At 57.5% G+C, this 69,336-nt stretch overlaps 1 protein-coding gene across 2 annotated transcripts; it reads left to right on the top strand.

The window, feature by feature from the left end:
* The first annotated feature begins 26,493 nt into the window (after positions 1–26,493).
* Positions 26,494–53,992, top strand: TLE3 (TLE family member 3, transcriptional corepressor). 2 transcript variants are annotated; one of them, XM_058811607.1, is made up of 20 exons: positions 26,494–26,608; positions 26,698–26,798; positions 26,892–26,955; positions 27,830–27,874; positions 36,328–36,390; positions 36,911–36,985; positions 42,807–43,011; positions 44,874–44,890; positions 46,928–47,047; positions 47,449–47,499; positions 47,614–47,769; positions 47,856–47,988; positions 48,446–48,627; positions 49,213–49,289; positions 49,443–49,692; positions 50,243–50,490; positions 51,380–51,527; positions 52,102–52,252; positions 53,095–53,171; positions 53,737–53,992. In XM_058811607.1, the coding sequence occupies exons 1-20, from the start codon at positions 26,585–26,587 to the stop codon at positions 53,842–53,844; spliced, it is 2,295 nt and encodes a 764-aa protein (XP_058667590.1). In that variant the 5' UTR covers positions 26,494–26,584; the 3' UTR covers positions 53,845–53,992. The 2 variants fall into 2 exon arrangements, with proteins under 2 accessions (XP_058667590.1, XP_058667589.1); XM_058811606.1 differs by having other exon boundaries at positions 48,446–48,642.
* Positions 53,993–69,336: the final 15,344 nt, after the last annotated feature.

The raw sequence follows: 69,336 nt of genomic DNA, 5'->3' as shown, positions 1-69,336 counted from the left end.
CTGGAGCTCTCCTGGCTTCCCTGAGGAATTCCTTGGGTTCAGGGCTGATCCTGCTCCAAATTCAGCTCCTTGCGGCCGGCCCTGATCTCATTGTGGGATCCTAATTAGCCACTACAATGCCATAATTACACACCACTTAACTCCTGGGCTTTAATATCTGCGGGAGGGAGGCAGCACGAGAGGCAGGAGCAGATCCTGGTGATCAGTGAGGGGGATTGGAGAGGGAGGAAGGCCTTCCCAAGGGAGTCATCCTCACATGTGGGTGTTGGAGAGGGAGGAAGGCCTTCCCAAGGGAGTCATCCTCACATATGGGGATTGGAGAGGGAGGAAGGCCTTCCCAGGGGTGTCATCCTCACTGTGAGGGGGTTGGAGAGGGAGGAAGGCCTTCCCAAGGGTGTCATCCTCACATGTGGGGATTGGAGAGGGAGGAAGGCCTTCCCAGGGGTGTCATCCTCACATGTGGGGGTTGGAGAGGGAGGAAGGCCTTCCCAAGGGTGTCATCCTCACATGTGGGGTATTGGAGGGGGAGGAAGGCCTTCCCAAGGGAGTCATCCTCACATGTGGGGGTTGGAGAAGGAAAAGGCCTTCCCAAGGGAGTCATCCTCACATGTGGGGGTTGGAGAGGGAGGAAGGCCTTCCCAAGGGAGTCATCCTCACATGTGGGGGTTGGAGGGGGAGGAAGGCCTTCCCGAGGGTGTCATCCTCACATGTGGGGGTTGGAGGGGGAGGAAGGCCTTCCCAAGGGAGTCATCCTCACATGTGGGGATTGGAGAGGGAGGAAGGCCTTCCCAAGGGAGTCATCCTCACGTGTGGGGATTGGAGAGGGAGGAAGGCCTTCCCAAGGGTGTCATCCTCACATGTGGGGGTTGGAGAGGGAGGAAGGCCTTCCCAAGGGAGTCATCCTCACACGTGGCTCCTCCTGCCCTCTCCCAGAGCCGTTCCCATTGTTCCCCGGCCCAGGGCGATGGGCAGGGGAACAAAGGAGGGTGCAGGAAGGAAATGCTTCCCAGCCTTCTGAAGGCTCCTCTCAGGGGCAGGGAGGCTTTTGATTTTTATCACTTTTGTCCTTTGAAGTAACCTGCCCTTCACCTCCTGGCTTTTCCCTTGCTGGGACGGGCGACAGGGCTGGCAGTGCTGGCAATCCTGGGCTCCAGGGGCTGCTGGAGAAGCCTGGGGTCTCTTTTGGCATTCCCAGCCCTGTGGCCCATCCGTGTCCTCGCCCACAGCAGGAACACCCAAACATTCTGAGGAGCTGCGGGGCTGGGACCATCCCAGGAGAGCCCCGTGCCCTTCCCAGCCCCTGGAATAACCCAAATTTAGGGGTTCTCCTCTGAGTCCACCCCCGTGTCACTCCACGCCCGGAGAGCTGCCCCGCCGCTCGTTATTGTGGATGAATTAAATTGTTGGTAATTGATAAATTATGCACGAGCGCCTGCCAATTCCGAGTGCAGAGCTGATATCAAGCCACCCAGGGGGACTGGCTCTGGTTTTATCTGAGCCCTGCATTGTGCTGGGCCTGCCTGACTGTGTGTTGTATTGATTTAACAAGGCCCCTGGGAATCGGGCTGATTTGCTAATTTTATCCCTGGGCGAGATGGATCAGATTTCCACACAATGGGGGCATTGTGCGCCGGGGGCAGCGGTGACCCCGGCCTGAGAGGGGGCTGTGGTCACCAAGGGGACCTGAAGGCTCATCCCAGCCCCTTCCCCGCCCTGGTGTCCCCTGAGCTGCTGTCACCGCTCTGGACTGGTGGCACTTGCTGGAGGTGCTGCCAGGGCTTTTCCTGCCCAATTCCCCCAGCCCATTCCCAGCAGGAAATGGGAGGTTTGGCTCAGAATCAGAGAATCCTGGAATGGTTCCTGCCATGGCAGGGACACCTCCCACTGTCCCAGGCTGCTCCAACCTGGCCTTGGATGCCTCCAGGGATCCAGGGCCAGCCTCAGGGCCTCACCTCCTTCACAGGGAGGGATTTCTTCCCCAAATCCCACCTAAATCCACCTTCCTGTGGCCTGGTTTGGTAGCAGGGAGCGCTGCTGGAGCTGCACTGGCAGGAGCAGCAATGCCAGGATGGAAAGGAAGCTCAGGAGATTTACAAAGCTGTGTTCTCTCAATGCCTGTTCAGTCCCACACGGAAACAGCCCAGAGAGGGGATAATGGCACAACCTGAGCTGTGGATCTGGTTCATTCTTGCAGTGTCTGTCACAGAAATTCTCATTTTGGAGAACCCAGGGGTGTTCCCGGTTCCCTGGAGCCCCCTGGGTCTCATCTCCCCCTGGGAGGAATTTCCAAAAGCAGCAGCAGCTGGAGCTGGGCACAGCTGTGCCCTGCCAGGACCTCCCTGCCCCACCCTGTCCCCCTCACCTATCAGATAACCGGCACAATTAGGAGCTCATGACCATAAATAATGCAGATTATGCAAGGAAAAGCAGCGGTTGGGATCACACATCCCCACGAGCTGCATCCAGGAGGCTGGGAGAGACCTTTGGCTTCTGGAAGAGGCTCAAAGCCCTGGTTTGGAGGCTGCAGCACCAGCTGGGGCTTTGCTTTATCCCTGCTTTCCTGCCGTGCTTGTGGCTGGATCTCTCCAGGGAGGGATTTTTGTGGAGATTTACCGGAGCTGGTGGAAAACCTCTCAGGATTTCTGGGTGTGGGGTTCCCATCTGTGCTGGGCCCAGCATTCCTCTGGGTCTGGGACCGTTCCCAAACATTCCCCTGGGTGTGGGACCATCTCCATGGGTGTGGGACCATTCCCACCCATTCCTCTGGATGTGGGACCATTCCCCTGAGTGTGGGACCATTCCCAGGCTGCTCCAAGCTCTGTCCATTGCTCTGGAGCATTCCCAGGGATGTGACACCAGTGGAGGAGTGTCTGGAATTGCCAGTCGGGAGCACCAGGAGGGAAGAGCCTGGCATGGGGAGCACCTGACCCACGGGCCAGCAGGGCTCTGCTCCCTCCCACTGCCACCTCTGGGAGTGGTGACACTGCAGGACAGCCCTCCAGGGAGGGGAGAGCCCGGCAGATTTTCCTGGATGAGATGATAAACGCGGAGGAGCCAGCCAGCCCATTGCCATGCAGGAATTCTGCATAACTTGTCTGTGCATATGTTCCAGCGGCCCCCAGGCAGCCAAAAGAAAATTAAAATTAATATACATATATTTTCTTCTAGCTCCTGTTTGAAATGAATGCGCCTGCTTTGCTTACAGCCCTTCCCCCTCCTGCCCTGCAGACCTTCAGGGCTCACGGTGGATTTCCAGAATATGGGAATATGCTAAAGCCATAAATGCATGTTTGGGAGCTGATTTGGCTGCTTGGAAAGGGGTTGGCAGTGGGAGGAAAACGGGTTTGGTGCCTGGGTGGGGAAGTCTCTGCTGGAGCTCCGGTTGGAGCCTCACGAGGGTTTAACTCAGATGGAATTCTGGCTCCCCTTCCCCATGGGAATGTCTGCTGAGGGTCTGCTCCCAGGGATCTGGACAGGGCACGGAGCTCCCTGTGCCCTGGGACCCCAGAATTGTGCTGGGATCCCCTCTCCCCCAGTTCTGGGTCCCTTTCTGCCCCCATTCCTGGAGCCCTTCTCCCCCCAGTTTTGGGTCCTTTCTCCCCCAGTTCTGGACCCTTTCTTCCTCCAGTTTTGGGTCTCTTCTCCCCCCATTCCTGAGGCCCTTCTCCCCCCAGTTTTGGATCCCTTCTCCCCCCAGTTTTGGGTCCCTGCTCCCCCTAATTCTGGATCCTTTCTCCTCCAATTTTGGGTCCCTTCTCCCCCAGTTCTGGATCTCTTCCCCAGTTTTGGGTCCCTTCTCCCCCCATTCCTGAGGCCCCTTCTCCCTCCAGTTCTGAATCCCTTCTCCCCCAGTTCTGGGTCCCTTCTTCCCCCATTCCTGGGGCCCTTCTCCCCCCAATTTTGGGTCCCTCCTCCCCCAGTTCTGGATCTCTTTCTCCCCCCCCAGTTCTGGATCCTTTCTCCCCCAGTTTTGGGTCCCTTCTCCCCCCATTCCTGGGGCCCTTTTCCACCCAATTTTGGGTCTCTCCTCCCCCAGTTCTGGATCTCTTTCTCCCCCCCCCCCCCCCCCCCCCCCCCCAGTTCTGGATCCTTTCTCCTCCAGTTTTGGGTCCCTTTTCCCCCCAGTTTTGGATCCCTTCTGCCCCCAGTCCTGGATCCCTTCTTCCCCCAGTTTTGAGTCCCTTCTCTTTTGGGTCCCCTCTCCCCCAGTTTTGGGTCCCTTCTCCCCATCCCTCCCAGACCAGGGAATCTCTTCTCTCTCCCCAATCCATCCCTGCCATTCCTGCCACGGAGCTCATTGGGAAAACAAAAGTGCTTTTCCCACTCGCTGGCTGCCCTTTTATTTTTGGAAGCCACACATGCAATCAGAGGCACATGGCCTCAGCAATTAGGGAGAAAAGCACTTTTCTTCTGCAGGCCCAATTACCCATCCTCTAATTGACGTAATTATTATCTTGCGCTTTTCTAATAATATTTATTGAACACCACAAATCCTCGCTGGCAGCGGAGCTCGGCAATTTTCCCTCCTGACAGGGGCCGGGCTGGAAGGGGAGATCAATAGGGTGAGGAACAGGGGAGGAATTCCTCAGGCCCTGGCGCGGGATTTCCATGGAATTGGCTGCTCCTGCATCCCGGGAGTGTCCAAGGGGGTTGGATGGGGTTGAAGGAGCCTGGAATGGGGAGAGGCGCCCGTGCCACCTCAGGGCTGGATCTGGATGGGCTTTGGGCTCCTTTCCAACCCAGCCATTCCCTGATTCCATGGATGCTCCCGGTGATTCCCAGCAGGGCCAGCCAGGGTGGCCACCACCATCACCATCCCTCACGGTCCCCTGGCGCTCCCCTGGGGCTTTTGTTTTCACTCAGTGGTAAATAAAAGTATAAAAGCGGCTGTGATCCCGGCGGGAGGATGGATGGGGTGGAGGAGGCTCGGGGGAAAGGCAGCGCTGATTTATTCTCTCCTTGCCGGAGCCGCCGCTGGGGCTGTTTGGGTGAATGTGTCTGCTCCGAGCCCTCCGGAGCCGCCTGGAGCTCGGCACGGCCCCACGGCTCGGGCTGGATCCTGCTGGGAGCCCAGAGCGGGGGCACTGTGCCAGGGGTGGGTTTGGGGGGCTCTGCTGATCCACCCTATGGTTTTCCCCATGGGATGGAGGCTTTGCCCGGTGCCAGGAGGAGCTGGGAGTGCTCAGCCTGTGGTTTGGGCCGTGGGACAATGCCAGGGCTGGGGACCCTGCCCTTGGGCTGCCATGGATCCGGGCTGTCCCAGGCCTCCAGGTCATGGATCCAGGGTATCCGAGACCTCCGGGCTGTCCCAGACCACCAGCACACCCCGATATCCTCCCTGGCAGCTCCAGGGCACCCTCAGGCTGCTGAGCCCCCTCAGGGTGCCTGGCAGAGGTGCCCCGGATCTCGGGGACACCTCCCAAAAACCCTCCGGAGCTCCCTATCCCGGTTCCCTTCCCGCATCCAGGGGCACAGCAAGGTTGGCAGCCTGAGCTCGGGGCGAGGCCCAGCCCGTCCCGGGAGCTGCAGGGGTGGCACCGAGGGCACAGCACGCCCCGGGGTGTCCAAGCCTGCCCGCAGCCATCCTCTGGGAGCAGGTCCCAGGGTGTTCTCCAGCCCCCGGGACATGCCCAGCTCCCGGAATGTTCCTCAGCTCCCGGGATGTGCCCGGTTCGGGGATGTTCCCATCTCCCGGGGTGTGCCCTGTTCCCATCCCCTCGGCGCTCCTCTCCCCGAACCCGTCTGCCGCCGAGCCCATCTGTTTGCCTGGAGAAGGCGAGGTTTATTTTCCTCCCCCTGCACTATAAATAGACATTTCAGCACCGCTCCCGCTGCCAGCTCTCCGTCGGCACATCCCCATTTCCATAATTACCGCCGCGAATCCCCAGTCCCGGCAGGAGCCGCGCAGGTTCGAGCAGCGGAGCCGGCTCCTAAACGGGTGTAATTTGGGTCTTTAGTCAAGTGACAGATCTGCGGGCGAATCGCAGCGGCGAGCCGGGACCCTCCCGGAATTCTCAGCCCCGACCGCTCCGGAGCGCGGCGGTGACAGGCGAGGTGGGAACGATGAATTATCCGAGCCACGAATCCCAGGGGAGCGGCTGGATGCGCTGCCGGGAGAGCCGGGCATCAATCTTTCATCTTGCCTGGTTTGTTTGCAAATGGCCCTGAAGGACGGCGCTGGAGCCGCGCCAGGACTGGCACTGGGGTTGTTCCGGAGCCTTTCCAGCTGCCGGCTCTGACAGCTTTCCGGGGAGCTGCTCATCCTGGGGGTGATGCCCGACCCTGCCGTGTCCCCAGGATGTGCCACGGCGGGCTTGGCACGGCTCGGCCCTGTCCCCGTGTCACCTTCCTTGGGCTGGAGCCACGGGCACAGCAGCGAAGGCACAGAGAGCCACAGCTCTGCCCTGAATCCATGGGATGGCACAGAGAGACACAGCTCTGCCATGCCATGGGATCCATGGAATCAGGCTTGGATTCATGGGATGGCACAGAGAGCCACAGCTCTGCCCTGGATCCATGGGATGGCACAGAGAGACACAGCTCTGCCCTGGATCCATGGGATGGCACAGAGAGACACAGCTCTGCCCTGAATCCATGGGATCCATGGGATGGCACAGAGAGCCACAGCTCTGCCATGCCATGGGATGGCACAGAGAGACACAGCTCTGCCCTGGATCCATGGGATGGCACAGAGAGCCACACTTGGGCACTGCCATGGGGTCCATGGAATCAGGCCTGGATCCATGGGATGGCACAGAGAGCCACAGCTGTGCCCTGCCCATCCATGGGCTGGAACAGCCCTGTGAACATCACTGAGCCCTGCGCTGCCGTGGTCACCCCCAAACCATGTCCCAAGCGCCACATCCCCATGTTTTTCAGAATGTGTCCCTGTGTCCCTGTGTCCCTCCTCAGTGTCCCTGTCACACTGCCCATGGGGACAGGAGCTCCTGAGTGTTCCTGTCACACTGTGCATGGGGACAGGAGCTCCTCAGTGTTCCTGTCACACTGTGCATGGGGACAGGAGCTCCTGAGTGTTCCTGTCACACCTTCCATGGGGACAGGAGCTCCTGAGTGTTCCTGTCACGCTGTGCATGGGGACAGGAGCTCCTCAGTGTTCCTGTCACACTGTGCATGGGGACAGGAGCTCCTGAGTGTCCCTGTCACACCGTGCATGGGGACAGGAGCTCCTGAGTGTTCCTGTCACACCGTCCATGGGGACAGGAGCTCCTGAGTGTTCCTGGGAGCCACACAAGCCCTCAGCTGCAGCATTTCCAGGCCTCACAGCCCCATCCCACTGCAATTCCAGCTGCAGCCCGGTGGCTCCATGCCTGGGGATCAGGATGGGGCAGAGGGACTGCAGAGTGTGTGGGGAGGCTGGGCTGGGCTTGGTTTGTTTTCCTGAGGAAGAAGACAGGAGGGAGCCTTCAAAACGTTGCTGGGATGCTCCCTGGGGATGTTCCTGCTCCCAGCATCCCTCCCATCCCTCGCTGTGCCAGCTGTGGTCCCCCTGGCACGCAGGAGCAGCAGGAGCCTTATCTCCTGTCCCCAGCACCCCAAATCCCGAGGGGATGGAGCTGGAGCCGCCTTTGCCGCACGTTTGGTGGGGATGCCTGGCAGAAACCCGCTCAAATCTTCATCACTTTGATTCCCAACAAAGGCAAGGAGCCGGCTGAGCTAAATGCCTTCCCTCTGATGTGCTGTTTAGTTGTTTTGCTTTCAAGAGAAATAAATCCCCCCTCGGCGTGTTTGCAGAGCTGATTTGGGGCCGCAAACACGCCGCGATTGGAGGGCGAGAAAGGGGCAGGAAAACAGGGATGGAGAGGGCACTGGGGGCTGGAATGGGGCTGGAATGGGGCTGGAATGGGGCTGGAATGGGGCAGGAGGGGCCCTGGGGGTTGTTCTTGGGGAGGGAAACCCCAGCTAGGCTTGGAGATCCCTGCGTCCCTCTGTGTACCCCTGTCCCCCCTGGTGTCCCCTGTGACCCCGGTGTCCCCCAGGCCCCCCTGCAGCCCTCTGCCTGCCCGAGGCTCCCCATTTGCATTGGTTTGCATCCGCCCTTGGCTCCATTTGGGTTTGGTTTGCATCCAGCCCCGGCTCCCCCCGGGTGTGGCTGCCCCTCCCCGTGCAGATGTGCCAGATGTGCCAGATGTGCCAGATGTGCCAGATGTTGGTCCCCAGGGATGGGGCAGGGATGGGGTAAGGATGGAGCAGGGATGGAGTAAGGATGGGCCAGGAATGGAGCAGGGATGGGGCAGGGATGGAGCAGGGATGGAGTAAGGATGGAGCAGGGATGGAGTAAGGATGGGGCAGGGATGGAGCAAAGACAGAACAGGGATGGAGCAGAGACACAACAGTGATGACAATCACGGAGCTCTCCGGGGTTTGAGGGTTGTTTTCCTTCCCCAGGGCTCCCGAGGCTGCGCCAGCGGCTCTGACAGCGGAATCTCCTGCCTGGTGTCATCGCTATGGAAAGGAGCTGTAAATCTTCCCTCGGTGCAGCCCCGGGATGCCTCGGGAGCAGCCGGGCTGGGGAACACCGGCATTGAGACACGGCAAGGGCTCATTTATGGAAGGAGCTGCCCGGGCCGGGGGCTGCCGACCCCTCATGGTCACCTTTTGTATTTTTCTATTTTCCCCCTCGGTTGCTGAGCCGCGGGAGGAAGGGGATGCTGTCCCCAGGAAAAGCCGCTGTTTGGGTATTTCCAGCACGGCTCTGCTGACCCGCAGACACCTTTGCTGGCCGCAGCTCCCAGACCTGTCATCTTCCCACCTGCTCCCGTTTAATGCTGCTCGGGGGGAGCGCTCCGAGGCGCCCCTGCTCCCCTCCGCCAGCCCTTTAATCTCGGCGAGGAGGGGAATTTTCCTCTCCCTCCGACATGCCTGCCTCTCCTGTGAAATGCAAATTAATTAGATTCTAATTACTCGCTGCGCGCCGGAGCTGTTTCCCGCTCGTGTTAGGTTTAGCGGAACATCTTTGTTGTCAGCTGCGCCTTGTAGGTACCGAGCCCATGAAAGCCGAGCCTCGTTGGGCGGGGACGGGCAGAGCAGCAGCGCTTCCCCTGTCGCTGTGCCCTGCCGGCCTTGCCAGCGCTGCCCGGGGAAAACTCCCCGCGGTTATTGCTCCCTTTTCCTCCTGGGTCTGGGGAAACACTGGGGAAACACTGGCGAGACACTGGGGAAACATTGGGGAAACACTGGCGAGACATTAGGGAAACATGGAGGAAATATTGAGGGAACATTGAGGAAACGTTGAGGAAACACAGAAGAAACATTGGGGAAACATTGAGGAAATATTGAGGAAATATTGAGGAAACATTGAGGAAACATTGAGGAAACATTGGGGAAACACTGAGGAAACATTGAGGAAGCATTGGGGAAACATTGAGGAAATGTTGAAGAAATATTGAGGAAACATTGGGGAAACATTGAGGAAACATTGAGGAAATATTGGGGAGACATTGGGAAACACCGGGGAAACATTGGGCAAACATTGGGGAAATGTTGAGGGAACATTGAGGAAACACTGAGGAAACATTGGGGAAACATTGAGGAAACATTGAGGAAACATTAGGGGAACATTGAGGGAACATTAAGGAATCATTGGGGAAACATTGAGGGAACATTGGGGGAACATTGGGGAAACATTGGGGAAACATTGGGGAAACATTAAGGAATCATTGAGGAAACACTGAGGAAACATTGAGGAAACATTGAGGGAAGATTGAGGAAACATTGGGGAAACATTGGGGGAACATTGAGGGAACATCGAGGGAACATTGAGGGAACATCGAGGGAACATTGAGGGAACATCGAGGGAACATTGAGGGAACATTGAGGGAACACTGAGGAAACATTGAGGAAACATTGAGGGAACATTGAGGAAACATTGAGGGAACACTGAGGAAACATTGAGGGAACATTGAGGAAACATTGGGGTAACATTGAGGAAACATTGAGGGAACACTGAGGAAACATTGAGGAAGCATTGAGGAAACATTGAGGGAACACTGAGGACCCCCAGCTGGCCCTGCTGGGCTTTGCTCCACATGGGGTCTGTGGGGTCCTGGGCATGGGGAGAGCCCCTGGGACCCCAAAGTGAGACAGGGGCTCCTGCCTGGGACCTGGGACCCCTGACAGGGACCCCGATTCAGGACCTTGGACCCCTGTCCAGGACATGGAGTCTCCAGCTGGGATCCCGTTCAGGACCTGGCACCTCTCCATGTCCCCCCATCCCACACCTGGTCCCCTCCATCTCTGCCCGGGGTGTTTGGGGGGGATGCTGCTCTTTGGGGATGGTGCTGGTGCTGGGGCTGGTGCTGATATTTGGGAATGATGTCAGTGTTCGGGGGTGATGCTGATATTTGGAAATGATATCAGCGCTTGAGGTGATGCTGCTGTTTGGGGTGGTGCTGCTGTTTGGAGATCTCACTGGTATTTAGGGATGGTGCTGGTATTTCAGGGTGTTGGTGGATTTGGAGGATGATGCAGATATTTTGGGATGATGACAGTGTTTGGGAGGGATGATATTTGGGGATGACACTGATGTTTAGAGATGATGCTGATATTTAGGATTGATGCTGGTATTTAGAGATGATGGTGATGTTTGGGGGTGATGCTGATATTTGGGAATGATGCTGATATTTGGGGGTGATACAGATGCTTGGGAATGATGCTGATGTTTGGGGATTATGCTGAAATTTGGGAATGATGAAGATGTTTGGGATGATACTGATATTTGGGGGTGATGCTAATATTGGGGGTGATGCTGATATTTGGGGGTGATGCAGATGTTTGGGAATTATTCTGATATTTGGGGTGATGCTGATATTTGGGATTGATGCTGATATTTCAGGATGATGCTGATATTTGGGATTGATGCTGGTATTTGGGAATGACACTGATATTTGGGGATGATGCTGATGTTTGGGAATGACACTGATATTTGGGGATGATGCTGATGTTTGGGAATGACGCTGATATTTGGGATTGATGCTGGTATTTGGGGATGATGCTGGTATTTGGGAATGACACTGATATTTGGGGGTGACGCTGATGTTTGGGGGTGACACCGCCGTGGCCACAGCTCTCTGGCAATGCCCACAGCACCCACCACCCCTGGGGGAATTTGGGAACCATCCCAGTGGGAGAAACCTCAGTGGGAAGTTGGGATGAGCCCCCAGAACCAGCATTTATCCCCTGCCCCGGGATCCCTGCTGCTGTGGGAGGGCTGGGGACAGGCAGAGCTCCCTCCTGCCCCACACCTGGCACCCCACATCCCTCTGTTCCCACAGCTCCGGGTTCTTCCCTGTGATGTGGGGCTGGGCTGGGAGCGCTCCCGTTCCCGCAGCTCCTCCCGCCCTGCCCTCGGCTCGGGAACTCTGCTGAGAATTTGCATGGGGCCGTCATTAGGCTGTAAGTCTCATTTCAGGCAATAGAGGTGCTTAATTTCACAGGGAAAAACCTAATGGAGCCCTCGGTTCCCAGGCGCTGCTCCCCTGACATTTCACAGCCTTTGGAATCGGCGCTTAATGACGGCCACAATCCCGGATCCCGCGTTCTCCCGACCCTCAGGAAACAAAATAAATCTGCTTGGAGGGGGAAAAACACAACCCAACAGCAAAAAACAACGGAGCAGATGTTGTGGAAAAGTCGGGAGATGCAAATTCCTCCTCCTCATTAATGAGTGTATTTATTCCACGATTCCACCTGTCCGGGTGACGTCTCTCCCTCCCGGAGCCTTCTCACAGCAGATTAAAGCGCGCTTTTATCACCATCCTGAAAGGCATTTCAGGAGGGAACATTAGTTCTCCTACATTATTCCCGCATGTTAGAAAAAGTGTCTTTTTAAAATATTAGACAGCGATCGAGGTTAATTTAAACCACATCAAACACGCGCGGCTGCTCTGCCGGAATCCTCCCCCTGCGCCGGCAGCTCCGGGATGCTCCGGCCGCAGGCACCGGGAGAGGCGGGACAGGGGAGGGGGAACCCAAAATCCGCACAGGGGAGTGCGGAGAGGGCCCGGAGCATCGGGGCAAAATCCTTCGGGTGCCGATGGAAAATGCATGCGGCGCCTTGGCAGCTCATCCAGGTGTCTGCTCGTCCAGGGGTGCCCTTCATCCAGGTGTCTGCTCATCCAGGTGTCCCTCATCCAGGTGTCTGTTCATCCAGGTGTCCCTCATCCAGGTGTCTGCTCATCCAGGGGTGCCTTCATCGAAGTGTCTCTTCATCCAGGGGTGCCCTCATCCAGGTGTCTGCTCATCCAGGTGTCCCTCATCCAGGTGTCTGCTCATCCAGGGGTGCCCTTCATCCAGGTGTCTGCTCATCCAGGTGTCTTTTCATCCAGATGTCCACTCATCCAGGTGTGCTCTCATCCAGGTGTTCCCTCATCCAGGTGTGTCTTCATCCAGGTGTTCCCTCATCCAGGTGTCTCCTCATCCAGGTGTCCCTCATCCAGGTGTCTGCTCATCCAGGTGTCCCCTCATCCAGGTATTCCCTCATCCAGGTGTGCCTTCATCCAGGTGTACCTTCATCGAAGTGTCTCTTCATTCAGATGTCCCCTCATCCAGGTGTCCCCTCATCCAGATGTCCATCCGTCCAGGTGTCCCCTCATCCAGGTGTCCCCTCATCCAGATGTCCATCCGTCCAGGTGTCCCCTCATCCAGATGTCCATCCGTCCAGGTGTCCCCTCATCCCGAGGGCAGGGCTGGATGGGATTTTGGGCAGGAATTCCTGCCTGGGAGGGGATGAGGCCCTGGCACAGGTGCCCAGAGCAGCTGGGGCTGCCCCTGGATCCCTGGCAGTGGCCCAGGCCAGGCTGGAGCAGCCTGGGACAGTGGGAGCTCTCCTTTTCCATGGAACAGGACAAGATTTAATGTCCTGTTCCAGCACAACCCATGTCTCCCATCCCATCCCATCCCATCCCATCCATGGGGATGTGAAGCTGCTCCGCCACCAAAGTTTTCAGGGCAGCCCTTTCATCTGGTGAATAATTCCTTGTGGATTTGCATGAGGGCTCAGCTCCTGAGCCGGGCCTGCTTCAAAGGCTCAGAGTGGGAACTCTGCATCCTCGGAGCAGCCCGTAACAAGTCTGCCCTGTTTGGGAATGCCAGCACCTTCCGAGCTGCTTATTTAAGGCTTTAAAAAGCACCCGACTTCCTTGAAGTCATTAAAGCCTAACCTTTAAACTCCAGGAGTCTAATGGTTCAAGCCAAGCATAATGTTGAGGCACATCTGTGATAAATCTGCTTTTAATCTGCACGGAGTGCTTTCCGTGGGTTCCGAGGTGAACGTATGAGGTGTTGGCTGAGCACACTGAGTGCCAGTAAAGCCCCCCCGATCGTAATCTATTACCTTTTACACAAAGCAGCATTTAGTTTTATTAACTACTGAAATATACTGAAAACTGTTAAGAAAGCAGCGTGTAAATCTCGGAGATTCATGCTGCTTGATTTTATGGAGGCCTAATTCCTCGCCGGAGCAGCAGCCAAGCGCTGGGGCCAATGGCTTAATGGTTTGTAGCTGATTAACAGCGACCTCCCGCCTCATCCCGGGGGTGCTGCTGCCTAAGCAGGGGTGGAGGGGGCTCTGGTGGGACCCCCGTGCACCCCAAAATCCTCCCTGCAGAGCCTCAGGTGCGGCCGTACAGGTGGGGATTGGAAACGGGGTGTGCCCGGCTGCAGGTGAGGGCTGGAATTTGGGATGATGCTGATATTTGGGGTGATGCTGATATTTGGGAGGGCTGGAATCCTGGGATGGTCGGGGTGGGAAGGGGCCTGAATGTCACCCAGTGCCACCCCTGGCGTGGCAGGGACACCTCGCAGTGTCCCAGGGTGATCACAGCAGAGAGGTTTGGGCTGCGGTGCTGAGCTCCATCCCTGATCCCTGATTCTCAGCTAATTGTCGGGGAAAAACAGGGGGAAAACAGGCAGCAAACCCCAAGCATGGGAATAATTAACAGATAGAGAAAGTCAGCACAGGGGTGGGTGATGGCGGGACGTGCCCGGGGCTCCCTCAGGGGCAGGGGTGTCACTCGGGGTGCCAGCAGCAGAGCAGGAGCTGCAGAGCCGGGCACGGCCCTGGCAGGAGGAGACAGCTCCGCACGGATTTGCCAGGGCACGGCTTGATTTTAATAAAAAGCTAAATTGAAAGGGGGTTGTTGGGAAAGCTGCTCGAGATCTAGAGGGAAATAACTCCGGCTCAGGGCTGAGGAAGCCAAAATGTGTTTTGGTTCTTTCCGCTTTTGGAAGAACTGTCGAGTGTTGTCGGGTTTTGGGGTTTTTTTTTGCTTTTTTCTCTCGCTCTCTCCCCGTTCCTCCCCCTCCTGTGATTATTCAATTTGCCATGAAAGCTGGGACCAAACCAAACCCTCGGTGCCAAAACCTCCGCGCTTGGAGAACATTTGGGCCCGGAGCTGGAGCTTAAATTACACCTCGCACATGGCCCCAGCCGCAGCGGCTTCCCGTCCAAGACACACACGGGTCCCTGGTTGCTGGAACCCGGCTCTGAAGGAGCCGCTCTCCGCCCGGGGGGGTCTCTGCCTTCCCAAAGCCAGGGCAAAAATAAAATCTTTTGCATCAAGCTGGGGCTCCCATCGCCCGCAGCCCCAGCGGCGTGTGCGGGCACGCTGCGGGCTCCGGGCCCGGCTCTGGGCCAGCAGCGATCCCGGGCCGGGCCGGGCCGAGCCGTGCCAGCCCCGCTCGCCTTTGAACGCGCGCTCGTCCCAGTTATCCCCGATCCCCAGGAGCCAGACAGCTTTGAACCTGCGGGAGGATTTGTGCCGGTTCCAGGCGGGAGCAGCCCCAGCCACATGAAAAAAAAAAAAAAAAAAAAAAAAAAAAAAAAAAAAAAGAAATAAGGTATTTCTGGAGCTATTAAAGAAGTGCCTTTTAATGGTTTAATGAAATAACAGTGCGGGAACGAGGCCTCTCTGATGTCCAGAGCGGATTCCTCCAGAGCATCGTCCGGGAAGGATTTTCCAAGCCTGGGATGTCCCTAACGAGGGAGCTGAAAGGGACCCGGGAGGCTCCTCACGGTCACTCTGAGCCCGCCCAGAAGGACGAGGTGAGGGAGCATCCGAAGGTGGAACAGCAGGGCTGTAATCCCTTTTATTTTGGGATTTATCTGGGGCTGTCTGGTGCCCCTTTGCAGGCACTCCTGATAAATGCTGGCTCGGACAGCTTTCATTGCTCTCTCAAAGCAAGAAATAGGAACATTCATCATCCAAGCAGGAATTTCTCGTGCTCCAGAGGCATCATTCGGTGTTTTATCCTTTCCCTCGGGTTTGGGGGCCATGCAGGTTGGGTTCCAAACCTCCTCAATGAGCTGGAACTGAGGAGACAGAGCTGTTGGAGGGGCTGACGGTGCCACAGCACGAGGGTGATGGGACCTAAAGGGAGACCCCAAAGAGCCCAGCAGCTCCAGTGAGCCCAGAGCCCTCAGAGAAGCCACCCTGGCCCTGGCGAGGAGCAGGGCTCCCCTTGGAATCCCAGAATCCCGGAATGCTTTGGGTTGGAAGGGAAATCCAAAGGCCTCCCAGCGCGCCCAGGGACCCCTTCCCCAGCCCAGGCTGTGACTGCCCACCCTGGAAATGTTCCAGGCCAGGCTGGCCAGGGCTTGGAGCAGCCTGGGACAGCGAGAGGTGTCCCTGCCATGGCACGGATGGGATGGGACGAGCTTTAATGCCCCTTTCCATCCAAACCATTGGGAATCCCACGATGCTGTGACTCGACACAGACCGGAGAGCCCTGGCTGCTCAGGAGCTGCTCCCAAACACCGCAGGGAGAGGCAGCTGCTGCCCTTCCAGAGGCGGGCACGGCCTCCGTGGCCGGGATGATTCACTGGGAGCTGGGCTGGGCCCTGGGGCCGGGGCTGCTCCGCAGGCTGGGCTCAGCTCCTGCTGCAGCATCACCCACGGGCCCCGAGGAGCTCCCGGCCCTGCCTCTCCAGGCTGCCATTCCCCGGGCTGTTCCCCTGGGAATTCCCATCCAGGCCGGGCTGGGCCGTGCCAGAGCCCCCATGGAAAGCTCCTGGCGTTGGGCTGGCACGGTGGCTCCCAGGCTCCTCGGGGATGCCGCGGGGATTCCTGTGCTCCCAAACCCGTTCCTAGCAGTGTCCTGTCCTTCCCAAACTCCCCGGCTGGCTGACAAAGCTCTCTGGGATGCAGCACTCGTGAGGATCTGCTGGATATTCCCAGAATGGCCCCACACAGTCGCTGCCCTCAGAGAGAGGGGACAGAGGGGAGCACAGAGGGCAGAGCAGGCTGCTCCCTCCCTCAGCTGACAAGTGCCAGCCGTGCTGCCAAATCCCCAGGCCTGGCATACCCCGCAGTGCTGGTCACACGCTGAAATCCATTCATTTGCCCAAAAACAACCCCGCAGGGCTCTCCTCGTCCCACAAGGGGACAAAGCCACTCCCTGTCTGCTCCCGGTGCTCTCCCCACGGTGAGAGCGGGCACAGCCGCCTGCCAGCCCCACAGATGGCACTGGGGGATGTTGTGCTGCCCACCTGGATGGATGGATGGATGGATGGATGGATGGATGGATGGATGGATGGATGGATAGATGGATGGAGGATGGATGGATGGATGGATGGATGGATGGATGGATGATGGATGGATGGATGGATGGATGGATGGATGGATGATGGATGGATGGATGGATGGATGGATGGATGTATGGATGGATGATGGATGGATGGATGGATGGATGGATGATGGATGGATGGATGGATGATGGATGGATGGATGGATGGATGGATGGATGGATGGATGGATGATGGATGGATGGATGGATGGATGGATGGATGGATGATGGATGGAGGGATGGATGGATGGATGGATGATGGATGGATGGATGGATGGATGATGGATGGATGGATGGATGGATGGATGATGGATGGATGGATGGATGGATGGATGATGGATGGAGGGATGGATGGATGGATGGATGATGGATGGATGGATGGATGGATGATGGATGGATGGATGGATGGATGGATGGATGATGGATGGATGGATGGATGGATGGATGGATGATGGATGGATGGATGATGGAGGGATGGATGGATGGATGGATGGATGGATGGATGGATGATGGATGGATGGATGGATGGATGATGGATGGATGGATGATGGAGGGATGGATGGATGGATGGATGGATGGATGGATGGATGATGGATGGATGGATGGATGGATGATGGATGGATGGATGGATGGATGGATGATGGATGGATGGATGGATGGATGATGGATGGATGGATGGATGATGGATGGATGGATGGATGGATGGATGGATGATGGATGGATGGATGGATGGATGATGGATGGATGGATGGATGGATGGATGGATGGATGATGGATGGATGGATGGATGGATGATGGATGGATGGATGGATGGATGGATGGATGGATGGATGATGGATGGATGCCCTAATCCCAGCAGTGCTGGCTTTGGATGAGCCATGGGATCAGTGCTACCAGCTCCACAGTAGCAATCCCCCAACAGAGAGATTCCCAAGGAGCCCAGCGGGTCTCGGGAGCAGGAACAGAGACCCCAAGGAGCCCAGCGGGTCCCGGGAGCAGGAACAGAGACCCCAAGGAGCCCAGCGGGTCTCGGGAGCAGGAACAGAGACCCCAAGGAGCCCAGCGGGTCCCGGGAGCAGGAACAGAGACCCCAAGGAGCCCAGCGGGTCCCGGGAGCAGGAACAGAGACCCCAAGGAGCCCAGCGGGTCTCGGGAGCAGGAACAGAGACCCCAAGGAGCCCAGCGGGTCCCGGGAGCAGGAACAGAGACCCCAAGGAGCCCAGCGGGTCCCGGGAGCAGGAACAGAGACCCCAAGGAGCCCAGCGGGTCCCGGGAGCAGGAACAGAGACCCCAAGGAGCCCAGCGGGTCTCGGGAGCAGGAACAGAGACCCCAAGGAGCCCAGCGGGTCCCGGGAGCAGGAACAGAGACCCCAAGGAGCCCAGCGGGTTCCGGGAGCAGGAACAGAGACCCCAAGGAGCCCAGCGGGTCCCGGGAGCAGCGCTGAGCCCGGGCCGCTCCCGCTGCCGGCACTCTCGTGTGTCGGCGGTGAATGTCTTCCTGCTTAAAAGCTCTCCAAATCGCAGGGGCAGCTTGTTTTGACATTTGATTAGCCACAGAGCACAACTCGAGAGTGCTTGAGTGACGGAGGGAGGGAGCGGAGCGCCCCGGGAGCGGCACCGGGCAGGGGCGGCGGGCACCGCTCCAGGCCGGGATCAGCGCGGCTGCCGGGAGAGGCGAGGGCGACGAGAGGAAGTGGTGAGTGAAGTCAGCTGAAAACAGTTTCTTCTGCTCGCTCTGACTCAGAAATTTCATTAATACCCAGGCAGCAGCAGCAGCATCCCCCCAGCCTCGCACACAGCCGGAGCGGGATCCAGGATGGAAACCCCGCTAAGCCGAGGGGCGACATCCCTGTCCCGATGCCCCTGTCCCGACCCCCTGTCCCGACCTCCCGTTGGCCTCCGCAGGTCCTTGAGCGTGTCCACCTCGTGTCCACCTCGTGTCTACCTCGTGTCCACCTCGTGTCCGGCCGCCCCTGGGCCGGGAGGGGGGTGGGATCGTCCCCCCTCCCCGCAGCCCCGGGGTTTGTTTTCCTTCTCTGCCCAGACGTACAACAAGTTGTGTCAGGCCGGTGGTGACACTGCAGGGCTGTTTTGCTTTCCCTCGCTATCATCGCTATCAAGCAGGAGTTAACAGCTCTTGTTTATACAATGCCTATCTGGCCAGGGGCTGATTTAATACCTCCCACTTCTTTTAAGTGCAAATAGACTCTAATGTGTGTATTAGGCTACTTGAGCGGCTGTTCTGCTGGAATACTCGCTTTCCAAATAACTTATCGGCAGTTAATGCCGGCCAGAGGAGAAGAGCAAACTCCTTAAGAATTTAGCAATAAGAAAAAGAAAACAATCGCTTTAATATTGCCCCCGTCCCCGGGCTCAGCCTTTGGCCGCACGGAGCTCGCTGGGATTTCTCGGGCGGGATCCTGGGATGGTTCAGGGGTCACAGCCCCGATGCGGCTCCTCCCGAGCATCCCGAACCCGCTCGGGGACGCGGAGCTGGGGATGCGGTCCCGGCCCCGGCCCCGCCGTCCCGCAGCCCTGCCCGCCGCTCAGGCAGCGTCCGCAGCCACGCTTGGCAGGAGAGACAAAGAGAAACCTCATCCCTGAGCGAAACTGCGGAGTTTCTGCTGAGTCACAGCCACCGGGGAACGGGGAGAGCAATTACAGCCGAAAACTGGGAAGGCATCCCAAACAAATTGGTGATAATTAACAAGTAGGAGAATAACACCAGTAATACCATTAGCAGGCCCAAAAGCCATTTGCAATATAATATCTATAATTAGACAGAGCTCAGCAAAAGCCGGGGCTGAGCTGTTTGCCCCGGCAGGGGAGGGAGGGAGGGCAGGTGAGCCTGAGGGACCGCGGGCCGGGATCCGGGGGCGGCGGGCACGGGACAGCACCCAGGAGCACCCAGGAGCGGCCAGGAGCATTCGGGACCGTCCAGGAGCTCCCAGGAACAGCCAGGGGCAGCCAGAAGGATCCAGGAACATCCGAGAGTACCCAGGAGGATCCAGGAACATCCCGGCCCACCCAGGAGGATCCAGGAGCACCCAGGAATGTCTAGGAACACCCAGGAGGTTTCAGGAACACCCAGGAGCTCCCAGGAGCATCCATGAGGATCCCAGGGTGCCCTGGCTCCAGCCACAGGGCATGAGTGGGATGTGCAGGGCACAGCTAAACCTGCCTTCCTCTCCCACATCCTCAAGAGGATTTAACATTCCCATCCCTGGAATGTCCCAGGCCAAGCTGCCCGAGGCTCGGAACGCCCTGGGACACTGGGAGGTGTCCCTGCCATGGTGGCACTGGATGGGCTTTCCAACCCAAACTGAGCTGCTGGGATGGGACCCGGGCTGCAGTGTGAGTCCTGGGCAGATCCCCCTCCCTGCCGTCTCCCATCCTGGGCAGAACTTTGCAATTCCAGCTCTTTGGAGCGGGAATATCCAGGCAGAGAAGTGTCGGGTTTGGTGCCGGGGGCTCGGGGGGTTCCGGGGGGTCCCGGGCCGGGGTGCTGCCCCCAGGGCCCCCCCGGGCCGTGCGGAGCAGCCGGGCCGGGCCGGGTTCTGGCGTTGCTCAAGCAAACCCGCGGCTGAGGGCGAGGTCCGGGCAGCCGGGCTTGTGAAAGCAATCGGGGCCTGTTGTGGCAACGGCGGCACCCGCCTGGAGACCTCGGCATGCTCCGGGGGGAAGGGGCCCCAAAGGGCTCGGCCAGCCCCTGGCACGGGCAGAGACATCGCCCTGCGAGCGTGCTGCTCCTGCCCCGTCCCGGTGCCACCACCGAGCCCCGGGGCCAGAGGGGCGCAGGGCTGAGCCCTCTCTGCCAGGGGAGCTGGAAAACCTCGGTGCCGAGAGCAGAGACAGCGCAGCTCCCCGCAAAGCCAACTATCCAAATACCCAAATACCCAAATATGCGAATACCCAAATATCCCAATATCCAAATATCCAAATATCCAAATACCCAAATATCCAAATATCCCAATATCCAAATATCCAAATATCCAAATATCCAAATATCCCAATATCCAAATATCCGAATATCCGAATATCCGAATACCCCAATATCCAAATATCCAAATAAATACCCAAATAAATATCCAAATAAATATCCAAATATCCAAATAAAAATCCAAATCTCCGGGCTCGCAGGCTCCCGAGCGCCGCGCTGCCTGCCCGCTGCGAACTCCCTGTTTAGATAAACGTGCAAGCTGAAGGGAGTTTGGCAGGCAGGGTCCTGCCCTGCGCGGAGGGCAGAGAGTGTCACCTGCAGCGTAAACACACACCGGTGACCGGGGCTGGCACCGCCTCGTCAGCGATAAAGTCACCTCTGGGGCGGCTCCCGTCACGCCGGGCTGCGCCTCGGGGAGGAGGGGACACCAGGGGACACCGGGGACACACGTGGGAGCGGCTGGGAGCGGTGTCTGTGCGCACACGTGTGCGCCCGGGCAGCGCCTCCGGCCCCGCAGCGCAACGGGGAGATGCAGCTCCTTTGTGAGCCGCGGGGACATTCCGGGGGTCCCGTGGGACAGGGACATTTCAGGGGTCCTGTATGACAGGGACATTTCAGGGGTCCTGTGACACAGGGACATTTCGGGGGTCCTGTATGACAGGGACATTTCGGGGGTCCTGTGACACAGGGACATTTCAGGGGTCCTGTGACACAGGGACATTTCGGGGGTCCTGTGACACAGGGACATTTCAGGGGTCCTGTATGACAGGGACATTTCAGGGGTCCTGTGACACAGGGACATTTCGGGGGTCCTGTATGACAGGGACATTTCGGGGGTCCTGTGACACAGGGACATTTCGGGGGTCCTGTGACACAGGGACATTTCAGGGGTCCTGTGACACAGGGACATTTCGGGGGTCCTGTGGCACGGGGACATTTCGGGGGTCCTGTATGACAGGGACATTTCGGGGGTCCTGTATGACAGGGACATTTCAGGGGTCCTGTGACACAGGGACATTTCGGGGGTCCTGTATGACAGGGACATTTCGGGGGTCCTGTGACACAGGGACATTTCGGGGGTCCTGTGACACAGGGACATTCCGGGGGTCCTGTGGCACGGGGACATTTCGGGGGTCCTGTGACACAGGGACATTCTGGGGGTCCTGTGACACAGGGACATTCCGGGGGTCCTGTGGCACGGGGACATTTCGGGGGTCCTGTGACACAGGGACATTCCGGGGTCCTGTATGACCGGGACATTCCGGGGGTCCTGTGACACAGGGACATTTCGGGGGTCCTGTGACACAGGGACATTCTGGGGGTCCTGTGACACAGGGACATTCCGGGGGTCCTGTATGACAGGGACATTCCGGGGGTCCTGTATGACAGGGACATTTCAGGGGTCCTGTGACACAGGGACATTTCGGGGGTCCTGTGACACAGGGACATTCCGGGGGTCCTGTATGACAGGGACAGTCCGGGGGTCCTGTATGACAGGGACATTTCAGGGGTCCTGTGACACGGGGACATTCCGGGGGTCCCGTCCTGACCCGTGTCCCGCAGGATGAGGGGGTGGCGGTGGCTGTGCGGATGTTCGCACCCTTCCCAAAGTCCCTGCCCTCATCCCGAGGGATTCTCCCTCCCTTGTGTCCCTCCTGGGTTTTGGGGGGCTGTGACACCCCCGGGGGTGGCAGTGGCAGTGCCAGGGACGATGGGGACAGTGGCTGGTCCCACAGAGGGGTTTCGGGAAGGGCAAGGAAGGGGAAGGAAGGACAGCTCGGGCGGTTTCCCCGAAAGGCTGCTGGGGACAGGACGGCGTCACCAAGTGTCACAACACCCCGCGCCCAGCAGCTGAGCCCGAGGTTTCTCCCCGGATGTGGAGAGGGAACATCTCCCGCTTCCTTTCCCGGCTGTGCCGCCTCACAGGGCCACCCTTGGAGCTGTGACATCCCCACATCGTCCCCAAACCCCCAATCCTGCTCTCCATGGGGACACCATCCCATGGGGAGCTGCTCCTTGCACAGCGAGGTGATGGTGACACTGAGCACCGCTCAAAGCCTTCATCCTCATCCTCATCCCCACCTGGAGGGGGCTCCATCCTCCAGACAGGGGGACACCATGTCCCCACTGATGTCCACACTCGAGGCCAGCTGGGAGAGGACACAGCAGCTTCTCCCTCTGAGGCTTCTCCCAAGATCCCTCCTAAGAAAAAGAAAACCCAACTCAGAAAAAGAGAAATAAGTTCTGGGAAAAGATCACGGGTTTCTAATTGGGATGTGCAAATATCAATTTAAGCAGACCTTAAATCAATATGAACCAGAACGTTTCCTTTCACCCCTAATCGTTCTTTTGATTTTTTTCTTTCCCCCAACCAGGTGAGTTTTAATAAGCTAAAATAAAACATCTCCTCCTTCAGTGCAGTCCCAGCATGAGGAATATCAATTAACAGAGCCATCCTCGGCCCTTGGAGTTCACCACAACAGCGCTGGAGCTGCGGCTCGATGGGAATGGGAAGAAAATTACAACCTTTTCAGGGAAACCATTAAGTAAAAATCAGAATTTGTCCATAAGTACCACAGGGGGAGGGGCACAGCCCAGCTAATGGATTCTATTTTGAGCAATATAGTGAATTTTCAGTGCAAAATCGCCGCTTTCTGTTCCTCTCCCAGTGGCCTCACGTCCCCTGAGTCTGGCCCCGGAAAGTCCCTGGGACAGAGAGTCTGGCTCAGGCCCACCACGGGAATCACCCCCTTTTCCACATCTTCCAGCTCAGGGGGCACAGAGTGAGGACTGGTCAGAATTCCAGCCCAGCCAGGAATTCCCAATTCCCAATATCCCAACAACCATCCCTGCCCTGTGGCAGTGGGAGCCATTCCCTGCGTCCTGTCCCTCCATCCTTGTCCCCTCTGCAGCTCTCCTGGAGCCCCTTCAGGCCTGAGCTCTCCCCGGATCCCTCCCTTCTCCAGGGGAACATCCCCATCTCTCCCAGTTTGGCTCCAAAGGAGCTCCAGCCCTGCAGCAGCTCCGTGGCCTCCTCAGGAATTGCTGCAGCAGCTCCAGGTCCCTCGGATGTTGGGCTCCAGTGAGGTCTCAGGGGGACAATCCCCCCTTTCCTGTCAGGAATGAGCTGGGAGAAGGGCAGCGTGTCCCAATCCTGGGCCTGTCCAAGGAGAGGATTCCCAGCTGCTGTTCCCTTTGGGATGTCCTGGGAGCGATGGCAGTGTGTGACACCGGGAGCTCGGCCACGTCCCCCCACGAAATCCCTGTCACCTCGGGCCCCCTCGGAAAGGGCACTGTGCAGGGGGAATGACCATGAAGGTTTCCAGGCTTGCTCCTTGCCATTAATTTCGGTTGTTTCTCCAGCACCTCCAGGAGCTGCTCCTGCTCCGAGTTCTTCGGGGAGCTGTGCTCCCACACTATCCCAGCCCCAGCATCTGCCTGACGGGGGAGATTTGCTCCACGATGGGGTCCTGATGGGTCATTTGAAGGACACCAGTGGACATCTTGGTGGAAACCACAATGGACACTCAATGTCCATCCTGAGGGGTGCTCTAATGGACACCCCAAGGGATGGACAACCTTATGTCCATTCTGACGGGTGTTCCAATGGACACCCCAAGGGATGGAACCCCAATGGACACCCCAATGTCCATCCTGATGGGTGCCCCTGTGGATACTTCAAGGGATGGACACCCCAGTGTCCATTCTGATGGGTCATCCAACGGATAGCCCAAGGGATGGACACCCCAACGGACAACCAATGACCATCCCGATGGGTGATCCTGTGGATACCCCAATGGATCCCCCAACATCACCCCAATGTACCCCGTGCAGTGCAGGGGATTCACAAAGAGCCCCTGCCTGGACAGATGAAAAGCCCCCCAAAAAAGCCGAAAAGCGGCAAAATGAGGGAATTGGGAAGAGCTGGGAATGGCAGAGGCGGCGGGAAGGTTGCGGGGGCAGCGGCCGCACGGTGACTCCGCTCCGCGCTCAATCCGCTCCGCGTTTTGCGGCGCTCCGGCCGCGCCCCACGTGGGGCAGGGGCGTGGCCGGGAGGCAGCAGCCAATGGGCAGCGCCGGGCGCTGACAGCGCTCGTCACGTCAACAACCGGAACGCGCCCAATTAGCGGTGGGCGGGGGGGGGTGAGGCTGACGGGGGGGGCCGGGGCACCCCCGTTCCGCACCCGGGGGTCAGCGGGGCGCTCGCACCCCCGCGCCGGGGAGCGAGGAGCGGGGCGGCGTTCGGGGCGCTTTGCCCGTTGCTGTTTGTTATTTAAGCGGCGGCGTTTCATTCTTGTCGAGAGCGCGGCGAGGCGCGGCTTTGCCGCAGAGATCGCGGCGGTGCCGCGGCCCGCCCGGCTCGGCGGTGACAGATTGTTTGAGCTGGAGGAAGCGCCGGCCCGGGCTAATTACGCCGCCATGGCGGGCGGGCGGCGGGCGGGGGCTGCGAGCCGGCGGCCCCGCGTGGCTTTGATTGACAGCGCCGCTCCCTCCGACCAATAGCGTTGGAGCGGCGGCCCGCTCCGCGCCCTGATTGGAGGAGAGCCGCTGAGCGACGCGCGGCCCCACGTGGGGCGGAGGCTCCGTCTGACGCGCGGGCGAGCGGCCATTTTGTGCGCTGGGCCGGGCCCGGCCCGCCCGTGGGGCCGCCGGTGCTGCGGCCCCGCTCCCTCCGGCCCGCCGGGACCGGGGCTGCTCCCACTCCGCTGCGGCGGCCGTGGAGTCCCCGCTGGGGGCCGGGTGTCCCGCGGGCGCGGCGGGAGGGTCTGACGTTAACGCCATTACCCGTGTTCCTCGTTAAAGCCCCTCAGGCGTGAGGGGAGGCGCGGAGGGGGAACAGCGCGGCCCTCACGACACATCAAAGGGGCCGCGCGGCCGCCGGGGGTGGCTGGGCGGCTTTGCCGCCGCCCGCCGGTTCGGGGGGCTCGTACCGAGCGCTTTCCCGGTGCGGAGCGGAGGCGTTCCGCTGCCAAAGCGCCCGTGTTTGTTTTACCGCCCGAACCGGGCCGCCAGAGCGGGGTTACGGCAGCGCCGGGCCCGAGTCACGGCCGGGCCGGGGGGCGCGGGGCAGGGCGGGGCCTGCGCGGGGCGGGGCCCGCGGTGGGCGTGGCTGGCGGCCGCCCCTCCGTCAGACACAAGCTGCCATTGTGACGTTACGCCACCGCCGCCCAATCAGCACCCGCCGGCGGCGGCCCCACGTGGGCGAGGCGCTCTCCGATTGGCTGTCGGCGGCGAGGCCGCCCGGGTTTTGTCCCCCGCCCGCCGCCCCGCTCCGCCCGGGCGCTGTGGCGGCACCGCGTGCTCGGGCGCCGCTGCCCCGCTCCGCGATGGCTCCCGGAGTTACGGCGATCCCGGCTGGACGCAGCTGAACGGCCGCCCCCGGGCGGGGGACCCGCTCGCACCTCGCATGTCCGCGGCGCCCGGGAAGTCGGATGTGTACGGCCTTCCTCCCCCTCCTCCTCTCCTCCATGGCCGTCGTGCTCCGGCGTTAGTTCCTGGCTTTGCTTCCCCTTCTCCCGGCCGCAGGAATACCGCGGGACCCTCCTCCCGCCGCCGCGTTGTTGTTGTTGTCGCTGTGGCTTTTTGATCTATTTTTTTTTCTTTTTTTTTTTTCCTCCGGGGAGGGGGGGGTTGATTTTTCTCCTTTTTTTTTTTTTTTTTTTTTTTTTTTTTATTTTTTTATTTTCCGCCAGCGAGTGCCGGAAGGAGGGGGGGGGTGAGGAAGCGGAGGCCCGCGGAGCGCGGCGGCCGGGGGGGTCGGCACCTGGCCCCGGCGCTGCGGGGCTGGGCTCGGCTCCGCGGGCGCCTCCCCGGCGGTGCGGGGCCGGGCTGGGGGGGGGGGGGGAACGTGCGGGGGGGAACCGGCCGGGCCCGCTCCCCCCCCACCCCTCCGCCCTCCCTCCTCCGCCCCCCGCACGGACTTTCCTCTCGTCCCTTTGTTCAGTTCTCGGCCTCTCCGGGAGCGCTCCGAGGCCGGCGGGCAGCAGCGGCAGCTCCGCACGTCGCGATCTCCGTAGCGAGGCTCGGCGCGGCTGCTTCCAGTGACCGCGCCCCAGCCCGGCCATGTACCCCCAGGGCCGGCACCCGGTGAGTCCCGGTACCCCCCGCCGCCCCCCGGTGTGCGCCCCCCCCCTCGTGGTAACCCCCCCGGTAACCCCCGCGGCCGCTTCCCGCAGGCTCCGCACCAGCCGGGCCAACCGGGCTTCAAATTCACCGTGGCCGAGTCCTGCGACCGGATCAAGGACGAGTTCCAGTTCCTGCAGGCCCAGTACCACAGGTGAGCCCGGGGGCACCCCCGGCCGCCCCCCCCCCCCCGCCCCGAGCCCCCCGGTTCCGCGGGGTCTCACCGTGCGCTCTCATCCCCCCCCAGCCTCAAAGTGGAGTATGACAAGCTGGCGAACGAGAAGACCGAAATGCAGCGCCATTACGTTATGGTGAGAGACTTTAATCAGATTTCGGATCAGCCTGCAAATGTCATTAGCTGCGAGCCGGCGAACGGGGGGGAGCGGGGGAACCCCCCCCGGCACGGGCACCGCCTGCCCGGGGACCCCCGGGCCGGGGGGGCGGCGGTGCCCGGCGCTCCGAGCCCCCGAGGCTGCGAGCGCCATCCCAAGTTTCCTGTTAACCCCTTTGGAGCGGGGCTGCGGCCGCGGGGGGGCTGCAGCGGTGACCCCGAGCTCGGGGGGGGATCCCCGGTGCTGGTGGGGGTCCCCCCCTTGCTCGCCCCGAGGCCACCCGGGAGCCATGGCAGCTCCTCCCCCGCTCCTGTTCATCCTTCCCGAGGGAAATGGGCACTTTTGTTGCCACAAAACGCTCTGTTTAAAGCTAAATTAGCATGGCGGGCCCCCGGGTGGGCTCCTTGGGGGTTCTGGTGGGTTTGGCCGGGCCCTGCACCCCCTTTCCCGGCCGCTCCCCAGGTCCCTGGGGGGGGAACAAATCACCAAATCACCCCCCCCCCCCGGTGAGAAGCTGGGTTTTTGGCCAGACTCCGGGCTGTACCTGTTCTGCCAGGGCTGAGCAGACGCCTGTCACCCAGCTCTGCGCCTCTTTGTTTTTCTAAGTAGCTTAGGAGGAGAAAACAGGAGTCAAAAGGAGTGTCCCCTCGTTAAGTGCCTGCCAGTTAAACCCATAAACATCTGCTTATTATAAGGTGTAATTTCCTTGGCTACCCGTGCTTTAAGCCCAGTTTTGCCCAGGATGCTTTTTGGTAATGACCTTATGCAAATGCCTTCTGTGAATTGAATTCAAATTCTCCTTGGCTCTGGTGTTTAATTGAATTTATTTCTATTTTTTTCTCTCCTTCCCCAGTACTACGAAATGTCGTACGGTTTGAATATTGAAATGCACAAACAGGTGAGTAATTTCGAGGGGGGAAGTTGTGATTGATTGATTGATCTCCTGTTGCCCTTTTCCTCCACCTGAGGTAAAATCGGCCCTGATTGCACTAAATAGGGAATAAGTGCTGGAGGCAGGGATGTGACTCCAGGTGGGATCCCGCGGCCCGGCTGTTAAATTGGCAGCCGCAGGTTGATGGCGCTCGGTGGGGTTATTTCGTCGATATTGACGAGGAATTTCGGTTTTAGGCAGAGTGTTTGTGCAGGGAGGTGAGAACAGCCTCGCCTCCCGTGCGGGGAGGTCAATACCTGGAATAGCGCGTTCCCAGGGCTCGGAAAACACTGATAGGGGCTGCTGCGCCGGCCTCTGCTCGTGTTGTGGGTACAGCAGGGCTGTTTGTAAGGTCGTCCCCTGCTCCCGGCCCTGCCGGAGCGTGAGACCGAGCCGGGAATTATCTCCAGAGCTCACCGCGTGTTGCTCAATGGCACGGACTTGTCTTTGCATCTGGGAAGTGAAGCAATGTTTGGGGCTGGTTGGGGTTTTGGTTTTGTTGGTTGTTTTTTGTTTTTTTTTTTTACCCCTCCCTTCCAGTCTTCTCTAATGTGTAACTTGCCTGAAGGAAAAAATAGAGAAGGCCCCAGCAGAATGTGGTGTGCTACCTTGATAAGATTATCGGTAAAGAGCCTAAAGGCTGCGCACATGATGGTAAAACTTAAAGGAATAAAGTTATTATTGAGATTAGACCTGATTATTTGTGCTGCTGCTGCTTACTGGTTTTAGAAGGAGTTCTAATTAAGAACTTAGGGCAGATAGAAGTTGACATCAACTTTGCCGCTCGCAAATCAGCCCCATTCAACTCCAAAGTGGTTTGGCTTAATAGCGGCATCGCCCTCCTCCTCCTCGGAGGCTCGCAGGGCGCTGATGAGATGCAAAGCAGCGTCTCTGAATGCGCCTCTCTCTTCCTCCCCTCGCCTTGCTGCACCGTAGTCACGGGGCAGCGAAAATAATTCCTGCTTAGTCTTCAGTTTTATATAAATATCTCCTTCCACGCAGATAATCCCGACTCTGCGCTCGGGGGCCGCTGCCCGGCCCCGGGGTCCTTGTGCAGGGGCTGTGGGACCCCCGAGCTCGGGGGAACTCTGCCAGCTTTGGGCTGGGGTGCTGGGGAACACCCCAGAATTGGGGACTGGGGGCTAGGCCCGGCCTCCTGCCCGGAGGGGACGGCGTTGGTGTGGCCGCAGGGACACGGAGCCCACGGCCACCTCAGCAACACCTGGGGGACTCTGGGGTCACCTGGAGGGACCCCAGCCCAGGCTCCTGGGCCAGAGGGTCTCCTGTGCCCACCCTCCTCCTACCTGGGTGCTGGACGGCTCTGCTTGGTGCTGGGAGATCCTGGAATGATGGCCTGGGACATGCTGGGTTGGTTCCCTCGCTGGGAGATCCTGGAATGATGGCCTGGGATGCTAGGGGAGATGCTGGAATGACTCTCCAAGATACTGGGTTGGTTTCCTCACCAGGAGATGCTGGAATGATGGCGTGAGAGGTGCTGGGTTGGTTCCTTCACTGGGGGATGCTGGAGTTGGTTTCCTCGCCAGGAGATGCTGGGTTGGTTCCTTCACTGGGAGATGCTGGAATGATGCTCTGGGATGCTGTGTTGGTTCCCTCGCTGGGAGGTGCTGCAGTTATGGCCTGGGAGATGCTGGGTTGGTTTCCTCACCAGGAGATGCTGGAATGACACTCTGGGATGCGGTGTTGGTTCCCTCGCTGGCAGATGCCATTCCCAGGACGTTCCCCGGTGTTCTCCCCGGGTGCATCCCGAGGTTTGGCAGCGCTGGGAGGTGCGGGTGGAGCAGCCCCTCCTCCGTGTGCCGCGGGGGTCTCGGGGCTGCCCCGGGAGCCGCAGAACTCCCGGTGCGGCTCGGTCCCCGCCTGTCCCGGTGGTTCCCGGTGCCGGCAGGCCCGGCGCGGTGCCCGCTCTGCCGGGAGCCGTGCGAGCCATTCCCGCAAGCATCCCGTGCCCGCCCGGGCCGTGCTGCCCGGTGCCATCTGCTGCGTGCCCGCTGCCGGGAGCCGGGGGAAGCCGGAGCCGTCTCCCTCTCTAATTGACAGCAAACAAACAAAGCAGCCCGGGCTGCAGGCGCAAATGGGGCGAGGGGGAGCCCGGGCAGGGCTTTCCCCCCTCCGCGGGCCGCAGCATCCCTGGGCAGCATCCCCCCGGCAGGCATCCCGCAAGGCATCCCGCTAATTGCGGCGTGGTCCTGCCGGCATCTGGCTGAGGGTGGCTGGTCCTGAACAAACAAGTTTATCAGCTGACCTGTTTAGCGGTTGACTTGTGTTTATCTGCACACAATCAAGTAGACTGAAGTGCTTGAATTATTCATGCAGTGTCCTGCCCTCCAGACTTGACTGCTTGTGATTACATCTGCTCCAGACAAACATTGATGGATACTTCATCTTTAAGCAAAAGGGGATTGTCTGTCTGTGGGCTTATATAACAGATTATCTCTTCCACGCTGAATATTAAGTGTGTGCATATGTGGCTGCGTGTGGGGTTGGGTGTTTTTTTTTTTTTTTTGGCCTTCCTCCCCCCCCCCCCCCCCCTTCTTCTCGTTTTTGTTTCTCGTTAGGAAAAAAACGGAGTTTCATAAACAACTCCATATGCAAGGAAATATTTAGGAAGTGATTCCCCAGTCGGTTGCAGTGAATTGCTCCTTACATCAGTCTTCCTGCTGAACTCAACTCCTTCCCCGGGCTCAGCTTTCCTAAACCCGGCTCCAATCAGGAGTTTTCTTTTGAAACCCCGACAAAACTTTTTCTTCTTTTTTTTTTTTTTTTTTTTCGGTCGGGTTAATTGATTTTTCCAAAAGAAACTTCCCTTCCCCTGTCGGCCGCGCATTGTTTCTGTGCAGATCCCCGTGGATAATCGCCGAGGGCAATAACCATTCCAAAAGGAAAACTCATTTTGCGTGGGGAAACGGGACACCTCGGAGGACAGAACCTTTGTGCTGCCTTTGATTCCTTGTTATGGCTGAGAACGCTCCACAGAAGCGCTTCTTGTTTCCCTGCCTAATGCTTGGAACGAGCCTGAACCCCCCAACACTTCCAGGGGAGAGAGGCAGCTTTTTGTGTGTGTGCGCGTTTCTAGAATATTCCAGGAACACAATATCCTTTCTGTCGTGCTCGTTAGCAAGGAGTGCCAGGTAATAATTTGCTAAATACTTCAGAAGCCGAGTAATTTGTGAGCTGTGCTCTCAGCACTCCCAAGGCAGAGGGGAATTCTTTCTTCCCTGGTTGAGTTTTGGGGGTTCCTGGGTGAATTCTGGGGGCTCCTGGCTGAGTTTTGGGGGTCTCTGCGAGCTTTACCCCGTGGCTGGCGGTAATTCCCTAATGAGGGGCTGTGTCCTGCCCCTCCACACCCCCGCCCTGAATTTAATTCTCATCAGCCAGGCTCTCCACTTTGCTAATAACGATAGCAGCCACAAATAGCTTTCAACATGCCATTGACAGCCCGCTTGGAGAGAGCACTTGAAATAGTGGTAGACAGCTGAAAGTACCCATAATTGTGCGCCCGAGTGAGAACCACACTGCTCAAGGGCCTGATTTTCATGTGCTTAAAGAGACAATATCCTGGTTTCAACAAATGCTGCTGGTGCTTCACGCCTCGTGTGATTTACTCCTCCTGCTGCCGGGGGAGGAGGCTCTGGGGGGGTCTGCAGGGGGCTGTGGGGTGCAGAGCCTCTGGGGCATCACCGCGGGCTCTTTGTGCTGTGGGGATGGGGAGAAGGCTGGGGCTCTGTGAATGGGAGCTGTGCTCCTGCAGCCCCTGCAGGGGTTTAGGGTGCCCTGTAGGTGGATTTGTTATTTCCCAGGGAATGGTCGCATTCCCAAGGCTGCCAGAGCTCCAGGAGCGTTTGGACAACGCTCTGGGGCACAGGGTGGGATTGGTGGGGTGTCTGTGCAGGGCCTTGGATAATCCTGGTGTTCCCTCCCACCTATGGAGAGTCCTGGATTTGAGGCTGTAAGTATGTTATACATGTTTTGGGGTGTTTTGCAGTGTTCTGTGTTCAGCACCCACCTCTGGAGATTCCAGGATTTGAGGATATAAGTATATTATATAAGTTTTGGGGTGTTCTGTGTTCAGCACCCACCTCTGGAGATTCCAGGATTTGAGGATATAAGTATATTATGTATGTTTTGGGGTGTTGTGCAGTGTTCTGTGTCCGGCACCTTCTCCCCATCCTTCATCCTGCGGCATAAACCCAGCAGCAAGGGCAGGCTGGACTTGGGGCTGACGTGGCCCAAAATCTCCACCTGCCATGGCCTGGTGGGATTCCCTTTCCCACGGAGGATATTTTCCATTTGGGGGAGAGCTTGAGGGCTGTGTGATGTGTGCAGGGGCTTTTGGGGTTGTCTTGTGCAGGATGTTTTGGGGTTGTCCTGTGCAGGTTTTTTTGGGGTGTCCTGTGCAGGGTGTTTTGGGGTTGTCCTGTGCAGGTTTTTTTTTGGTGTGTTCTCTGCTGTTTAGGGTTTTTTTGAGGTGTCCTGTGCAAGGTTTTTTGGGATGCTGAGCCATGCCTGTGGGGCTGGTTCCTGCAGACAGCTCCATCCCCCCAGGAGCAGGGAGCCAGGAGGGATCTGTGTCCTGTCCTGTGCCATGGGGGGGATGCTGGGACCTGTCTAGGGGGGTCACCCCAGGTCTGGCACATCCCTGCAGCTCCCATTTGCCTCCTGGACATCCCAAGCTGAGACAATTTGGCACCAGGAGCGTCCCCAGTGCCCAGAGCCCTGTCTGGGGTGTCCCCCCCACACCCTGGATCCAGCCTGGAGCTCTGCACTCCCAGCTTTTGGGTCAGTTTTGAGGCTGCTCTGCCTCTCCCATGACTGACATCCGGGGGGTTATTTTTAAACTCCCTCTGCCCCATCCAGGTGTAGGGACGGGAGCGCAGGAGCTGCGGGGCCCGGCCAGCCCCAGCTATTTAACACCGAGCTGCCACCTCTCCCAGGCAGTGCCAGCAGCAGCTCCCCGTGTCCCCGAGTGCTTGGGATGCTGCTGGTGGCTCTGGCCCTTTTGAGAGCAGGTGACAGGAGCCTCATTTGGGGCCGAGCGGTGCCGCGTTGATTTATCACCGGTGCAGATGTTTTCTCTGGTTTCGCTGACACCCCACGCCGGGAGGCTCCGGGCAGGGAGCAGGGCACATTCCTGGCAGGGGCACGCAGCGAGGGAGGGGGATCAGCTGCGATTGCAGCTCCTCCCGACTCCTTGCCCTTTTTAACAGCCAGGAGGTGTTTGGGAGCCTCTCCCGTGCCCCCTCCTTGTGTCTGGTCCGCCCTGGTCCAGGGAGGATGCAGGGCAGCGGAAGGGGATGCGGAGCTGGGATTGCCATGGCAACCCGCGGTGGGAATGGAGCTTTCCTTGGCAGGAGCAGCTGAGGTGGGGCTCGGGGCTCTGGGCAAGGTGATGGATGAGCCCTCAGAAGGGGAAGGTGTCGGGCAGGGAGCCCTCCCCTGTTCCCAGTGTTCCAGAGAATCCCCTTCCCTCCCAGTTCAAGTTTTAATGGGGACAACTGGAGTTTAATGTGCCAGGGAATGGGAAGAGGGGAAGTGAGCAAATATTTGAAGACGATTGAATCTCGTGTTCACAGGAAACCTGACGGTTGTAAACATAATATTTTGGACATCCAATATCTCTGTGTCTGATCCCACGTGGGGAAGTCTCTTTCTGTGTGGAACGGAGAGTTTGGCTTCACGTCTCGCTTGGAAATTTTGCATTTAGAGGTGGAAGCATCACGTGTGCTGCTGGTCTGGGGAAAACCCAGCTCCTTCCCTTCCTGCTCCATGGAATCAGCCTGGCTGGACGCTGTGTAGTTCCAGGGTGCAGCTGAGGGAGGCTGGCTGGTGTTGTCCCCTGGAACACGGATCAGATTTGTTCTAGAACCCGGGAGCTGCCAGGGCAGAGCTCCTGGAGCAGCGGCTGCACTCGCTGCATCCCAATCCAAGGGCTGGAGCTGGAGGAATAAATCTTTAATGCAGCTGCAGCTAAATATAATCTGATCAAAGTGCCAGTGCCAAAGAGCCTGGAAGGAGCTTTTCCCGTGGCAGGGCACGGCGGTGGCACCGCGGGGGCTGGTGGCACTCGTGGTGCCAGCCTGGCTGCTCAGCCACGGCGCCAGGGCTGGGCTGGGTTTGGCACTTGGAGCTTGCAGCCCGGGTGTTGTGGGAGTGTTGGGTGCTGCAAATGCTGTGCTGGCCAGAGCCTGGGGATGGGGTCACCATGGCAGTGTCCCTGCAGTGATGGGACACAGGGAGTGGCTTCTCTGTGCCAAGGGCAGGGACAGGCAGGATCCTGGGAAGGAGCCCTTCCCTGGAAGGGGCTGGGACACTGGTGCCTGTGACTGCCCCATTCCTGGAAGAGTCCAAAGGCAGGTCGGAGCAATCTGGGCTCCTAGAAGGTGCAGGGAGTGGAACTGGATGAGCTTTGAAGTCCCATCTGAGCAAACCGTTCCAGGAGACCATGATCCCTGGCTGCCTGCTGGATCCGTGCATCCTCACGCTCGGGGCCATGATGATCCCACTGACTGGTGGCTGTGGCCAGGGTACCTGAGTCCAAGTCGTGGTCACTTCCAGCCGTCCCTGCCTTGGCACGGTGTGCCAGCACGCTCCCTGCCTCTGGAATTGCTAAGAAAAGCATCAGGTGTAACCCAATCACCGGGAGTGCTTCTGGAGAACAGGATGGCCAGGAGTGTTCCTGTGGCTTTGCAGCCCATGGGGAGCTCTCTGGGGACCCCTTGGAGCAGGACACGGGGTCTGTGGGGCTGTTCCCTCTATGGGGGTGACTCCAGGCTGGGGCAGGTCAGGATTTTCCTGGTGTCTCCTTGCTTATGGTGCTGCTGGGAATGTTGATGGTGCTTGTTGTGTTGTTCGTGCGGCAGGAGCAGTGACACCCAGCAAGGACTTGGTGTCCATTGGGATTTCACCCCCAAATTAGGATATTTGGGGATCTTCCTTGGAGTGCTCAAGAGCAGGTGGAGCTGAGTGCTCCTTTGGTTTGGCTGGGCTTAAACTGCAGAGGTTCCGTAGGAGCTGAGCTGCGTGATCCGCAGGGTGGATTTGGGGTGATGCGGGGAGCACGGGGGCTTTGGGAGCAGGGCTGGCTGTCCTGGGAAGGAGCTCCCTGCCAGCAGGAGGCCGGAGCTCTCCCGGTTAATCACTCGTGCTGTTGATAAGGAGCTGCTGGGGCTGGCGGAAGGAATTTCGGGGCGTTTGATTCCCCGCCAGCGCTCGGCCCCGGCCATTGTTGTGGCGCTGCATCCTCGCGGCCGCTCCGCCGTGTTTGACTTGGAGCTGGAGCTGTTTTCACAGCTGCCTCGGCCAGGAGCAGCCTGGGTTAACCCCTGGGAGCCAGGACACGGCCGTCCTGCTGGGAACGTCCCTGGAGAGGGACATGGTCATCCTGCTGGGAACGTCCCTGGGCTGGGACACGGCCATCCCACTGGGAGCATCCCTGGAAGCTCCCACAGAGCTAATTCCTAAGAAAGCATCAGATGCACCCCAATCTCCAGAAGTGTTTCTGGAGAACAGGATGGCCAGGAACGTTCTTGTGGCTTTGCAGCCCATGGGGAGCTCTCTAGGGACCCCTTGGAGCAGAACCCAGAGCTCTGGGGTCTGTGGGGCTGTTCCCTCCGTGCTGGGGCAGATCAGGATTTTCCTGGTGTCTCCATTCCCTGGTGCCACTGGGAATGTTGGTGGTGCTCGTTGTGTTGTTTGTGTAGCAGGAGCAGCATGTCCCAGCCATCCCCAGCAAGGGCTGGGTGTCCTTTGGGGCTTTTCCCCCAGTTTAGCCCCATCAGGGTGCAGCTGGCAGGTGTTGGTGCATCCAGGGCTGTTTCCAGAGCAGGATGTGAGGCTGGCAAAGGGAATGCCACCCATGGGCAGGGAGCAGAGCAGAGCCCCAGCCCTGGTGAGGTCTGAGCTCCCTGCACAGGGCAGGTGGCCTTGCCAAGATGTGTTTTGGGGAAACCAAACCCGCACTACAGCCCTGGGAGATGGAGGGGCCACCAAACCCTGGATTTCCTGGGATGCAGCAGCTGCTCCCAGAGTGAGCCTGGCTGTTTGCTTGGAGCCAGGGCAGGCCAGGCTGGTGTGACACTGCCAGGACACTCATCCCGTGATGGGAAGGGCATGGAGGTGTCCCAGGGAGGCAGGGAAGTGTCCCTGGGCTGGGGAGCTTGAGGGGACAGGGAGGAGATTTTGGAAAGGGACAGGGAGAGGGGACAGAGAGGGGATTTTAGAAAGGGACAGGGAGAGGATCAGTGGCAGGGGACGGAGAGAGGGGATTTTGGGAGGGGACAGAGAGGGGCTTTTTGGGAAGGGACAGGCAGGGGACACAGCTCTGCTGCCAGGAAGCCTCGTGGCACCCGTGGGAGGCTGCTGCCGGATGCTGACTGCTGCTTTTCCTTCTTCCCTTTTTTCAGACAGAAATTGCTAAAAGACTGAACACGATTTTAGCCCAGATCATGCCTTTTCTGTCACAAGAGGTAAGTGAGGACTTTTTCCACACCCTCTTTGAGGGGGTGCAGCTTCTCCCAGGGGTTTTCCCTCCCTCACAGGCAGTGCTGGGTGGGGGTTGGATGTGAGAAATGGGATTTAAATCCTGCCTGAATGCTGGAGAACCTTTGGGATGGGCAGAGCTGGGCCCTGCAGGGGCTCTGCTCTGCCTGGGGGACTGCACTGAGCCCAAAAGGCTGCGAGGGGCTTCTCCTTTTCCCTGAGGAACTGGGAGATGCTCCTGGGCTGCTGCACACAAAATAGGGCAAAAAATCAGGGAAAAATAGGGCAAAAAATCAGGGAAAAATAGGGCAAAAAATCAGGGAAAAATAGGGCAAAAAAATCAGGGAAAAATAGGGCAAAAAATCAGGGAAAAATGGGCAAAAAATTAAGGAAAAACAGGCAAAAAATTAGGGGAAAACAGGAAAAATAGGGCCCAAAAGCAGGTGAACCATGCCTGGAGGTTCCTGCAGCTGGGCTGTGGCTGACCCAGGCCCTGTGTCCCCACAGCACCAACAGCAGGTGGCCCAGGCTGTTGAACGTGCCAAGCAAGTGACAATGACGGAGTTGAATGCTATCATCGGGGTACGTGGACTTCCCAATCTGCCTCTCACCGTGTGTATTCCCCTTTTATTCCTATCATTTACCATATCCAGAGGCAACCCTGCGCTCAGGAGGGCACCCAGGGCGGCTCCCAGACCCCAGCCATCCCAAAACCCCAAAAGTGCCCCAATCCCAGAGCTCCTGGCTGTCCCAAAACCCCAAAAGTGCCCCAATCCCAGAGCTCCTGGCTGTCCCAAAACCCCAAAACTGCCCCAATCCCATAGCTTCTGGCTGTCCCAGAACCCCAAAACTGCCCCAATCTGGCCCCCATCAAGACATCTGCTCCCTGGCAGCTCCAGATTGCAGGGGGATGTTCCTGGGGGGATTTGGGGTGGGAGCCTCCCCAGCCCCTGAGGCCAGGCTTGTCTCTGCAGGGCTGTTGGTGTGCAATGTGCTGTGCCCTCGGCAGAGTTGTTGTTCCATGCATTGACCCTTTCCCCGCACAGATTGAGGGGTTCTGATTGAAAATTAACAATTCTGATCGTTTCTGTACCTGCTGTCACTGCCATGGTCCTGCAGCAAACCCCGGGACATCGAATTCCCCATCCACGTCCTGGGCAGGTGGCTCCAGAGCTCATCTGGCTTTGTTTCCCAGAAAATACTGATTTATAATTATTTGTATTTTTTGATAACGATTTACACTTTGTAGGCTTCAAGGATCTTTGTAATTCTCTGTGTCTAACTTGCTCTTCCATCCATTTTCCTGTGTTGTATGGGTGTCACCCACTGTGGAATCGTGCCCTGGGCTCCTGCAGATTTTGGGAATGAGGAAGCAGCTGGATCCCTCATGGTGGGGCTGGTGCCACTTGGGAAGTGCCCCGGGAGTGGCAGCTGAGTTTTGGGGTGACACTGCACCCTCGTGCTGCTGCTCACCCATTCAGGGTGGGCTGGGGATGGAGAGGAGCTGCTGCAAGTGGCAGATACTGGAATTCAGTTAAGGTGGATGAGGAGCCCGTGACCCCCCATTCCCTGGATAATTGCTTGCCTGGGTCACAGCGAGGCCCTGCTGTCATTAACAGCCAGCCCAGCCCTGTAATCACCTCCCTGACGAGGAATCACTGGCATCTCCCCTGGGCTGGCCCAGCAGGGAGGGACATGCTGCTGCTCACCGGTCCCACGGCCTCCCATGGCTTGGCCAGAGATGGGGAGTGGGTTTGGGTGCTGGGTCTGTGCTCCTGCACCTGCTGCAGGGCAGAAAACCCAGAGGATTTTGCCTTTTTCCCTCCCCTCTGTGCATGGAGTGGTTTGTTACTGTAGGGTTGCTGCAGGCAGGAGGGGATGGTGATTCCATAGTTTGAGGGGATGGTGTTTCCTTGGCCTCCCGTGGTTTTTGGAGATGGTTCCAGGCTCCTCCTGGAGCATGGGGCTGATTTGGGTGGCAGCTCCAGCCCAAATCCCCAAAATGCAGAGGATTTGGTGTTTTGCCCTGCCCTCAGCAGGTTGTTTTTGTAGGGCTGCCCACATGGACACATCCCTGGCTCGGATTGCTCAGCACTGGGGTGTCCTGGTGTCCCTGGGTGTCCCCACTGTCCCCAGCCTGCCCCAACACCCCAGTGCAGATGCTACAGCACCCAAACTCCCCCCCAAACGGTGCAAAGCTCCTTTTTTGCCCCTTTTGAGGTCAAGATCTGTTAATTTTATGCATCTGGGCCATTGTCTCTCAGCTCCTGCGCTCGAGGCTGGGCTGAAATGGAGCCTTGATTTGGTTGTAGCCCTGGAAATGATTAAACTCCGTCACTAAATTTAACGCCGGCGCTGAACTGAAGTGCTGAACCATTAAATCGGGAACAAAGGCATGGAGCGTGATGGACATAATCCAATTAAAGCCACTCCACCAGCAGACACTCCCTGCCAGCCTTCCTCCCAAATTTGGAGCCTCTTCCCATGTCCCCATCTCTGTGTGACACCGCTGAGGAGCTCCGAGGGCGCTGCCCCGGGCTGGGTGTGCAGGGATCGATATCTGGGATTGCTATCCCTCCCCAGCCCCTGTTTCCTGGGACTCTGGGGACATCACTCCCTGCCGGGGTCCTGCCAGCACAGGAGGAGCCCAAACTGCTGCTGGAATTCAGCTGGAGCCCCAGGGCAGCACCCTGAGGGATCTGATTGTGGATGGGCTCAGTCACTCCATGGTCCTGGAATGCTGCTCCAAACCTTGTCCTTGTGTGCCACTTGTCCAGCAGGACCTCATCCCTGGGCAGGGGGGTTTGGGGTTCCCAAAGAGCCTCCCCATCCCTGGAATGCTGCTCCAAACCTTTGTCCTTGTGTGTCCAGCAGGACCTCAGTGCCTGGGCAGGGGGATTTGGGGTTCCCAAAGAGCCTCCACATCCCTGGAATGCTGCAGGAAGCCCTCACCCCGTGGTGCTGTTGGAACCCAGCATTTCCAGGGATGGGATAAGGGATGGGAAGGGAGGGATGGGCCCTTTCCAGCAGGGGACACTGGGGACAGGCAGGAGCTCTGTGCCACCGGTGCCAGGTGGGCTGTGTGCCCCCTCTGGGAGCCTCCAGGACGTGGTTCCAGAGGGATGTGCAGGAAGGATGGTGCACTGGGAACCTGGAATTCTGCAGCACCACCCTAGGATGAACCCCAGGCTGCTTGGCTCCTCACCCTGCTCTCCTTGCCATGGAATGACCTGCCTGGGACACGGATGGAGCTCTGCAGCCCTGCTTTGGGACCTTGGCTACCCCAGGACACGGGGATGAGGCTTCAGGACATCCCACAGGGATTCTGCTCTCGCTGCCAGAGGGGAGGAAACCAAACCCACCTGGAGATGTTGCTGTGGGCCACCAGGGATGCTGTGTCCAGCGAGGGGCTGTTCCTCACCGAGCCCGTGGATGGATTTACCTGTGAAGAAATCCCAGTTTGTTCTTCTCTGCTGGAGCAGCTCCAGATGCTGATTCTTCTCTGCACGGTGCTGCTGCCTCGCTCCTGGTGGGGCTGTGCTGTGCCCTGGGCTGCTCCAGGGCTGGAATTGCCATCCACACCCTGGGAATTGGAGTGCTGCTGTTCCACAAGGCCACGTCCCTTTTTTTGGGTGGAAAGCTGCTGGGATGAGTTACAGCCTGCAGATGTTTGTGGAAGCTGGAGATGGCTGAGGATAAACCAGTGGATCTTGGTGTGTTCCAGGGATGGGATATGGAAATACCAATGGAGAGCTCCCAGGAGAGCAATGTGGGAATGTTGGAGGTGCTGGAAAACCACCCGGGGCCGTTCTCTGGGATGCTGCTCTGCTACAATGGCCCTGCCTCTCCCTCAGATGGGTGGAAATGCTGTGAAATGGGGATTGGGAAGAGCCCCAGGGATCTGTTCCGTTTGTTTTGGTGCCAGAGGATTGATCCTGGCACTGAGGGACCGACCTTGTGCCCCTCATCCCCAGCTGTGCTCCGTGTTTGGGGACACTGTGGAATGTCCATCCTGAGGATGCTTCCCATCCTGCTGGCAGAACCAGTCCTGCTTTGGAAGGCTCAGGGATTTATGGATTTCTGCAGCAGAGGCCAATGGCCTTCTCCGTGTGGCTCCTGCTGCAGCTGGGATATCAGAGCTGCTTCCATGGATCTGCTGTGCCTGGGGCTGCCCTCAGCTCCCACCTGGAATCTTCTTCTGCATGGGGATTTCCCTCTCCATCCCAAAGCAGCTCTGGAAGGGGTGGGTGACCCAGCCAGGGCCTGCTCCATCTGCTGTGTCCATGGGGTGGGACAGGACATCACCTTCTGCTGCCCAGAATGGGTCCTTGCATCGGGAACGGGTCAGGGCTGTTCCCCCAAAACCTGGACTTGATGTGGGGATACTTATCATGGAATCATGGAGTGGTTTGGGGTTAAAGCCCCCCCAGTGCCACCCGTGCCCTGGCAGGGACACCTCCCACTGTCCCAGATACTCCAAGCCCTTTCCAACGTGGCCTGGGGCACTGCCAGGGGTCCAGGGGCACCTGGGTGCACCTTCTGCAGCTCTGGGCAAGATGTGCTGGAAATTTCTGTGATGGAATTGGTGGGAACACGGATGGAGCCCTCCATCCCTGGGTGTGCTGCTTTGGGGTGTTTTGGGCTGCATCCCTGGGGGTGTTGTTTTGGGGATCCCTCCATCCCCAGGGGTGGTTTTGGTGTTCCTGGGGTGTCCATTGGGCTGGCCCTTGTGCCAGCAGGTCCTGCTGTCCATCCCTGCCTCTCAGAGTGCCCTGGGACAAATCCTGATCCAGGCTGGTTGTGGGCACCTGGGGGGCTCTGCTGCAGCCCGGGTGTCCCCTCATTCCAGGTGTCCCCTCACTCTGGGTGTCCCCAGCCCGTGGTTCCCATTGTGCTCAGATGCCCAAATGCGATTTCCCTGGGATGCTGCAGGAGGGGCTGTGGGTGCAGGCAGGAGGGTCCCAGGCAGGAGCAGCAGCTCCAGGACCCTCCTGGCTGCACCAGGGCGGGCCTGGGGCCTCTCTGAAGTGGCTCCTTGGATCCCAGCTGGTTTTCTTCCAGGACTGTGTGTGAAGCAGGGAGTGTGTCTGGTTTTCCCTTCTCTCCCCAGAGCTGCAGTTCAGCTTTTCCCAGCTCAGCTGCAGCAGGCAGTGGATCTCCATGGCTGGGGGAGTGCTGGGATGGACGGGATTCACTCCCAAAAACCCCTGGGAGCAGCTGGGAGCCCTGAGCCATCCTGGCTGGGCTGCAGCTCCAGGGAATGTGGGGGGTTATATCCAACCCCACTGTGGGAATGGGGGATCCCTGCAGGATTTCTGGTTTCAGAAGGGGCTGGGAGCAGCAGGGTCCTGGGATGGGACCAAGCCATTGTGTGGAGTTTTCCTCCCCCCATGAAGCACCTGGAAGCTGCTCCTGACCAAATGGGCAGAACTTCCCTGTGCTGAGCTGCCTGGGAGGCTCCTGGCTGCTGGAATTTCCTCCCTCTGACTGGTTTAGCTGCTGCCCTCCAGCCATGGTGTATTTCTGTCTCCTGGGTGGGATTCCGGGGGGGGTTTCTATCCTTTTTACTGCTGGAAAAGCCAAACTAACCATGTCCTTGGGGATGAGCATTCCGGGAACGCAGGATTGTCCTGGGAAGAGGGCTGTGTGTGCTCTGCCACCAGCTGTGCTCTGCCACGGGCTGTGCTGTGTCCTGGGGACATCCCTGGGCGGCTCTGCCCTCCTGCTAACCACATGGATCATCCCTGGGCACCTGTGCCTCCTGCTAAGGCCTGGGGACACCCCTGGGCACCTCTGTGCCCCTGGTAAGGCCTGGGTACATCCCTGGGCCCCTGTGCACTCCTGGTAAGGCCTGGGTACATCCCTGGGCACCTCTGTCCCCCTGGTAAGGCCTGGGTACATCCCTGGGCACCTGTGCCCTCCTGGTAAGGCCTTGGTACATCCCTGGGCACCTCTGTCCCCCTGGTAAGGCCTGGGTACATCCCTGGGCCCCTGTGCACTCCTGGTAAGGCCTGGGTACATCCCTGGGCACCTCTGTCCCCCTGGTAAGGCCTGGGTACATCCCTGGGCCCCTGTGCACTCCTGGTAAGGCCTGGGTACATCCCTGGGCTCCTCTGTGCCCCTGGTAAGGCCTGGGTACATCCCTGGGCCCCTGTGCACTCCTGGTAAGGCCTGGGTACATCCCTGGGCTCCTCTGTGCCCCTGGTAAGGCCTGGGTACATCCCTGGGCACCTGTGCCTCCTGCTAAGGCCTGGGTACATCCCTGGGCCCCTGTGCCCTCCTGCTAACGGGGCTTCTCCTTCCAGGCATCCGGCGGGGCGGCTCCCGGTGCGTCCCATCCCGGAGCATCCCTTCCATCCCCCCCGTCCCGTTCCCCCCCAGCTCACTGGCGCTTTCGTTGCAGCAGCAGCAGCTCCAGGCCCAGCACCTGTCCCACGCTGCCCACGGCCCCCCGGTGCAGCTGCCGCCGCACCCGTCGGGGCTGCAGCCGCCCGGCATCCCGCCCGTCACCGGCACCAGCTCGGGGCTGCTGGCCCTCGGCGCCCTGGGCAGCCAGGCACACCTGGCCGTCAAGGACGAGAAGAACCACCACGACCTGGACCACAGAGGTGAGGAGGGGGGCTGCTGTTCCTGCAGTCACAGCCGTGGGGTGGGGGGGTTGGAAGGGAGGGCAAGGTTAAACGTGACACCGGGGGGGCTCCGAGCTGGGTTGAGGCAAAGGGAAAATTTTCCAGAGTAGAAATCCGTTTTGATTTAGGTGAAATGTGCGTCTTTGAGTCTGTACTTAAAGAACATAGCTATGTAGCCTGAGTGCAAGGCCTAGGCTCAGGAATACTGATTCAGTGAAGGACAGAGATGGAGGAGGGGGAGACAGAGGGACCGCTGTGAGAGCAGGCCAGCCTGACCTAGGAATTCTTTCTGATAAAGAACTAGCAGCAAATGTCATGCAAAATTCATAAAAATGAATATGTATGACCCCATCGTGAAATTGCATGTATATGTATTTGAGAGGGGGATAAAAAGGGACCTGAAGTTCCCAGGGTACACAAGTCATTTTAGGGGAATGATTCCCACATGTCTCCAGCACTGTAATAAACATACCAGCTTTACAACTTTCACAAAGTTGTGATTTTGGTTATCTCCACAAAACAGGGTTTGGACTCTCAGGGATCCAGCTCCTCTGGGCACCCTGTGCCAGGGTCTCACCACCCTCACAAGGGACAATTAATTCCCAATATCCCACCCAAATCTCCACTTCTCCACTATGAAGCCATTCCTGGTCTCCTGTCCCTTGTCCCAATCCCTCTAGGATAGTTAGTAAGAAGAGAACTAGTAGAGTTAGGAGTGAAACTGCTGGTGTTGTGGAGAATAGGGCTGTAGAGATGAGTTGGATGAGAAGGTGGCCCTGCTGTGAGGTTGGCTTGTCCCAGTCCCTCTCCAGCTCTCCTGGAGCCCCTTCAGGCCCTGCAAGGGGCTCTGAGCTCTCCATGGAGCCTTCTCTTCTCCAGGTGAACATTCCCAGCTCTCCTAGCCCTTGGAGTAGCTCTGTGACCTCCTCAGGAGTTGCTCCAGTTCCCTCAGATGTTGGGGGATCACCTTGGTTGTGTTGTGACTCATTTCCCACCACCCCATCCCTTGGGTCAGCTGCCTTCAGATCATGGGATTGCCCTCTTAGGGATGCAGAATTCCCTAAAATGATGCTCGGCCTTTGGTGGGGCCCAGCTGCAATTCCTGTGCTGTGCCTTAATGGGAAAGCAGCCTTCACCGTCCTCCTCTTCCTCCTCCTCTCCCTCACGGTGAGGGATCCAGCTCTGTGCAGCAGGAACTTGGTGCTTTTTCCCATTATTTGGGATCTGAGCATTTGTTAGCAGATAGAAGGATCTGTGGATCCAGCTGCAAACCAGGATTGTCCTGGCAGATCCCCCTGCCCACCAGCACAGGAGGGTTTGGGATATTTCCACTCTCCCATTGGCAGGGCAGGTTCCCACAGCCCCTCTGAGCTGTTGGGCTCTGCTGGGGGATTTGGGGTGAAAAAAGAGCAGTGAGACAGAACTGTGGGTAGCAGTGCTCCTGCTCCATTCCTTCTCCTGCACGGATTCAGATTGCAGAGATCCCAGGGGAAATGGGCAGTCTGGGTACAGAGGAAGGGCTGAACCACCTCCTGGCTGTGGAGCTGTGACTCCAGGGACAGACACCTGGGGCTGCTGCCTTTCCCTGTGCATCCAGGGCATTTCCAGCTGTGTTTGGCCAGATAAATCACATGGACAAAAAGGGCAGGAATTGGCTGGGAGAGATGGATGGAGGGTGATTCTAAAGCTGGAGAGAGCCCAGACAGGGCTGGAGTTTAAGGGTTTAAGAGCACGAGGAGGTTCTGGGTTTATTTTTCTGGTTTAAGGCTTATCCTAACTTGCTTTATTTTCCTGTCTCTGTTTTGGCTGTGCCCTCCCCTGTGCCCTGGCATCTCCTGAAGAGCGAGACTCAAGTGCAGTAAGTGCCATTCCTTCCTTTTGCTCCCACTTTCTGCTGGCTGAGTTTTATTTATCCCTTAAAAACCCACCTGGTCGCTGGGAGCTGCAGGGCTGCCTTTGGCACAGGTCTTACTAAATAATAAACCAGGCAATAAAATCCCTCATCCTGCCTGGAAGAGCTGTGCTGGGGTGAGAGGAATCACCTTCTCTGTGGTGGCGGTTTGGAAATATGATTTAAATCCCTTTGCTTGTGGCAAAGAACATCAGGAAATCCCATCATTTAGGCTGAGTGAGCGTGGTCAGACCAGATCCCCTGGGTGGTCAGGGGAGCTGCTTCATTCCTGATCATTCCCCCATACTCTGGGATGGGGTTGGTTATTTCTCCAAAGTATGCAGGACTTGGAAGCTCAAGCAGCTCCCAACCAGGGAAATCCCTGGATTTTGGAGCCACCTCGGAGGCTGCCCTTGGGATGGATTCCCTGGGAGCAGGGAGTGCTGCTCTTGGGATGGAGAGGATGTGGAGGGAGGCAGGAGCGAGGTGGAAGCTGCCTTGCTCCTGGAATGGGGCTGAGCCAGCACCTCCCAGCCCAGTGTCAGGGAAAATGGGACATCAGGAGGAATTCCTCCATGGAAAGGGCTGTGAAACATGGGAAGGGGCAGCACAGGGAGGCTCTGCAGGTGTCCAAGCAGGGCCTGGACGTGTCCCTGAGCTCTCTGTGGTGCTGATGAGGTGGGGCCGGGTCCAGGTGGGGCTGGGCCACGCCGGAGCTCGTTCCCCAGCGCAGCATTCCGTGTGAAAAGCTGCCAGGACACAAAGGGCGGCTGAGCTGCGGCTTGGCAGCGATTTCCTGCCAGCCCCGAGCCCACAAACGGCCCTTTGGAGAGCGGGGAAGGGAAGTGCTCTGCAAGGGGGGAGGCAGAGGGGAATTGGGCATCATTAACCCGCTCCTGGGGCGGGCAGGGGGCCGTCGGAGCCGGGCAGCTTCCCAATCCATAAACGGCGAGCCGGGGTATTCCCCGTGGAGGTTTAATGTGTGCGATAATCAGCGTTAGTCATTCATATTTTCCCCAGCCTTTGCCTGTGCAATAAAAAATATTTAGTTCCTTGGCGGCGGGCCAGGAGCGGGGCTGAATGGATCGATGCCTCTAAATGCCTGACATGATTCTCTGGGAGCTGCGAGGGTTTTCAGCATGACTGCCTGGGAAGAAAGAGCTCCGTGTTATCCAAAGCTGCTTAGTGGGGACCGAGGAGAAACATGAACTGCTTTGGTTCTCCCTTTCAGCAGGGGAAGAAAGGCGGGCACGGCTCGGGAGCGGCGGGGCTGGCAGGCTGGGGGAGCAGGGAATGTGCAGGGATGGAGCAGGGAATGTGCAGGGATGGAGCAGGGATGGATCCTGCTGATGCCAGGGACTGGGGAGAGGGAATGTGCAGGATCGGGGCCAGGCATCCTCCTTGTTGTACTGCTGTGTTTTCCTTCATTGTTCCCTGGGAATGCTGGCATCTCCCAGGCTTTGCTGCTTGGAGCAAGGGCAGAATTCCCCCTGTGCCATGGTGCTCCTGGTCACGTGGGTTTTCCAGGACGTTTTGTGGATGTCCTGTGGCTCCAGGGCTGGGATGCAGCCATTCCTTTGCTCCTCCTGGCTGAGGCTCCCAGCTCTGCCAGAGGGAGAACTCCTGGGCTCTGGAGCTTTCCTGGGAATGCCAGCATGTCCTGGGCTTTGCTGCTTGAGGCAAGGACAGAATTCCCAGTGAGCAGAGCTGTGCTATGGGCACTGGGCTCTGCCATTCCTGGCCATGTGGCTTTTCCCAGATGCTTCTATAAACAACCTTCTCCTGCATTTTCCTGCTATTGCAGCAAAGGAGCTCAGGTGTCCCTGGGCATCCTCACAGCATTCCCAGTGCTCCCAGCAAGGCTGATGTTGAGCTGTCCCCTGTGGATCTGGATCCTGTGGCATGGGGGGACCAGGGGGTCTCATCCCTGCTGGGACAGGGCTGTGCTGCTGGTGGAGCCTCATTTCCTTCTGTTCCCCTTCAAAGCTTCTCCCATCCCCACAGAATAATTCCGTGTCCCCCTCGGAGAGCCTGCGGGCCAGCGAGAAGCACCGGAGCTCCACAGACTACAGCATCGACTCCAAGAAGAGGAAAGCGGAGGAGAAGGACAGCATGAGCCGATATGTGAGTGACAGGGACAGCTCTGAGGCCACGGGGACACCTGGGGCAGCACCTGGGGGCAGAAAGCGGGATTGGGGTGGTGCTTTCCTGCTGTGGTGTGGGTCAGCTGGGGCAGAGAACCGTGGCATCATTCAGGCTGTAAAAGGCCTTGGAGACCATGGCGTCCTACTGCCCCCCAGCATTGTCAAGGCCATCATAATCCACGTCCCCAAGTGCCACATCCACTCCCCTGGCTGACTGCACCCTGCCCGGGGCAGCCCCTTCCAACACCTGACCACCTTTTCCACAGAAGAATTTCCCCTGATCTCCAGCCCAAGTGTCCTGCTGCTGTTGGGGGTGGTTTGGCTCCTCAGGGGAGTAGTTTTTGGAGCTCTCTGCGGGGTGTGACACGCTTTGTGTTCCAGGACAGCGATGGTGACAAGAGCGATGACCTGGTGGTCGATGTCTCCAATGAGGTGAGCTCTGGGTTTGGGATGTGGGAGGTGAGCGGCCTCAAGGGGAAGCCAGGAGGGAAGGAGGGAGCCCTTCCTTCCCCCTGTGGCAATTCCAAGGCTTTTCCCCCCTCCCAGGACCCTGCCACCCCCCGGGTGAGCCCGGCCCATTCGCCCCCGGAGAACGGCCTGGACAAAGCGCGCGGGCTGAAGAAGGGCGACGCTCCCAACAGCCCGGCCTCGGTGGCCTCCTCCAGCAGCACTCCCTCCTCCAAGACCAAGGACCTGGGCCACGTACGTCCCCTCTGGGGTGCCTGGGGCAGGCTGTGGCTCCCAGCAGCTGGAGCTCACCCCTCCTTATCCATCCCTTCTCCCCGCAGAACGACAAATCCTCCACGCCCGGCCTCAAGTCCAACACTCCGACGCCCAGGAACGACGCTCCCACCCCGGGTACCAGCAGCACCCCGGGGCTGCGGCCCATGCCCGGCAAACCCAGCGGCATGGACCCCCTGGGTGGGTACCAGTGTCACTGCAGTGTCACCAGTGTCCCCAGCACAGCTTGGGCTCGTCCCTGTCCACAGGGAGCAGCAGCTCTGGGGGGGATTGCATTTATGGGGAGTCAGGTTTATGGGGGACCTAATCCAATGGGGTGGGGAGGGAGGTCTGGTCATGGAGTGAGCAGTGTTGGGATGAGGGAACACAGCCTCAAGCTGTGCTAGAGGAAGTTCAGGTTGGACGTCAGGAGGAATTTCTTTGAGAAAGAGGTGGTAGAGAGCCCATCCCTGGAGGTGTCAAGGGAATCCTGGGATGTGGCACTCAGTGCTCTGGGATGGGAGGAAGGTGGTGTTGGGCCAGGGATTGGACTCCGTGGCATTGGGTTTTTCTGTGGCTGTGCTCTGTTCCCTGCCCATGTGTCCCCAGCCATGCCCTGCCCCTGTCCCCAGCCCTGACCGTGTCCCCGCTCTCACAGCCTCGGCCCTGCGGACGCCCATCTCCATCGCGGGCTCGTACGCGGCGCCCTTTGCCATGATGGGGCACCACGAGATGAACGGGTCCCTGACGAGCCCCGGCGCCTACGCGGGGCTGCACAACCTGCCCCCACAGATGAGCGCGGCCGCCGCCGCCGCCGCTGCCTACGGCCGGTCGCCAATGGTGAGCTTTGGAGCTGTACGTAGCACTTTTAGCTCCTTTCTCACTGGGGGGAGGCCTGGGGGGGCTCCTGGGGCTGGGAGGCTGGGGCTGCTCCTCAGAGCCAGCTGTGCTTTGGATTGAGGGGGTGGGGATGGAGATGCTTCTTCATGGGGTGATGTGCATGTGCCACTGGGTTGGGGTTTCTCCTTCCCCTTCCTTGGACCCTTATCCCATTCCTCAACGCCCTTCCCATTCCTCTCACTAAACTCCTCTTTTAAGGCAGAACAAGGAGTCAAACATTGCCATTAAAGCAGAGACTGGGGTCTCTGCCATTAAAGCAGTGATTGGGGTTTCTACCCTCAGGGTGCCAGGCACAAGGTGGTTGATCCCATCCCTGGTGGCTTGGGAACGACACAGGGAGGAGGGAGCGTGTGTCACCTGGTTCTTGCAGACCCCTTTGGCTGGTTCCCCTTCCTGCCAGGGGGAAATGCCAGTTAGCTTTGAGCAGCAGGGGAAGAGCAGGAGCTGCCCAGTGTCCCCAGGGGTCATGGATGGGAAGCCGTGTGGCATTCCCAGCCTCACCCGTGTCCGTGCATCTCTTGGCAGGTCGGGTTTGACCCTCACCCACCCATGCGAGCCCCGGGCCTGCCCTCCAGCCTGGCGTCCATCCCCGGAGGGAAACCGTAAGTCCCGCTTGGATTTTTGTGGGATCGGAGGGGACGAGCGGCCGGGAGGGAGACGAGGGCGGCCTTCACCCAGGGGTGGCACTGCGAGCACGGTGCGACAGCCCCCAGAAGCCCCATCCCTGGCGCTGAGCCCCTTTCCCACCCCGGCAGGGCGTACTCGTTCCACGTGAGCGCGGACGGGCAGATGCAGCCGGTGCCGTTCCCGCACGATGCGCTGGCGGGGCCGGGCATCCCGCGGCACGCGCGGCAGATCAACACGCTGAGCCACGGCGAGGTGGTGTGCGCCGTCACCATCAGCAACCCCACCCGCCACGTCTACACTGGCGGCAAGGGCTGCGTCAAGATCTGGGACATCAGCCAGCCCGGCAGCAAGAGCCCCATCTCACAGCTGGACTGCCTGGTGAGGGCTGCAGCCCCTGTCACCGCTGTGTACCCTGCCCCCACTCACCTCTGATGCTGTTAATCATCTTTGCCCCATTAACACCAACATCTCTTCCCCACATTGCCATCTATGTTTCCTTTTTACCCCCACTGCCCTCCCTTTCTTTTTCCCCACTTAACATCCTGTTGCTCTTTCCCATTGCCAACTCCTTGTCTTCTGTTATTGTCTTATTCCTCTTCTCGTTATCTCTCTTTCTACCTTTAAATTTCGCTTTTCCTCTTTCCCCATCATCGTCCCTTTTCCTCTTTCCCCATCAACATCCCTGCTCTTCTGCCCATCAATGTCCCTTTTTCTCTCTCCACATCAGCATCCCTTTTATTCTTTCCCCATCAAACGTCCCTTTTCCTCAAATGTGCCTTTTCCTCTTTCCTCATCAACGTCCCTTTTCCTGATTCCCCTGTCAACGTCCCTGTTCCTCTTTTCCCACCGCCTTGCGCTCCCTTTCCTCTTCCCTCTCCACGCCCCTTTTCCTCTTCCTTTTGTCCCTGACGGTCCCTTGTGTCCCCAGAACAGGGATAACTACATCCGCTCCTGCAAGCTGCTGCCGGACGGCCGCACGCTGATCGTGGGGGGCGAGGCCAGCACGCTGACCATCTGGGACCTGGCGTCGCCCACGCCGCGCATCAAGGCCGAGCTGACGTCCTCGGCGCCCGCCTGCTACGCGCTGGCCATCAGCCCCGACGCCAAGGTGTGCTTCTCGTGCTGCAGCGACGGCAACATCGCCGTCTGGGACCTGCACAACCAGACCCTCGTCAGGTGAGCCCCGACGGGTCCTGCTGCTCGGGGTCCGGGTGTAGGATGGGGTGGGAAGGACCTTAAAGGTTGTTTTTTATCCCGTCACGCTCCTTTTTGTCTTCTGTCGGTGTTCCTGTTCCCTTTCCTCTTTCCCTACAATGTTCCTTTTCTTCTGTTTTTGCCAGTGTTCCTTTACCCCTTCCTCCACAACGTCCCTTTTCCTCTTCCTGCCATCAATGTCTCTTTCCCTCTTCTTTTTCTCAACATCTCTTTTCCTTTTGTCAGTTTTCCGTTTGTCAGTGTCCCTTTTCCTCTTCCGTCAACATCCCTTTTCCCTTTGTCAGTGTCCCACTTCCTTTTCTTTTGTCAACATTCCTTTTCCTCTTCCTTCCATCAGTGTCTCTTTCCTGCTTCTTTCTGTCAATGTCCCTTTTCCTATTTTGTCAACATCCCTTTTCCTCTACCTTCCATCAGTGTCTCTTTTCCTCTTTCCCCACCCCATTGCCATCTCTTTCCTCTTCTTTCTGTCACGGTCCTTTTTCCTCTTCCCCCCCATCAATGTCCCTTTCCTCTTTTTCTTGGGCAAAACCACCTTCCAGTATCCCAGGTTGCTCCAAGCCCCGTCCAACCTGGCCTTAAACTTCCAGGGACAGGGAGTCCCCCACCCTCTCAGGGCAGAAGCCAGGAACACCCTCTGGTGATGCTGCACCATCTCCTGCTGCTCATCCCTAAACCAGCCCAGTCCTTGGCCAGGCTGGTGCTCCTCAGCTCACGATGTTCCTGGATGGATTTTCAGAAATACTTGTTGTGGACGAGCCACATAAACATCATCTGAGCACCTTAAATGCAGCTCTGTGCCCTTTCTAGCACCGCCCTTGCAGAATTCCATGATTTTTTTTCTGCTCCCAAGGCAATTCCAAGGGCACACGGACGGGGCCAGCTGCATAGACATCTCCCACGATGGTACGAAGCTGTGGACAGGGGGCCTGGACAACACGGTGCGCTCCTGGGACCTGCGGGAAGGGCGGCAGCTGCAGCAGCACGACTTCACCTCCCAGGTGGGCAGGGGAAGGGGACACAGGGGGCAAGGATCCATCCCCATGGGAAACAGAGGGTCCTGGAAGGGCCTTTTCCTGCTGGGAAAACAGCCCTGGGAGCTCCAAGCGTGGCTGTTCCCACTGGTTTCGGGGTGGCCCGGGAATGCTGGGGCTGCCTGGATCTTGCGCCAGCTCCTCTTTTCCATCCTTGCAGGATGAGGCTGCTGTTGAGGAAGCAGCTGTTTTCATGGGATACCTGTGGGTGTAACAGGGTTCTCTGGGTGCCCTTGGGTGGGATGAGAGCAGGGATCAGAGATCAGGATCCTGCCTCCTCCAAGCAGAGCCTGATCCAGAGGGGCGGAGCTGGAACGTGGTGTCCCATTGGCAAGGGCAGCAGTATCCATGGGGATGGAGCCATCCCAGCCCAGGGATCTGCCTCTCCCCGCCTGCTCCATCCATCTGGGGCTGGCCAGCAGCTCCAGCAGATCCCAGAATGATTGGGCTGGGAGAGGCACCTTGAGGATCTCTCATCCCACCCTTCTGTAGGGGGCCAGGAATTGCCACTGATCTCCCCATATCCCACTTCCACCCGCAGATCTTCTCCCTGGGATACTGCCCGACGGGCGAGTGGCTGGCGGTGGGCATGGAGAGCAGCAACGTGGAGGTGCTGCACCACACCAAGCCTGACAAGTACCAGCTGCACCTGCACGAGAGCTGCGTGCTCTCCCTCAAATTCGCCTACTGCGGTGAGCAGCAGGGCAGGGACGGGCACCCTGCACTCCTGGGCTGGGCTGGGCTGGGATGGGTTGGGAGAGACCTTAAAGCTCATCCCTGGGGCACCTCCCACCTGACCCCACCCCACGACATCCTCATGGATGGCGATCGTGGAATCATGGAATGTTTGTGGTTGGAAGGAACCTTAAACTGGGATACCTCTCGCCATCCCACGGTGCTCCAAGCCCCATCCAGCCTGGCCATGGACACTTCCAGGGATGGGAGACACGGATGGCCATGAACTGCAGGAAGGGACCATGCTCAATGCAGCTAGAGGGGCTGAGCATGGATGTTTCCAGCAGGATCCATCCCATGGATGCTGCACTTGGGGTTTATTCCCATAAACCCATCCCAGTTGCGGTGGGGGTTATTCCTATAAACCCATCCTGGTTTTGGCAGGGCTTATTCCCTGGGTTATTCCCATAAACCCATCCTGGCTGTGGTGGGGGTTATTCCTGTAAACTCATCTTAGTTTTGGCAGGGTCTATTCTCATAAACCCATCCTGGTTTTGGCAGGGTTATTCCCATGATCCCATCCTGGTTTTGGCAGGGTTTATTCCAATAAACCCATCCTGGTTTTGGCAGGGTTATTCCCATAAACCCATCCTGGTTTTGGCTGCAGCCAGCCATGGAGCACCACTGGAGGTGGGAAGCAGCACTTGGATTGTCCCAGCAGAGTAGGGCTGGGCAGGGAACCTCCAGGTTTTCCTATTTCTCCCAAATCTCTGGGCTCAGACAGACTTGAGGGGACAGGGCAGGGTTGGGGAGGTGGCACCAGCAGGGTTCAGCTGCTGATCCCAAATTCCCAACGCAGGGAAGTGGTTTGTGAGCACTGGGAAGGACAACCTGCTCAACGCCTGGAGGACGCCCTACGGAGCCAGCATCTTCCAGGTGGGAGAGCCTGGGAAGGGCACGGGGTGGGGGCTGCTCCCGGGTTCCCATTCCTGGAGAGGGAATGGGGATCCTTTGGGATGGCCAGATTGGTGTCAGGGTGCAGGATAATGGTGCTGACACCAGCATGGATGCTGCTGGGAGCATGGAGCATCCATCCCACCTCCTGGGTTCTCTGTCTGTCCCACCCTGCTGGGTTCTCTCTCTGTCCCACCCTGCTGGGTTCTCTCTCTGTCCCACCCTGCTGGGTTCTCTCTCTGTCCCACCCTGCTGGGTTCTCTCTCTGTCCCACCCTGCTGGGTTCTCTCTCTGTCCCACCCTGCTGGGTTCTCTCTCTGTCCCACCCTGCTGGGTTCTGTCTGTCCCACCCTGATGGGTTCTCTCTGTCCCCAACCCTGCTGGGTTTTCTCTCCTACCCTGTTGGGTTTTCTGTCTCCCATCCTGCTGGGTTTTCTCTCTCTCACCCTCCTGGGTTTTCTCTCTCTATCCCACCTTGCTGGATTCTCTGTTCCACCCTGCTGGGTTCTGTCTCCCACCCTGATGGTTTCTCTCCTGCTTTTCCCAGTCCAAGGAATCCTCGTCCGTGCTGAGCTGTGACATCTCAGCGGATGACAAGTACATCGTCACGGGCTCTGGGGACAAGAAGGCCACGGTCTACGAGGTCATCTACTGATGCTGGGACGTGCAGCCCTCGGAACGCTCCAGGAACGCCCAGGGGAGGCCCCGGGCCGGCCCAGCTGCGCCTGGCACCCGCCACACTCGGATTTATTTGGAGATCTGCAACAACTCTGGCACACATGGAAGCCCTAAACGGATTTTTATTTGGTTTTACGGTTATGGGGTTCCTTTTGATTTTTTTTTTTTGTTTTTTTTTTTTTTTTTTTTTTTTGTTTTTTTTTGTTTTTTTTTGTTTTCCGGTTCTTTCCGCTTTGGTGGCACTATAAAGGACTCCTTTTTTTATTGGGACTTTTTTTTTGTGCATCCTGCATAAGACTTGTGAAAAATGTAAATACTGGACTAGGAAATAGCGTGGGAAGGGGGGACCCTCCCAGTACACTTAGTTGTGTATTTTTGTCTGCTGTAATTGTATTCCACTGATGGTTTTGGTGGTGGCAATTTTATTCTGGGGGTTTTTTTGGTTGGTTTTTTTTTTTTTTTTTTTTTTTTTTTGGTTTTTTTTTTGTTTTTTGGGGGTTTTTCCCCCCTTTTCCTTCCCCCCTCCGGAAGCGTCCGTGGGGACTTTGCCATCCAGGCTGAGCAGAGATGTCCACTGGTGAAAAGTTGTTCCTCCTGTCGTGCGTCGTGTGTTAGTGATGGTGGGGAATCGCTCGGATCCTCAGCTACTGACGGGACATCAACACAATCACCTTGGGGTTTGTTTTTTATAGATGGATTTATGGATTTATCCTTTTTTTTTTTCCGTGCTTGGATGTTTGAAGAAAAGGGGAAGCCCACGCAAGCCCTTCTTGGTCTTCGGACAGAAGCAAATGAGGAGTGATTTCAAAGAAAGCTTAGAAAATTCAGCTCAGGGAGCCACGAAAGATAATAGCAAACTTATGTGTTTTGTATTCAAATGAAAGTAAAGAATTAGAATTGATAACCTTGAAAAAAAAAAAAAAGACAAAAAAAAATACATTTTTTTTTAAAAGCGAAAAGTTTACTAACAAGTAGGGTTTGTGTGTGGTGGGGGGCTGTTTGTGGTCCTTGTGGGCTTTATGGTCTTGTGTCTTCTGGTTTTATGGAGCAACTCCCTCCCCCCACAGGCCTTTTGTACTAAAGGGTTCCAAAAAGGACAAAAAAAAAAAAAAAAAAGACAAAAAAAAGCAAAACGAAGACCTAACGGGAAAATAAAAGTATTTGTGTAGCAGAAGTGCTCACCTGTATCGTAGCACACGGCAGAGGATTTTTATACCACATTTTTATGGATTATTTTTGGCGAGTTGGATCTGGTCCAAAAGGTAAAAGAAAACAAATGGTTCTTTTGTTGAGGGGTTGAGGGGAGAATGGTTTGGAGAGGGGGGAGAGGAGGATGGAGAGGTGGGACCTGGAACTGCAGCCCTCCCAGGAGCCCCCATGCCATCCCATCCCTCGGAGGGACCCATCCCTTCCCATCCCTCTGGCGGCCCCCAGGGCGGGCAGAGGAGCTGGGAAAGGAGGAGCAGAGCTCTCCTGCTGTTCCTCTCTGGTGTTCCCATCACCATGAGAGGGTTCTCAGCTGACCTGGGGGAATGTTCCAGACCGGGGGTGGCTGCGTGAGAGGGTGGGATCAGTTTGGGGCACTGGTGATCCAAGAAGGGAAAAGTTCTCGAAAGCTGCTTTTAGGGAAAGGCATTTTAGGGTGATTTGGCTGAGATTAACCACACCCCTGGGACCAGCAGAGCCTTGGAGGGGTCCAGGGGTGTTTTGGGGTCGGTTTTTGGGATTGGGGGGGCAGCTCTGCCCCTTTTTGCCCCCTGGCCCTGGGCGCGGCATTCCCGGCTCCGCACGGATGGGGCTGTGCTGGGAAGGGCTGGGGGGCTCTGCCCTGTGCCCAGGGCCCCCCTGGCATGGGCCACCCCCAGCTCGTGTCCCCCAGGCTCCCTTTAGGGCCCTGCAGCTCGGATTTTCCCCCCCGGAATGGCAGGAGTGAAATGCAGGAATTGCGTGTCCGGAGCCGCCCGGAGCCAGGCTCTCAACTTCACACCAAAGTATGTAGCAGAATCTGTACAGCTGTTAATAACTACCACTGGTTTTTGTAAAAAAGGGCCAAAAAGAGGAAAAAAAAAAAAAAAGAATAAAAAGTCAATGTACTGAAGCTCTGCTGCAAGCAAAGTGTCTCTAAATCCTCTGATCCATGGAATTTCACTGAGGGGTGGGAAAGGCAGGAGAGGGGAGGGTTGGGGGCCACAGGACAGCCCTGACAGGCACCCCCGAGTTTGGGGGTGATGCTGGAGGTGGGATGGAGCCCAGCATGGATGGGGGAGGAATTCCCAGCCCTCGGCATCTCCCCCATGCCGTGGGATCCCAAAGCCCATCCCTCCCTTTCCGGCACTTCGCTCCTGCCGGGATTTGGGATGCAGGAGAGGGCTCCTCTCCGTCCCCTTCCCATTCTTTCCATCCCTACCACTCCCTTTCCCATCCCTTCCACTCTTTTCCCATCCCCTCCCCATCCCCTCCCCATCCCTCCCCTCCGTCCCCAGCCCGCTTTCCCGGGTGCCACCCCGGCTTGGGGACAGATGGTGGCGGCGCTCGGGGACCCCCTCAGCTGCCGCTGCCGCTGCTGCTGGCACCGCTCCCCTCGGCGGCTCTGCCTCTGCAGCTTTAATTGCAGTAATTGAGCCGTAATGAGCGATTGTGCGGGGCCGCGCTGCTTTGTTCGGGCTCCGGGGGTGGCATCGCCTCCAGAGGCTCCCCCGGCCCTGCCGTGCCTGCCCTCGCATCCTCACCGTGCCGCTCTGCCCGGGATCCCGCTGGAACGCGGCGGGGAAGGGGCAAAACCCCTTTGGCTTCATCCAAAATGGAAAATATAAAAATATCAGCAAGCGGAGCCGGGGAGGAAAGAGAAACAGCAGGAAAAAAAAAAAAAAAAAAAAAAAAAAAAAAAAAAAAAAAAAAACAGGAAAAATCCCAACCCTGCTGGAAAAATCCAAACTGGGGCTGGCACGGAGGGCTGGTGGCACTGGGGACACGGGACGGGACACAGGGAATGGCTTCCCACTCCGAAAGGCAGGGAGGGATGGGATTTTGGGAATTAGGGATTGTTCCCTGGCAGAGTGGGAAGGGCTGGGATGGAATTCCCAGAGGAGCTGTGGCTGCCCCTGGGTCCCTGGCAGTGCCCAAGGGACACCCTGGCACAGTGGGAGCTGTCCCTGCCATGGGCCTGGATGTCCTTCCATGTCCAGGATTCCGTGATCCACCCACCAAAAACCCGCTTTTCCCTGGATTCCTGTCCCTGGCATTGCCCCTCCTGTCCCCAGGGCTGTCCCCTGACATTCCAGGCTCTTGTCCCGTGTCCCACCCTGCTCAGGGGGTTGGATTTGCCCTAAATCCTCTGTTCTGTCCCCAGCCCATGTGGGACGAGCCTCCCTCATCCTGCTGAGCCCGGAGCAGCCCAGGTTTGTGCCTGGCATTGCCCATGCAGGGTTTGGGATTGCTGATAAGATTGGGATGGGTTTGGGGGCACCTCTTGGAGAGCCCCAAGTGCAGCCCCGCTCTCACCCCTGGGGGATTTAATTTTGGGGGTTTTTGGCTTTTCTGGGCAACAATAAAAACTTTCATTGGAGCAGAACCTCACTTGGCCAAGAGGAGCCTCGTTAATTCCAGGGAATTGTTTCATCTCGGCTCAACAGGAATAATGAATCAATGAATCTTTTTGTTTTTACTATTATTATTTTTATATTTTTTTTACAAGATGAGTTGGTGAACAGCCAACTTCCTCCGGGGGAATTCCTGGGGAGTGTTGATCCCAGCTGGAATTCACCTCGGGGAGGGAAAAAAAATATTAAAAAAATGAGAAAAAAAGAGGGGAAAAAAATAAAAAGCGAAGGTTTTAAAGGCTCAAACGCTGCTATTCATAACAACGTGCGATTGAGCTCAGCCTTTTCCTGACAGCTCCCAGATGGAGCCAAGGCTTTTCCACAACACCCTCACACAACACTTCCCTCCGGAGCCAGCTCCAGCCCCGAACAGAAACCGGGAGCACACAGAGGCCTCGTTATCCTCGGGAAAACCAGGGAGCCCCAGAGGCTGCAGGGACAGCCCCGAGCTGGGAAACCCAGCCCAGGTGCCTCTGTCACCCTGTGGGGGTGAGCCCAGGGCGTTTGGGGTGTCCCCAGGGCTGAGCAGTTCAGTGTTAATCAAAAAGATAAAAAATGGCATTAAAACACTGCTGGGGCTGCGGGGGCAGCTGGGCCTTAATGAGATCTGGGAGATTTTTATGATTTAATGAAACTCTGTGCTTTTCCAGGCCGGGAGAGCAGCCAGGGCAGGGGCTGGTGGCACCTGGCTGGCACCGTGTCCCCTCTGCTTCCCCCGGCATGTGCAGGGATGGGCGTGGGGTATTCCAGATGGAAAGGGCCAGGATGGAAAGGAGCAGCAGATCCATGGGTTTGGGGAGGCTGGGAATGCAGGGTGGAAGGGCAGAGCCGGGAGTGAATGGAGAATCCCAGCCCTGCATCCCCATCCCTGTCCCTCCCCAGCTCTCCTGGAGCCCTGCAGGCCCTGCAAGGGCTCTGAGCTCCCCCTGGATCCCTGGATCCCTTCCCAGCTCTCCCATCCCGGCTCCAGAGCAGCTCCAGGGCCTCTGGAATGGCTCCAGGTGCTCCTGCTGTTGGCAATGCCACCCAAGCCCTGTTAAAGCTGGGGCTGGGGACAGGGACACCGAGGGACAGCCCAGGAGCTGCTCCCAGGGCCTGGGCGCACCTGGAATGCTGCAGGAGGAGAACGGGGGCTGATGGATGACTGGGAATTCCTGGGCTGCGTCCACAGCACCTGCTGGGCATGGCATTCCCGGTATGGCATTCCCAGTGTGGAATTCCCAGGCACAGCATTCCCAAAGGGACCGGGAGCACAGGGACGGGTTTGGGGACAATCCCGGGAGCGGATCCCCGGCAGCCCAGGGATCCCTCCTGTTACATCACTTGTGGAAAGATCACACTGTGAGTATCTGATGTGAAAAGATGCAATAAATTATACATATTTGAATAAAGAAATAAAATAAGAAAAAATAAGAAATAAATAAGAAATAAAAATGCTGTAGGATTCAGAGTAAAAATCTGTAGGTTTGGCCATTAAAAAAAAAAAAAAAAAAAAAAACAAAAACCAACAACAAACCAAAACCCCAAAAAATAAAAAAAACCCAAAAACAAACAAAACCCCTCCAAATAAATAGCTATTGAGTGCAATGCGGGGCTCTCCAGCCCTCCCCGAACCCGCCGCTCTCCCCTCCCCTTTCCCAAGGCTTCACCCCGGATCCTCCCCCTGGAGGCGGCGGCTCTGGCCGCGCTCCCCGGACCACCCTGGGAAGCAAATCCCGGTAATTTATGGCGAGGCTCAGCTGGAGCCTGCCTGGGTTTGGTTTTTGGTTTTTTCTTTCCTTCCCCTTTTTTCCTTTCTGTCCCGACCATAAATTTTTCATGGAATTTACAGAGCACCAGCAAATCTCCAGGGAAGCCGGTGGCACCAGGGACACTCCTGGAACCTCAATGGGACTCGGAGAATCCAAGGATGTGCCCGGAGGTGCAGCGGGGGACAGCAGCATTTCCCTGGGAATTCCCATGGAGCTGGGAATGCAGAATCCACCTGGGAATCCTCCTGGAGCTGGGAATGCAGCATTCCTGGGAATTGTCCTGGAGCTGGGAATGCAGCATCCTCTGCCTCACCAGGGGCACATCCAGGAGGACACAGCGTCCCACAGCCAGCCCAGCTTTGGGGACACGCGGGGACAGAGCAGCTCCAGGCTGGGACGAGCCAGGCCCTGCCTGTCCCCATCCCAAACATCCCCAAATCCCCATTTCCCAGATCCTCCCGGCCCGGGAAAAAGAAAGGAGAGGAGAGAAAAAACAAAACCCAAAACCAACCAAAACCCACCCCAAATCTTATCTTTGATTCGGGGAAACGAAGGGGAGAGCTCTGCGCTCTGCCCTGCCTGCCTGGCTGGCTCATCCCGCGCTCCGGGAGCCGGGGATGCTCCGTTTGCAGCTGGGTGCGGCAGCTGGGGCAGCACCGGAGCGCTCGGTGCCCGGATTGCCCGGGGGGATCGGGCTGGAGAGCAGGGACAGCACCCGGGGTGCCCCCCCTGAGGCCTGGGGGATGCCAGCATTGCCAGGGGAGGTGCCAGAGGCATCGGGAGGACGCTGGAGCAGCTGGGGGAGATGCTGGGATGCCTGGAAGAGACGCCAGGGTACCCAGGGAGTGCCAGGGTACCCAGAGAGGATGCCAGGGTACCAGGGGCAGGCGCTGGGGCTGCAGGGGAGGATGCCAGGCCTGGAGAGGATGCCAGGGGAGGATGCCAGGGCTGCCTGGAGAAGATGCTGTGGCTGCCGAAGAAGATGCGGAGCGCCCATGGAAGGCGCTGGCACCGCTGGGGCGGGCGTTGGGGTACCCAGGGAAGGATGCCGAGGTACCCGGGCAGATCCGGGGCCGGTGCCAGCGATTTTGGGGCTGCCGGGCCGGCTGCCGGGGCTCCGGGAACGCTGCCAGCTCCGGCGGGGAGGACGCCGGGGCTGCGGCTCGGAGCCATCCATTGCGGCTGCCGAAAAATGTTTCGGAATCAGCCGTTTAACGAGAACAAAAGAAATTAATTGGTGGTTTAGGCCTAATGAGACCGCCGCGCAAATTAACAGCCCTCATCAGCAGAAACAAACAGACTCCTTAAAGGCATCGCTGCCGTCCTTCCGGGGGGGGCGCGGCACCATCTGCGCCCCCGGCCGAGCCCCCGCGGCCCCGGGCGGCGATCGCAGCTTGACAGCGGCGGCTCGGAGCGGGATAAAGGCGAGCCCCGGGATTTGCATGAGAAAGGGGCGAGACGCGGCCCCGGGCTCGCGTTTAGCCCCCATTGAGGCCGCACAAAGGGGCCCCCCCGCGCCCTCACACTGCCCGTTTGTTCCCGCTGTTTACTTAAGACGTTCCTCAATTCCCAGCGAGGATTTGGATTTCGGGGCTTGGTTTACTTTCTGCCGGCCGAAAAAAAAAAAAAATAGGAGGAGGAGGAGGAGGAGGAGGAGGGGAAAGAAAGAAGAAAAAAAAAATCTGTCTGATCTTTAATAATCAAAGTAATTAGAATAATCCTTTCAGGGCTGAATGGGGGATTATTTCTTCGTGTCATTTTAGTTTCATCCTCATTTTGGGCTCCTAAAACGTGGAAAAAGCACTTCAAAAGGCCCACTGTAGTCGCGGGCCCTCTCGGCGCTCCTGGAAATTCCCAGCCAGGCGCCCGTTCTCAGGCGAAAGCGCCTGTTTGGCTGCGGCCGATTTATTTACTTCGGGCCTGGTCAAATAAACAGCGGGGCCGGCGAGATTTGGGGCTCGTTTGTTGTTCGGCTGTCTCGGGCAGATAAGGAAGCCTTTGATGGAGAGCAGGGACTTTGTGTGTCTAATCTGAGCCCGGCAGCGCCGCCGAAACGCGGCCGAGCCTGCGGGGAGCAGTAATTACATCGGGGGATTAAAAGGTCCGAAACCTCACCTATATTTCACTTTTGTAAACCAGCGAGGAACAAAGAATCCTTGGCTCGCCCCGAGGAAAGAATAATTGACACAATTCGCAGGCTCGGGATGATTATAATGTAAATAAACGCGGCGAGGAGGAGGAGGACGGGGCTCGTTTAGCGCTGAAAGTTTTCAGCTGGGTTTTAACGAGGGGATAAACACGGCTTCAAAAACAGCCCCAAAAAAAGGCCCCAAAATCCCTCCTTTTCCCCCCATTTCCCGCTCGGGGGGCAGCAGGGGGAGGAATCCCACCAGGAGCATCGCCCGTGGCTGTTCCAGGAGGGGAATGGCCGGGAATTGCGGCAGGCAGCGAGCAGCAGGTACCCGGCCCTGTAAGGAATGGTTAAAATCGTGGAATTCGGGAATTATTCCTCCGAGAGCCTCCATTCCAACGTTCCCCCAGCACTGTCAAGGCGCCTCCCCTGTGCCACATCCACACGGCTGCTGCTGCTGGAATTAGACAGCAACAGGGCCGGGAAAACCCCTAGAATATAAATAATAATTATAAAAAAATATTACTTTTTTTATTTTTTTGGGCCAGCTTGACTCCTGATTTCAGGCAGGAAAAGGGAGCAAGCTGCCATTGGAAGCTGAAAGGCAGGAAGCGTTTAAGGGGTGCAGATGATCCCAAATCCATCCCAGGAAGGGTTTAAGGGGTGCAGGGATGATCCCAAATCCATCCCAGGAAGGGTTTAAGGGGTGCAGGGATGATCCCAAATCCATCCCAGGAAGGGTTTAAGGGGTGCAGGGATGATCCCAAATCCATCCCAGGAAGGGTTTAAGGGGTGCAGGGATGATCCCAAATCCAGTCTGAGAAGGGTTTGAGGAGTGTAGGGACGATCCCGACTCCATCCCAGGAAGGGTTTAAAGGGTGCAGATGATCCCAAATCCATCCCAGGAAGGGTTTAAGGGGTGCAGATGATCCCGACTCCATCCCAGGAAGGGTTTAAGGGGTGCAGGGATGATCCCAAATCCAGTCTGGGAAGAGTTTGAGGGGTGTAGGGACGATCCCGACTCCATCCCAGGAGGTTTTTAAGGGGTGCAGATGATCCCGACTCCATCCCTGGAGGTTTTTAAGGGCTGCAGGGTTGATCCTGACTCCTCTGGGGTCTCGGAGCCCGGGATGAATTTCCCAAGCACTCATCCCCCTCCATGGAGCTCGGGCTCTTTCCCCTTGGAGAATCCGGGCTGGAAAAGCAGGGGGCTGTGAGGATCCTGGTGTTTCTCCCGGGTTTTTCCAGGCACGGGGACACACTCCGGGTTCGGGGCTTGGAACCATCCCGAGTTCCCGGCGGGGAAAGGGCAGGAACGGGAAATGGAGGCGGGGGCCAAATGCCGGCCATAAATGCATTCCTATTAGGAAGTCAATACCCGGCTGGCAGCTCCTGTCTGTGCCGATCCCTCATTAGACAAAGCCTTGACCTTGACCTCATTGTCCCGTTCTGCCGGCAGCCAGAATCCCGGGACAACTCGCATTGGCGCGCTAATCCATAAATATTGATTCATTGTTTGCGGTGTAATTTAAATGTCAGTTATAAGCCCGGGGCAGATAAAGATCTGTATCAACAATAAACTGGAGAGGCCATAAATCCCTCGGGCTTCCAATGGAGCTGCAGCGCCGGCGGCCCGCGAGGGGAAAGGCAAAAACAAAGGGAAAAGCCTCCCCAAAGCCCCGGTTCCTGCGGGTCGGAAGGAGGGAGGACATCGATTATCCGGGGGCAGCCCCGAGCTGGGTGGCCCCGTGGCCATTCCCGGTGTCCGAGGGGAAATTCCAGATCCCAAATTCTGCTGAGCCCAAATTCTGCTGATCCCAAATTCTGTTGATCCAAAATTCTGCTGAGCTCTCGTCCCTCCTCCTCCTCCTCGTTTTTGTCCTCTTCCTTCCTCTTCCTTCCTCTTGCCCTTCTTGCCCTTCTTCTTCCTCCTCTTCCTCCTTCCCCTTCCTCTTCCTCCTTCCCTTTCCTCTTTCTCCTTCCCCTTCCTCTTCTACTTCTCCTCCTCCTCCTCCAAGTCCTTCTTCTTCTCCCACAAACACCCTAAATCTCATTGATTTTCTGTCCCCTCTCAGGAGGATGGGGATAAACCTCCACCCATAATTTGGGATCTGCCCCAAACCCGGAGAACCCCAAGGTTTTGCCAGCAATGCAGTTTTTGGGGTTATTTTCCCTTTCAGTAACAACCCCTGGGATGTTTGTTCTGCTCCCCTATCTCCTGGAAGCAGCCCCGCAGCTCGTTGTGTTTGAGCTCTATCGGTGACTTTAGAGGGAATCTTTTCCATCAGATTTGCAGTGGGATAATCTCCTTACTCTGCTTGACAGCAGGAAAAACCACAGCTCGGAGACTTCACTGCTGCTGGGGCCAAAAAACGACATTTTTCCAGGGCTGGAGGGGAAAATCCTGGAGATTGGAGGGAATGGTGGGGCCAGGAGCTTATTCCCACCTTCCCAAGGGATGGGGAATTGGGATAGCCAGGATATTGGGAAGGAATCCTTCCCTGGGGGGGGCTGGGGTGGAATTCCCAGAGAAACCGTGGCTGCTTCATCCCTGGGATGGTGGGAGGTGTCCCCACATCCCAGGGCAGATTCCAGCCACGTTTTATGGGGAGTCTGCAAGGATTTGGGTCCTGGAAGGGCAAAACCAGCCCCAAATCCAACCCCAAATCCAACCCCACCCCCGTGTGAGCGCTTTGGTGGGATCAGGGAATCCAAGGGGGGTTTGCTGATCCCGTTGGGGTTTGGAATCCCAAAATTGCTCCGAGCACCTCGGGATAGGCCTGGCTGGTGGGAATTCCCCCTCTGGAGTGGCCACGGGAAAAGTTTCCGGTTCCCAAAGTTTGAACCCTGATTCCCAGGGGAAAATCAGATTTGGGCTGGAATTTGTGTCTCGTGATTTCATTTAATCCTCACGGGATTAAATTCTCTCAGGGAGAGGGACAGCAGGAATTATCCCAGGACAGTGGGAATTATCCGAGGGTAGCAGGAATTGTCCTGGGAGAGCAGAAATTATCCTGGGACAGTAGGAATTATCCCGGGACAGCAGGAATTATCCCGGGACAGCGGGAATTATCCCAGGACAGCAGTGGTTATCCCAGACAAGAGGATCCTCAGGATCTGAAATTCCTTTCTCCAGCAAATCCCAAACCTGGAATTAGTTCCCTTCCTGCCCTATCCCATCACCAGGACAGGGTGAGGAGAGTGCAGCCCCAGCCCCACTGGATCCTTCCAAACTCCTGGAGCAGAGGGAATCCCCAGGATTTGAGTCCTTGCCTTGCTTTCCAGCCTATCCCAAATCTATTGGGAATTTCACCCCCTCCTGAAGGACATTCCCAGGGATGTGCTCAGCTCCCCGTGCTTTCCAGGATGGATCAATCCCAAAATTCCCTCGGAGCAGGGAAGCCAGGCAGGGCTCTTCGTCCATTAGTGGAGCATTCCCAAGGCCTCAAGGCTCCCTCCTGGATGTGTCCCTATAATTACAGGCAAAACTCCTCCTTTATAACGATCACATCCAGATCAATCCATGACCTATTTTCCAATCAGCCCTCCACAAAAAAAACAAAACCCCACACCAAATCCACAAAAACACTTTAAAAATGATTTGTTGTGATCGCCTGGCTCTCCCAAATCCCCCCAAGTATTCCAATCCCTCCTTCCCAATCCTTTATCCCTTAAGGTTCTTTCTGTTTCCATGGCCAGGATTCCCAGTCCCGGATCAGCCAGGGGGGGAATTCCGGCGCCGCCGTTCCCAGAGCTCTCCCAAAGCCCCCCCCTGGTTAAGCCGTGTGGGATTACAGCCCTGTAATCTTTGGGAACACATGTTGGCAAGGATAAAAGCAATTTTGTTGGGAAAACCGAAGGCCACGTTCAGCCGGAATCAGCTCCGGCTGCGCGGAGCTCTCACCCCTCGCAGGCCCCGTGGGAGGAGGGAATTAAGGGAAATAAAACCCCAAAAAAGCTGAATTTTGGCCGTTTTCCCCCGGATCGGTCCAATTTGCCGATGTGTGCCTGGGCAATAATTCCAGCCTGGGGTTTTCTCGAGCTCGGAGCTAATCTGGATGTAATTCCCGAGGCCCAGCCGGGGATTAGGGGTTATATAAATGTAATTTCCTAATTAATCAGCGCGGGGCCAGCCCCACGCGGGGTTTGTCACCAGTGGCGGCACCTGGAGCGCGGCGGGAGCCAGGGAGGGGTTACATAACCGGGAAAGATCCGGAAAATCCACGGCCGTTCCCACCGCTCCCGGCCAAAAGGAGAGAGAGAGACCAGAGAGACCCCAAAAGGATCAGGACACCCCAAATCACCGGGATCTGAGCCTTTCCTGGAGATCCCAACGTCTGAAAGAAAGAGGATTTGGTTTTCTTCCCCAGTATCCCATGGAAAAACTCGTTCCAACGGCTCCTGGAAAATAAACCGAAGCGTTCCGTGGCTGCCCTATTTTTCCAGGTGTGTTCCACCAGCACTAATTAACTAATTAACTCTCAGGTAGATTGGAGCACTCCAGCCTCCAAATGCCAAAACAAATCCTGCCATAATTCCCAGGAACCCTTTTCATTAGCGGCTGCCTAATTATCCCATTAATAGCGCATCCCGGGAGACGGTGTTCGCTTGGCAGGCAAATATTTGGGATGAAATGAGCAAACACGGAGACAAACAGCTCTGTTTGCCCAGGGATCTGGGAATGCCAAAGGGGTCAATTCCCAGAAAAAAAATGGTCATCCATGGAAAAACCAATGTTTGGTCCAGGGGGGGCTCAAGGACAAAGAGGGGGCACAGCTGGGCCCGTGTTGATGTCCCTTGGGGAAGGATGTGATTCCCTGAAAATGGGGATGGGAAAGCAAAGATGACGTCATGGCAGGAGGATGATGTCACAGATGGATGATGTCATGGTGGGGAGATTGCATCATGCCTGAAGGATGATGTCATTGCACTAAAATGGTGTTGTGGTGGGATGATGTCATGGCAGAAAGATGATGTCACAGAGGCAGGATGATGTGTAGGATTATGTCATGGTGGAGGATGATGTCATGATTGGGATGATGGTGTCATGGTGGATGATGATGTCATGGTACGAGGATGTTGTTGGGGATGATGTCATCGGGAGAAGATGATGTCACAGCAGGAGGAAGATTTCATGGCAGGATGATGGTGATGATGTCATGGCAGGGTTATGATGATGTCACAGCAAGAAGATGATGATGACAGTGATGACAATTATGATGATAATGATGTCACAGCATTATGATGATGTCACAGCAGGATTATGACAATGATTACAATGATGATGATGTCATGGCAGGAGGATGATGTTCGTTCCTGGGATAACAAAGCAGGAACGTCCTCTCAGCTCAGGACCCATAAAGGAGGAGAGGAGCAGGCAGCACATCAGGTATTCCTGCGATTCCAGCGGGCACAGAGAGGAAATCCCACACTTTCCATCCCCACCCTCCCATTCCCAGCAAATTCCACACTTCCCATCCCCACTCTCCCATTCCCAGCCCCTTCCCGGCCCTTCCCGGCGGGCCGAGGGTGCCGGGACCCCGCCGCGAGGGAGAATGAGGCCGTGCCTGGGAAAGCAAAGGTTAATCGGAGCTTTGCCGGGCTGGCCTTGAATGAGCCGAGCCTAAAATGCAGCTCGGCCGCAGCCGGAGCACAAAGGGGCTTTGAGCCCATTGTGAGCCCGGACTGGGACCACACAGGGGACGGCGACAGCGGGGACGGGGACTGGCCCGGCGGTGAGCTCCTCCTTCCCTCCCTCCTTCCCTCCCTCATTCCCTCCCTCTCCCGCCCAGCCTCCCTCCTTCCCCTCCCTGGCGTTCCTGGAATCCCTGCCCAGAGCATCCCCTGGATTTCCTGGAGCCTCCGGGCAGAGCATCCCCTGGAGTCCCTGTTTCTCCTGGAGGCCCCTCCAAGAGCATCCCCAGGAGTTCCTGGATCTCCAGCCAGAGCTTTCCCCGGAGCCTCTGCCCAGAGCATCCTCTGGAGCTCCTGGATCCCATCCCACCCCATCCCCATCCATTATTCATGGCCCAGGCTTTGATTAAAAATCCGAGCAGTGATGAATATGCAAAAGCTCCGAGAGGAACAGATTTGTCAGATTGTCCATCCTTCATCCCCAGAAAGGAAAATCTCCAGAGGTCCTGGAATTGGAGAATTTCCCCCCCAGATCCCAACGTTACGGTCGTGATGAAACTCCTCTCTTCCCGCATCCAAATGGGAAAATATTTATGTCGGGAATCCAGAGCGAGGCCAGCGAGGAGAGGGGCGAGCACACGAGAGGAAATGTGATTTTCATTCACATTGTGACTCGGCAGCCATTTAATTATTTTAATTAGGCTTAATTAGTGGTAAATTTACAATGATATGCTTGATACCTGGCATTAAATCTTCCATGCATAAATGTTTTGTTAAAACGGGAAAATAGGCGCGTGGCACCCTGCCAGCAATTAGTGCTGAATGCGCTAATGACAGATTAGGGCTGGGCCCTGATTCCTGGTGACAGCAGCGCCGGGAGCCGGAGCTTCCAACAGGAGCTTCCATGGGAACCAGGAGCTTCCATCAGGAGCTTCCAACAGGAACAGGCAGCTTCCATTGGGAACCAGGAGCTTCCGTTGGGAACAGGGAGCTTCCATCAGGAACTTCCATTGGGAGCAGGGAGCTTCCGTCAGGAGCCAGGAGCTTCCAACAGGAGCTTCCAACAGGAACAGGGAGCTTCCAACAGGAGCTTCCATGGGCAACAAGGAACTTCCAACAGGAGCTTCCAATGGGAATAGGGAGCTTCCATCAGGAGCTTCCATTGGGAACAGGGAGCTTCCAATGGGAACAGAGAGCTTCCAACAGGAGCTTCCAACAGGAACAGGGAGCTTCCAACAGGAGCTTCCATGGGCAACAAGGAACTTCCAACAGGAGCTTCCATTGGGAATAGGGAGCTTCCAATGGGAACAGGGAGCTTCCATCAGGAGCTTCCATCGGGAACAGGGAGCTTCCATCAGGAGCTTCCATTGGGAACAGGGAGCTTCCAATGGGAACAGAGAGCTTCCAACAGGAGCTTCCAACAGGAACAGGGAGCTTCCAACAGGAGTTTCCATCGGGAACAGGGAGCTTCCATCAGGAGCCAGGATTCCATCAGGAGCCAGGAGCTTCCAACAGGAGCTTCCATCGGGAATAGGGAACTTCCAAGAGGAACAGGGAGCTTCCAATGGGAATAGGGAGCTTCCATCAGGAGCCGGGAGCTTCCATCATGAAGAGGGAGCTTCCATCGGGAGCCGGGAGCACCACCGGCCCCTGTGGCACCACCATGGACTGACTGGAGGAGCTCCCAGGGGAGCGTAATTCCCAGGGAAACGCTGGTGGCTGGGATGGGACCGACTAGGTGGCGGCCACCTGGTCCCCACACCAAAATCACCAAGAACATTCCTAAACTCAGCAGCTCCCTGTGGGAAAATCCCGCTCCATCCCCAGGCCTCTCTCCGGGACATCATTCCCGCATCCTCTCCCGTATCTTCGCTCTCCTCACTCAACTGATCCATCCCTTCTTTCCTGTGGAGTTCCAGCTGCCAGAATCCTCCTGCCCCTTTGGAATTCCACCCAAATTTGGGTCTCCTGGATTTCCAAGGCAGCGGGGAAGGGCGGCTGGAGAGCCACGAGGCTGCTCCAAGCCCTGGGACCAGGCAAAGAGCGGGACTGGGGAAGGAATTAATGCTTTGCACAGAATCCAGGACATGGAGCAATCCCAATGTTCCAATTACCGCTGGAAATCCCGGGAAGATGAATTCCAGTGGTTCCTAACTACAGTGAAATGCACCGGGAGGGTTTTAAGTCTCTCCAATTCCTATTGATCTTCCTGTCTCCTGCTCCTACTGGAAACAATTAGAGGTCAATAAGCGACAGGAGCTGGAATTCCCAGCTGCCAGAGAAACCATTTGGAAATATTTCCTTGTCCTTTTACACCTGGAGCTCTGTCAATGCCCCCATCCAATATTTTTTAT

This window comes from Ammospiza caudacuta, chromosome 10, assembly GCF_027887145.1.
Source record: "Ammospiza caudacuta isolate bAmmCau1 chromosome 10, bAmmCau1.pri, whole genome shotgun sequence".
NCBI lineage: Eukaryota > Metazoa > Chordata > Aves > Passeriformes > Passerellidae > Ammospiza > Ammospiza caudacuta.
The sequence above is the reverse complement of the archived record's forward strand: the minus strand, read 5'-3'. Positions and strand labels throughout refer to the sequence as shown.

What these genes read in the sequence shown, in the direction of transcription:
- TLE3 (XM_058811606.1), top strand. Translation starts at nt 26,585, where the DNA reads ATGTACCCCCAGGGCCGGCACCCG. An exon ending in TGCCTTTTCTGTCACAAGAG is followed by an intron (nt 36,391 to 36,910) that starts GTAAGTGAGGAC and finishes GTGTCCCCACAG; the next exon opens with CACCAACAGCAGGTGGCCCA. An exon ending in TCTCACAGCTGGACTGCCTG is followed by an intron (nt 49,693 to 50,242) that starts GTGAGGGCTGCA and finishes TTGTGTCCCCAG; the next exon opens with AACAGGGATAACTACATCCG.